At 42.7% G+C, this 71,972-nt stretch overlaps 2 protein-coding genes across 5 annotated transcripts; one reads left to right on the forward strand and one right to left on the reverse strand.

The window, feature by feature from the left end:
• The first annotated feature begins 9,540 nt into the window (after positions 1-9,540).
• On the forward strand, positions 9,541-14,241 carry TMEM200C (transmembrane protein 200C). Its single transcript, XM_074576692.1, has 2 exons — positions 9,541-9,670; positions 11,871-14,241. Exon 2 carries the CDS (start codon positions 11,914-11,916, stop codon positions 13,561-13,563), a length of 1,650 nt encoding a protein of 549 aa, XP_074432793.1. The 5' UTR covers positions 9,541-9,670; positions 11,871-11,913; the 3' UTR covers positions 13,564-14,241.
• An 11,605-nt stretch (positions 14,242-25,846) lies between these two features.
• LOC141738404 (uncharacterized) lies at positions 25,847-60,698 on the reverse strand. 4 transcript variants are annotated; one of them, XM_074573602.1, is made up of 9 exons: positions 60,596-60,673; positions 49,807-49,865; positions 48,895-49,029; positions 48,731-48,811; positions 45,939-47,071; positions 41,173-41,309; positions 38,268-38,425; positions 33,490-33,602; positions 25,847-28,734 (listed from the first exon to the last, which is right to left on the reverse strand). In XM_074573602.1, exons 4-9 carry the CDS (start codon positions 48,786-48,788, stop codon positions 28,162-28,164), a joined length of 2,172 nt encoding a protein of 723 aa, XP_074429703.1. In that variant the 5' UTR covers positions 48,789-48,811; positions 48,895-49,029; positions 49,807-49,865; positions 60,596-60,673; the 3' UTR covers positions 25,847-28,161. The 4 variants fall into 4 exon arrangements, with proteins under 4 accessions (XP_074429703.1, XP_074429702.1, XP_074429701.1 ...); XM_074573601.1 differs by lacking the exon at positions 48,895-49,029 and having other exon boundaries at positions 33,490-33,599; positions 60,596-60,698; XM_074573600.1 differs by lacking the exon at positions 48,895-49,029 and having other exon boundaries at positions 60,596-60,698.
• Between the last annotated feature and the right edge of the window lie 11,274 nt (positions 60,699-71,972).

Consider the following 71,972-nt stretch of genomic DNA (forward strand, 5'->3'; position numbering starts at 1 on the left):
TTAAGCTCACATTCAGCAGTCTTTGGGTTTAGATCCATTACCTGAAGTTTAGTCACCCAGAGTTCATGATCTGTGTGTTATGCTGCCTTTCAGATGAGGGGAGCGTGGCTTGTCTCCTTCTGGGCAAGTCCAATAATACTCTCTTCATCTGGTCACACCAGATTTTTCAGGGTATTTTTTTTTCCTTTTTACCTTGTCAGTTAGCCAGAATACTATAAACATTTCAGAATCTCGGTAGACATTTCAGTTCCCAATATGTTTATTGTGCCAATCAGGAAAGAATAACACTGCCTGCACCTTTATTGTTAAAATGGATGTTATTCGCCTTCTTTTTGCTGTCTTATAGTTAGCAAGCTAACTCTGGTGACTCAGTGACATGTGCCTAATGATGGAATGAGGACTCTGAGTGGATGAATAAATGGGTTAAAGTGAGAAATGCCAGAACTGGAGTAGGTGTCCATAGGTGACACCTAACATTTGGTATTGCCCCTACCGCAGTTCAGAAAAATCACTGCTTCAAATTCCTTTATGAAACACTCCCAGGATCACAACCTTGTGAATAAGGATATGCTTAGTGGTCTTACATACATGGTTATCTATGACCTCCTCCATGGCTTTCCCAACCTGAGGCATACTGACTAATGAGCAACAGCAGATTAGGGTAGCAGGCTTTCAGAGTGCAGTCAAAGCACTTTTCCTTATTACCAAAGCACCTCTCATTCTGGCATCTGTACTGAAGGGCTGGGGCAAGCTCATCATACAAATTCAAGAACATGTCTTTCCACACCCAAATGTTCTGCAACTGCTTCTTGTTATTTAAGTCAGCACTACAACGTGATCCTGCCACTCAGGAGTTATTTGCTGTTCTCAAAAATGTTGCTCAGTGAAATGCAACAACCTGCCATTCTTCTGAAGTGTTTGTCCTACCCATTCATCTCCCTCAAAAATTTTTGTCTACACTTCAGCACACCCATCAGTTGAATTTCTAATCAGGAATAATTTAAATTTCTGAATACAGAGAGAAAAGATAGCTAATCTACAAGACAGGTGCAGAATTCCCTTAAGGATCAGTGGAGACACTGAAGTGTGTGTATAGGAAGATACTGTGACGTAGAAAGCATTAGGAGATGCAGAATAGAAATCTGGGGAATGTGATCCTGAGATCCAGTACTTTGCTGAACTCTCACGATGCTATGCAAAAGTGCACCAGAGGGAGTGATGTAAATAGTACAGGTAAGCAGAGGGAGAAGTCTGCAATGGAAAAATATGTAACATCAAAATCTAGAGTTCAGAATTCTGCTATAATCAATAGGAGGAAACAGGTAATTGCAGAAATCCGCTTCTCTCAAACTGCCACTCCTACAGAAGACCAGATCTGTCATGCTCTAGAAGTGATGTGGGCATGTTATAGCCTTCCAAAGTTAGGTGAGATAAATTCCACCCACTTGTGATGCAATATGTTATATTTGAGACAGGAACTGACACAGACTTTTGTGGTGAGGACACTAAGGAGCAGCAAAAGTAACCAAGAGTGTAAGTGCTCTGCCTGTGGTTGGGTCCTCATCATAAGCTGTGATAGAGACAGTTACTTGTTTAGCCATGGCCTGATTTATACCTGTTGGTATTACTTGGAAGTATCTGTTTAATATTTTCTTAGGCTCTGATTGGTTATTTTAAAGTTAAATAAACAGCTCTTAATGCATCTGTGATCCTCATACTCCTGGCTATGCATGAGTAATAAGCATTCACTGAAAAAGGAATGCATAATAAATGGAGGAGTTGAGGTTTTTTAACCAGCATACATGACAAGCTTCATTTCACACCCAAAATATTCAAACATGCAAAGAGAAAAAAAGAGCATGAAAAGGCCCTTCCCATCCTTCTGTTCCATAGCCCAATCTACTCACAATTAAACTTCAGGAAAACCAAAAATTATCCCAGGTACTGTCTTTTTTGAGTGCTTTGGGGCACAATTACCTTCTCTGCACCGTTAATATCTATAAACAAAACTCGGCAAAATAACTCTCTAAAAATAACTAAAGATATAAACACAGACTGAAAATCAGCTATGTTCTGCATCACAAGATAAGGCATGCATTTTCCTCCTGCACGGAATATCTGTGTTTTTCAGGAACACCCAACCCTGTAGAGGCTCCCAAATCTCTTACCTTGCTACATGAACAGTAGAGTTAGTGCTTGTGCTTGACATTTGGGGACAAAGCCTGGTTGCTTTATTCATGTACATAATCCCACAGCACCTGCAGGTCAAATTTTCCTTTCAGTGTCTCTGGTGAAACTCTATAGCAAGTTAATTGACTTTTGTTCAGATATATAGATTAACTAGGTCATAACCTACCCCATTGGGAGTGTTGAAAAGATCAGAGCAAGCAACATCCTTATAGCCTGCACATTAAAAGGCTCCCTTATTTTTTCTCTTTAAATTTAAGGAAAGAGCATTTTTTGGTAATGAAAGCAAAAGGAACAGCAAGCACACGTGACGTTGCTAATTCTTTTTCATGTGTTCTGTTTCACTCTTTCATGATAATGTTTCCTATAGTAAAGAAAAGAATATACCTATTGGCTTTCTGCTGTGAATATTCCCTGGCTTTGGCAAAACCAGGATGTTTCCTGTAGATCTACTTCATTCTATAAGTTCCGTTCATTTGTATCAATGCAGAAAAGAAATTTAGCAAGTGGTGCTTTATTTGGAGTTGTGCTTTATTTGAATTATATAATTTGATACCTTTAAATTACAAAACTGATTGAGAATGATTAGTGTAATACCAGGCATTTGACCAACATAAGTGAATGTTGCAACAGTAACATTCAAAATCAAAGCAGAGGTACAATATGTGTCATGAATATCAAAAGAATAAGGATCAAGTCCTCCATGTAAAGTGCTATGAATTATATTTAATAAACAATGGCCTGTGATCTGACTCCCCAAGTGTCTTTTACCTACAGAGTTCAAGTTCTAGTTCTGAATAGGATTTTTTTTTTCCTGTGTGCTTTTAGGATTTAGCACCTACTGATCACCGTTAAATCACCATTCTACAACTTTAGGGCAAAGTTCGCTGCTGTTAACATTAAGTTATGAAAATATCCTTTGCTATCTTTGTCAATTTAAATAATTTAAAACACAACTTAAGTGTGACTGAAGAGAAAATATACCAGCACATGACCCTGGCACTTGTGTCCAGAGCATGGCAGAGGTCAAGTACCTCTACAAGTCACTTTTGTGCCACCCTAAGCCTGAAAAGGGTTTAGTTCCTATCACAGGCAAGAGATCCACAGGTTATTCACATCTATGCTGGTTAGGAACAGCACCTAGCACATTTAAGATGTGCTCTCGACTTTACCCCAACAACCCTTCTCTACAGAGAAGCTGTGGAAGATTTGGCAGAAAGAGGACTCTCTTCTTTTGGCAACCCAAGGATTCCTCCATCAGAGTCTTAATATGTTTTCTGGGTTCCTTTATGTTCCCAAGATGTACCATTAAATCTTGGGTGAATTTGACCTTCAGTTTTGAGCAGATCTTGTATCACTCTGAAAGTGTTAGCAATGAAGCATGGAGCTTTAAGGACCTTCAGAATTCATCAGAGTTGTGACAAATTGTGTTAACAGTCCATAAAAACTATTTCTATTGGTTGAGTACTCCACGTTAGCTTGTTGTCTTTCCACAGTGATGATCAGATGTCCAGTGTAGAGCAAAAAACTGTGATTGCAGGTCATGGGGGAAGGAAAATGACCAAAAAAAAAAAAAACCCACAACCCAAAACAGGTCAAAAATTTGGGTTAATCTCTCTTGACAGCATATAAAAAAGATATTGTAATAGTTTCCATTTATTAAATGCTAAGTTAATCCTTTAATAATGTAGGGCAAAGACACCTATCAAATTGCACGAGTATGTAAGTATGCAGTGAGTGCTGGTCTGAGAAAATCCTTCTCTTAAAAAAGAAGGATGCAATCATTGTTTTATTCTCCTGACTGGTAGACTGTGCTTTCATGCAGATTGCTGCAAATCATCTTATTATTAATTCTAAGTGTGATTATGCTTGATTGCATTGTTCCAGTGTCTCACTACAGCAGTCAGGAATCTCCCCATCTAACGCAGGCGTTGTGTATTTTTGTATAATGGAAAGACAGCCCTGAGGCTATGCGGGGAAGCAGCAGGTGCATCCCCAAGAAACTGGGAGAAAGATTGATATCATTAAAATTGCACAACATCTGCTAACCAGTCGGGCTCTGTGTGACAGTTGCTCCTTGTGGTTGACTAACCCAGCTCATGGACGGGGTGGTCCAGCTCACTTCATGGATGTCCTGTGCCCATGTGGAGGAGGCAAACTGCCCGCCATTCCTCCCTGAGCACTTCTCGATTGAGCTGCTTTCATTTCGCCAGAACTCTCTGATGTCAGGACTTGCAATGAGCAATGCAGATAGAAGGCATGAGCGTCTCTCTCCTTGTTGAAAAACCCTTGCACAGAGTTGCAAAAATGCTGGTATCAAGCTTATTTTTGAACATCCACAATTTTAAATTACCAAGGCTAAAAATCTCTCTAGCACCTACTGCCCTAGAAAAAAAAAAAAAAGACAGCGGGAGCCATATGTTATTGGTGCATTCTAATGTTCCCCTCCTACAACAAGTACTTTGGCATGCAAATACTGTACTTTTAATATCACTTACAATAAAAACATTTTCCAAGCCCCTGTCCAATATACTTTATCATTATTTCTCATAGACAAGTGCTTTCCCACTGACTCAAAATACTACTTCTGAAGCTTGAAGTTAAAATAAGCTATTTTATGAACTTGTCTTATAAAATATACATTCACGTCATTTGCTGTAGACCTTCAAATAGACAACAAAAATGTTTAAACAATAAGAAGGTGCTAATTATGAAACAGTTGTGCACGGATACCTCATTGCAGCTAGGGTCAAGTTGCTTTGGGACGGCCTCCGCCTCAAAGAGCTTACATTGTAGAGCAACAGGGTAAGTGGAGGGGGAACAACATTAAAAAAAAAAAAAATTACTTGCAATGATATGGGGGAAATGCTACACTGGTCTTACCTTCCAGGCAAAGAGTTTCGGAAGTGTTCTTGATTGGCCTTTATGGGGTTTTGTGTTCACAAATAACAGACAGTTTTTTGCAGTTATTTGCAGTTGTCTTGTATCAACAAATCAAAAGTGAAGGCAAATAACATGGCTGAATGGTTCCTACTTCTTTTTAAGCCAGCTGAGTAGTCATGCACAGAACATTTAAAAGCAACTGAGTGACATCTGCCTCTGAGCACGGTTCATAACCTGAGGGTGCGACCATCACAGACTTCCCACAATATGTCACAACTGACCCAGGAGCATTTTACGTTCAGTCTCCTCTAGTTTCAAGCCTTTTGCAACAAGCCAATTAAAAATACGTATATTTATAAAGTGTCATGAATGCCTCAAAAATAAAAATCTATTCACAGGGCATGTCAGTAAGAGCTGAAGTGAGATAAACTAGTAGTTCCTTCTTTTCTGTGTGTGAAAAAGCTTGTTCACCTTAAAGTATTAATTCCCTTTACCTTTCAATCACCATATTTCATGGCTGTGTATTTCCTTCACCCTGGCAAATATTCCCAGCGATGTGTATCTCTGCTATAACTAATCTTGAAAGAAGGGCAGACATGCAAATTGCCATTCGCTCTCAGTGGATTATCTAGACTCAGGCTTGCTACATAATGAAAAGTTGCCTCTGATTCTACCATGTATCAAATAAGCTGGACGAATCTAATACACAATGTGGATTCACTGTGTTTCATGTAGGCCTGTAAGGATTTCATACATCTGTTTTCCCAGTGAGGATGATTTCTCACAGTTTATTCACAGTGCTGCTCTTTTTCTCTGCATTGGTTATCAAATCATCATTAATCATACCAGAGTCTCCACCATTAATCACATCAGAATCTCCACTGCCATGGGAAACAAACAAACAAACAAGCAAGCAAAGTGTATGGGGCTAAGATAAGACAAATCAAACACTTACTCTGAGACCTGTGGCCAGACTGGGACTGATGCTCTTACAACTTTCCTAGCTACTGAATAAGATGAAGCTATGACTTCCAGCAATAAAGACTCAGGAAACCTTGGCATGGCACAATATACTGTGAAGGATATCTACAAAATGTACCGTGGCTTTGATTTTTATTAATGTAATAAATTAGCTAATTAAAATTAGCTAAATAAGCTACAATTAAAATGGGCTTTCAGGCTAGAGCCACTGTTATGACTGGAAGCCTCTCTGCTAGCAGGATATAGGTTGAGATGGCAATGACCCTTCTTCTACGTCTGAGAAATCGTAAAGATAAATCACGGGGAAAAACAAGAAGCCTGTGTAAAATGTCTCTCTCTTATGCTTTTAATACTACTCCTTTAACAATCCTTTTCATATTTATCCCTTTAATCTTGTGCTCAGGCTGCAAGTGTACCGAGTAAGAGCCTTCTCTCTGGTTTTGTTTTGTAGGGTCTCTACACCGGGAACTGCAGGTCCATGGCTGGAACTCATGGATGCTACGGTATTTCAGATAAGTACACTGAGTACTTCAGGTTGCCCTTTGAATTGTTTTTGGAACCTTGGGCCTGCTGAGGGCTGAGATATATTAACTTGGCTACGCATCTCCTGGATTAGAGCTGACATACCCAGCCAGCCTGGGGTGGAACCTATTCAAGTGGATATCCTAAAATTGATGGCATTGCTGTACTGAAGCACGTCCCGAGAAGGACCACATGAAGGTTACCATCTTATGCTCAAACAACCTAACGAAAGCAAGGATATGTTTAAAAATTAGGATTTTTTATATAGATAAATGGAGAGGAGAGGAGAGGAGAGGAGAGGAGAGGAGAGGAGAGGAGAGGAGAGGAGAGGAGAGGAGAGGAGAGGAGAGGAGAGGAGAGAGGAGAGGGGAAAGGGAAAGGGAAAGGGAAAGGGAAAGGGAAAGGGAAAGGGAAAGGGAAAGGGGAAAAAGAAAAGGGGATGGGAAAGCAGGAAGGAGAAAAGAAGGAGAAAGGAGAAAGGAGAAAGGAGAAAGGAGAAAGGAGAAAGGAGAAAGGAGAAAGGAGAAAGGAGAAAGAAAACCCAGGTCCAATAACCTCTTTGCAATTCCTAATAATTATTTAGGTTCACCACAGTTTGATGATAAACACACACATCACATAAAAACTTACACAAATACGGCAGGAGCTGAGGCTGCCAGCAGTGCTCGGTAGTCAACGCAAACACGGACAGTTACAAATTAACTTGGGCAACCAGTACACCAGACCAACGGGACAGCTGCCTTTTGCAAGTATTCCACTTCTGGGAACACAAAAATCCATATCAATCAAAAATAAATCAAAAGTTTCATTAAAGCCCTCAGTACATTTATTAACCAAGAAGAATCTGTAGGATAGGCAGGGATACGCAACTCGGCAAGGAAACTTGCTCTGAGGGGATTCAGCCTGCCGTTGTACAGCTGTTCCTTACCAGGTAGAGCAAATGAGGACTGCCTCGCTCAGCTTCTGCGGAACAACACCTTCCGCAGCTTCTCATCCAAGAACATCTTTCTTATTTTCCAGGATTTGGCCACACCTACAACACATTTTGTAATTCGAAATAACTGTGAATGCGATGATAGCCTAATCACTCAAAACTTTAGCAATGAAAATATGGAAAGGCCGTTGTATAGAAAGATAGCTAAATAGAATGGTTTAGTTTGACAGAAATAGAAAATATGACTCAGATAGGGAAGAGAGCTCTTTGCCCTTTAAAAAATCGCTCTCGTTCTCCCTCTCTCTCTAACACAGGAGCCTTTCAGGGAGAGCCTGGTGATGCTGCATTATTGATGTGATACAGGTCTCCAGTGGAAACAGATGTGATATGTTTGGTTTTCTCTGATAGCCTGGGCTGAACACAAAGCAAATTACTGAATGTCAGAACACTCGGGTTCGTCGAGACCGTTCAAAGCACACTTTTAAAAGAAGCTCTTAAATAATAAATCTTAAATTTGAAGCCTGTTGCATAACCAAAAGTTACATATGTACTAAAAGAGATGTGCCCCGAGTGATTTTGCTGAGACAAACTGCAAATGACATTCAAATGCATATGTGCTGCTTTAGGATTTGTTTGTTCTCAAACCAGGCGCTGATGGTTGAGGTGAAAGACACGTAATAGCACAGTCTGGGTGAAACATTCACAGAACCGCAGAATCGTTGAGGCTGGAATATATATACAATTTAACTGAATATGCATAATCTTGCTGACAATCCTCCAACCCATGTTGGATCCTTTATTTTTAAAAACAGTTTGAGACCATAAAGGCTCCCTTTATTGCCCCTCGGTTTCTGGCAGGCGGTTTTACACACAGCATAGTCTTCCCACACAAGAGGTCAAGCAGAGGTAGAAGAGTGCTGGTTTGGCCCAGGCTAGGTCACACCCCAGCTTCAAGAGGAATGCCACAAGTCAAAAAGGCAGGTTTGGTCTCTCCACCCCGGAAAACCACGCAGCATACATTAGGAGCAAACCCGAGCCACGGGTTGAGTTTTTTGTATTTACCTGCCTGAGATTTGCTTTTCTAGCTCACAGTGGACCTGTAACAAGGCTCTACTGAAGCAATCAGCAGTAACCTCCTCTCACGAATAAGAGAAGCAGTGTGATGGGACGCACCAGATTATGTCTCACTTAGGTGATAGCTTCAATTTAATCAGAGTTTTCACCAAGCAGCTCAGGAGGGAACACCTTTTCCTGGTCCCTGCTGAAAATGAGAGATCCTGGGTGACACCACCAATGTATCTCAGCTGACACTTCCTTCTTTCATCCTCTTTCTTTGTCTTTTCACCTGCTTCTTGGCTTCCTCCCTAGGTTTTTCTCAAAATTGGGTGGTAAAAACCCTGAAGTGGGGTGGCTGAGCCTGAGGTTGCTGAGACACTGCTGGTGGAGAGGAGACAGAGGGTCTTTGCGCATCCTGTTACGGGAAACCCAGTGAAACCCAGGAAGGACCAAGGAGGTGAGAGACGGGACTTCGATAGGATGCCCCCAGGTGGGCCCATGTCGTCGGGAGGCGGATGGGAGGAGATAAGGGGCTGCACCTCACCCACGACCACCCCCACTCGTCGGATTTGGGGGGGGGGGGGGAAGAGCAGGCGAGGCCGGGGCGTGGCGGTTGTGGGCGGGGCCTCCGAGGGCGGGGCCGGCGGGGCGGGGCGACCGCAGGTGCGCAGGTGGCGGGGGCGGGGGGAGGCGGCGGCGGCCATCCCTGCCGCAATTTCCCTGTGTCACCGCTCCCGTCTCCTAGCAACGGCGCCCGGGTCCGGCCGGCAGCCGCGCCAGCCGCGCACCGCCCGCAGCGGCGGCGGCACAAGGCAGCGGCTCCGCCGGGCCGGCGGCGGCCCCGCGGCGGGAAGGATGCGGCATGGCAAGGGGACGGCGCTCCCGAGGAGCTCCCTGAGGCGGCCGGCGGCGGCGGGGCCGAGGGGGCGCTCGGCGCTCGGCCCAGCCCCGCCGCCCGCCCGCCCGGGGCCGTAAGGGGCGGCGGGGCGGAGAGGCGGCGGCGGCGGCGGCGGCGGGGCGGGCGGCGATGCCCGCTCGGGCCGGAAAGTTTCTTCCCCGCGGCGGCTCGGCCGCTTCCCGCGCGGACTTCTCCCCCGGTCCTCCTCGGTAAGTGACCGCGTCCCCCCGCCGCTGCCATCTTGAGCGACCCCCGACCGACGCCCCGACAGGGGGGCGGGGAGGCCGAGGCTGCCGCCCGGCGGGGCTCAGCGTCCTGCCCCGACGGCGCGGAGCTGCGGGGCCGGCCCTGCCCACGGGGCACCCCCGAGACACCCCGGCGTCGGCTGCCGGGACTCTGGTACAACGGCGCGTGGCGGCCCCTGCCCTGCCCCAGCAGCCGGAGCCCGGCGAGCCCCGTCCCGCGGGGTGGGAAGGGGTTAACCCGGCTCCCGTCAACGCTGGTAAAAACTGTATTTGGGCTTTACCGAGCCGGGTCGGGGGTAGCGCTGGAGGGGTCGCCGAAGGAGCCGGCGGAGGGCTGGGGTCGGTTGGTGCGGCGTGTGGCTCCGTCCCCTGCGGGTCCCGGGCTGTCGTGTGGGTCCGGTGGGTCCGGCCGTGCCCTCCTTCCCCGTGCCGAGCACGGCGCTCTCCGGCGCCGAAAGCGGAGTGCCAGGCGATGCCGAACCGGGGAGGCTGCTCGGGGATGAATTTACCATCTCTTTTCGCCGTGGTAGAGGAGACGGGCTGCTGGGGCAGCAGAAAGACTGAGATCAACAAACCGGTAATGAAAGCAAAGCATGCCCCCATAATTACACTTGTGCATCAACAAAGAATGCTTTTTTTTTTTTTGCCTTGTTTTTTTTTTTTTTTTTTAAAAATAAGTAGTTCAGCGGGAGGAAAGAGGAGACAAGTCTCTGCTCTTTGTTTTGAGCGTGCCGTACCTCGGAGAGTAATTTAACAGTGTCCTCGCTGAGAACACCCTTCTTTTTCTGGGAAAAATACTAAAGGAGTAAATGGGACACAAAATTACCACATAGGTGGTAATCCGGGAATAGGAGAGAAAATAAATGAGATTTAAAAGCTGAACGGGGGAAGGGGAGCAAGATTTTATTTTTTTTTTGGGTGCTTACTTAATCACCTTTCAGTGCAATGCATTGAACTTTGCGAATTGTGTTCTACTTGCTGCTGTCATATTTTGCTCCCTCAAAGGAAAAATAATCGGACACTCAAAAAGAGAAAGGGGGGAGGGGATCCTGCCCCTCGGTAGCATGAAGGAATATCTTCCAAAAAGAATTGCAACAGTGCAGGAATTGTTCCTACACGCTGCATTTTGTAGCTCAGATCACTGGAACAGTGAGATGCCTTCTGATGATCCAGTAAAACAAAAGCCATAAACGCTCAGTGTTCAGTCCCCTGCCAGTTTCCCTACAAGCAGTCATTACCATTTCCCCAGGTGACTCGCAAAGGTTTGCTCCTCCTTTAATAAGATTTGGCATGCCATCTCTTACCTGCCAGCCACCATCTCCCCTTTCTGGGGGAGGGGAAGGCGGGGGCGGGGGGGAGCTGGAATTTGCTGCTGTTACATAACGGTTACCTGGAGCATCACACGTGTTCCCAAACCAGGGATGACTCTGGACCGCAGGCGGGAGGTGAATTTCTGTAATATTGCAGATCAAGTGCAAATGGCTGGGAAGAAACTTTCACAGGGCACTGCTTTCCAGTGTTCAAATGTTTCCCTTGTGCGTTTCACAGTAATTCCTTTCCCACTCATTTAAGAAAGGCAAGTAATAAGTTTAACCCTCCCCCCAGTAATGTGTAAGTAGTCTAATGAAACAAATGGTATCTATAGATCAAATATACTGCCTTCCTGCATTTATTTCCCCCATCCTCTCAAATCCCACGTGACATCATTAACCACAGTGTGCAGCATAACCCCAGACCCCATTAGGGAGTGGGGCTCAGGGTAGGGAGGCCGTCAGCATCCTCTGAGCTACAGCGCTTTGCAAGCTCCTTTTGAGACCAGCAAGATCATTTTTTTTATTGTTGTTTACACCAGCAGATACCACTCCCTCTATCAGTTACCTAGAGTGTAAAGAAATTAATTAGCTGTTTAACAAGAGCGTAGTGGGGCACACAGCTGCTTTGCTACCTAGCGTTGCTTAATTGTCTGTCTTGTCAGTCTGCCTGTCTCTTTCTCACGCACAGGAGCTGTACAAGCATAGGAGATTGTCCTGTTGGTGTCAACCCCTGTCCCATTTGTCGATGGTTTTAATTAGCAGGATTTGAATGAGGAACAGCAAACACACACCTTTTTTGCTGCAGGTCTGCCCCTGGTCCTCATCCTCTTCTCTTCTCCTTTTCACTGCAGGAGCTGGAGCGGCCATAGGGGGCAGTGCTCTGGGTAGCTAGCCATGATCGCCACTGGAGGCCTCCTGAGGATCTCGGCTAGGAAACAGGACCCCTTGCGACCCCAAAGCCAAGTCCCCAAACGCAAACGCAAGACCAAAAAGAAGCGCAAGAATGACGTGGTGGTGGTGAAAGGCAAGCTCAAGCTGTGCTCTCTCTCGGGGCTCATTGCCCTCTGTGGCATCCTGGTACTGCTGGTGGGCATTGCCTTGGCCGTGGTGGGCTACTGGCCAAAGCCCAACCAGGTGTACAGAGAAGGCAGCTTCAGTGGGGGCCGACAGCTGGCACCACAGGGTGGCACCCCCAAGAACCGCTCCCGGACCCAAGAAGGGGCACATGCAGGGATCCATCCAGAGTCATCCCCCAGAGCCAACACCTCCACCACTGCTACCACCCAGGGATCCCCACAGTCTCCCCCCACTTCCTCGTCCCCCCAGGCCTCAGTGGGTTTCCTTTTCCGTCTTTTCTCGAGCTACTTGCATTCAGACAAGCTGAAGGTGCTGGGCCCCCTCATCATGGGTATCGGCATCTTCCTCTTCATCTGCGCCAATGCGGTATTGCACGAGAACCGTGACAAGAAGACCAAGATCATCAACCTGCGTGACCTCTACTCCACCGTCATCGATGCCCACAGCCTGCGGGCCAAAGATGGCAGCACTCCGGCCTCAGCCCCTCTCAACGGCTTTGTCAACTATGTGCAGTCCCGGGGCCTGGACCTAAAGCCTGGTGGTGAAGGCTTGGGTGCTGCGGCCATGCTGGCCAGGAGCTCCTGGCCACCAGGACTGGGAGTGTCCCTTTCTCCACCAGACCTGGCGTCCTCGCCACGGCGTTCCTCTTTCTGCACCCCACCGCAGCCGCCCAGCCTGGCCGAGGCTGTGTACAGCATCTACCGGGAACATGCCGCCCTTGCTGGCCGCACCGTCACCAGCCCACCCTGCAGCCCACCAGAGAGCTGGGGCCGGCGCAGCACAGCCAGCTCCATTGTCGGCTCTTCGCTCAGCACTTTCACCCTCCTGCCCTTGGCGCCAAGCAGTGGAGGGGGAGCCTGGCGGAGACCCCCTGGTGAGCGGGGAGCCCGGGAGATCCCACGGGGGGAGTTTGAACTCAGCCTGACCGACCTCAGCAGCAACCGCATCGAGGGAGGCTATGGGACGAGGAGGCACAAGCTGGTTCTCAGGCGGCAGAGCACCAGCTGTTTGCCCGATGCCAGGTGTCCCCTTTTCCCTGAGCCACCCCGGTCACCAACTGTCAGCGGGGGCCTGGACTCCAGCCTCTTGGTAAAGGCATCTTCTAGTTACTCCAAATCTCTGGACCTTGGGGGGTCACCACCCTCTACCCCCCCTGCCATCACCAAGATGGACTCCCAGAGTTCCCAGTCTGAGCCTTCCAGCAGCAATAAGGGCTACAGCCACCTGGAGGAGGCAGGCACCTCCTTGGAGTCAGTTGCCAACACCCCAGCCAGTAAAATCCAGGACTGTGAGGAGGAACCACCCGAGAAGACGGACCCTCTCAAGGCTACCAGCAGAGAACAAACAGGGGAGCAATCCCAGCAAACTCAAAGACAGTACACAAATAAAGAGAAACTCTTTATGATTTCTAGGTCGCATGCTGCATTAGGGCTGGAGGATGGGGAACTGGAGAGTACTGGCATCTAAACAAGACCGAGAAGGCACGAGGACACCTTGCAACCCTCCACACCTTCCCCCCCTTCTCCATCTCCTTGTGGACTTAGGAAACCGATCAATATCCAAAGAGCTGCAGTATGTTACCCTTGAAAATTGAATTCCGTAAATCCTGTAGATGAATTCAGGAAGAAAAAGAAAATCCTTTCTGTCCGATTGTGATTGTATGTTCCATGCAAGCCAAATTGTATTAAATATCCACAGTCCAGTAAGTTCTTTGGATCAGATTAATACAATTTCGGACAGTATAACTGTGCACTTTACTGTTTTGATTTCCAAGTGCCCCTTCTTCTCCTCTGATTTCTTTCTTGCTGATTTGCCACTAACTGCTTGAGAACTGCAGGCACCTTTTTAAGCTCAAGAGCAACGTGGTCTTCAGATCAAGAAAGCCGAGCTCTCTCTTTGTTTTGGTTCAATCACTAAAAAGTTTGCAAGGCCTTAAGGATGACGTACCTTGACAAAGAATGAGTTTGTTTAAATTCTGGAAAAAAAAAAAAAAAGACAATTTAGAAGAGACTGGAGTGGAACAGAGCTCTGATGATTTAGTTAAAACCATTACATTCCTGAATCCAAAATACCTACTACTACGTGATACTTTATTGAGTATTATTACACATGTATTGACTAATAGCATTAAAAGATTTTTTTTTTTTAAATAAAACATTTGCAAACAAAACTGCCACACAAAAAAAGTCCTTTATTTTGGTAAGTAATTACAGATATCAGAAACCTTTCATTTTATACTGTGAAAGATTATAGAGAAGCCGTGAGGCCAAAGGTTTGCTTATGCTTTTAAGTGGGTAATTAATCGTTTAGGAGTAATTTTAAAATAAATACTGGTTCAGTCTCTGAGAAACCACACTTTAATTCAATCAGCAGATTCTGTCTTCTTTTCTAACAGCGCTCTGTGACAGCTGAAGAAATGTGAGATTTTGACATGCTAAGGAAAAAAATTTTTTAAAGGTTTGACCTTCTATTAAAATTAGATTTTTTGTGAGTAACACATTAATCTCAAACTGCAGCATATTCTTTCTGGATTTTTCACTTTCTTTATAACCGTTTGCATTAAGCCTTTCTGCTGGTACGCTTCCTATGCGTGAATGCATGTACGTAAGCTTAATTTTAAAGCATAATGATAGCCCTGTCAATCTCATAGCAATTGGCCCTATTGAAGTCAGTGAAGGTTTCTTACTGACTTTGGCGTGGTAAGGATTTCTTGCTGTCTGAGGAAAGCATCAGGTTTCCTGAAGGCTGGAGAATGCCTTGTCTGTAAGCACATTTTTGGTAAATTGATGAGCTGTTTCATTTTCGTAGCTGCAGCACGGCAGGCACTCTTTCATTTTGCCAAAACAGTTTTATATGCTCAGAAGATTGTGTCAATACTGTGGATTTTAAATACGGAGGTAGCATTTCACTACTACAGGAAGAGAAATCGACACTAAACAAATACAATATGTAGGCAAGAGTGTTTCCATTGCGATTAATTTTTTCTTGTGATTTCATGTTTTAAAATGCTTAGTTACATATTTAACTACTTACATTACAATACCTTGCAAAATGGAATATAACAATCACTAAATGCAAGTGCATTTAGTAATCCAGCAAAATCCTGTATTAAATAAAGCCAATTTAAAAGAAAAGAAGAAAAAAGACGAACATTTGCCACGTCAGAGTCCTGAAGCTGGAGAAGCAGAAAGTGCTTGTTCTCTAGAGCAACGGAGGCATCCAGGTGGCAATATCTTTCCTCCTGTCACTGGCAAACAGTAAATTGACAACATGAACAACAGCATGGCATTTTTTGCTATCAAACTGCTAGCACACAGCTGGCCAGAGTATGTTGTAAATCTGCCTGGACTGGCATGGGGTCAATTAGGTGCCACATCAAGTGGCAAGTGGGCCAGTGTTTGCACAGGACTTTCAGTTCCCCGTGGGTGATGGCTCTGGGCTTCTGCTCCTTCTCCTGTGACTTCCAGCAAGATTTATGAGATGCATCTGAGCAGCATTACCTGGTGTTGATGGAGATGCTAGTTATTGACCCAGCCGAAGACACCCTGTTTGTTATCTTCCACACGAAAGCCCTTCATGGAGTTGCAAGGGAAGAGGCGAGTGACGGGTGCTACTTACTGGGGCATGGGGTCCTCGTGAAGATGTGGCAGGGGTTTGTTTTATTCTGAGAGGGGGAAACAAATGCTTTTTAAAATATTCTTAGTAAATATTTCTTTAGTCATCCAAATCTACAGTGTGCTCTGAAAAAACCCCTCAACTTTAAAAAAGCCTCTGGGTACCCCTTAGATTGATTTAAAATAAAGCAGACCAGTAATTCCTCTGATGATTAATTTACTGCAAAGCCTTCTGAATAGCAAAATTACAACAGAGTTTGGGTTTATTAAGTAAAATTATAGCTTGTTCCTGTGTTGCCAAAAAAGGTGTGAAACATGCACTTTCATCAGGCAAGCTGGATTTTATATAACAGCAGCCAGAAGTGATTTGTAACATATAGATTAATAAGCAGAGAAAGCTGCTTCTCTCCGTTTGCAAGTTAGCCAAAAATCTCTCATTATTTTTGCAAATTTATTAATTAAAACTATTTGTTCAGCCACTTAGGCGGTGGTGGAGTTGGAGTCAGAAACTTTTGTTTAAAATTCAAGATGGGCAAGTTAGTTTAAGAGGCCGGTGTTGGAAAAACGGCTGAGAAATTCACCCCCTGTGCCCCAGCCGTGACTGTTGTCAGTACCATTAGCCTTGGAGAGAAATGCCGTGGCTGGGAAGGAGCTGAACCTTTCCTGGTGGTACCAGCAGGTGATGGGAGTGCTGAAGTTTGTGCGTTGACCTCTTCTTGAGTTTCTTCCAGCTGGCCCTGACCGCTTCTCAGGACAGCCAGGCTGCCTCTTGGCCATTGTTTGCTCATCCTGTCACTTGCTTATGCGTTTTTCTCCCATCTAGTTTCTTGCTTTTAACCTTCATCTCCAGCGTCCTGCCACCAAGTGCTTCCTCCACAGTCTTTGTTAAGAGCCAAGAAGCTGCCTCTGCTCACCAGTATCTGCCTGCCTGCGTGTTGTGGAAAGAGATGTGCTCCCACACAAAATGTTTATTACGAAGGAATTGTTAGTCTCCTTATTTAAAAAGTGGTATTCCTGAAGATATGTTAAGCTACAATACCTAGGCATAAATCTTTGCTATGGAAAAATCAGATTTTGGTCCAGAAATGCATGCTTTGTTTTGGTTTTTTTTTTTTTAGCATAGAGAAGTGCTATGATATTTATATAAAATTTCCAGAGGAAAAGTTAATTTCTGCCTGAACCCTCAGAATATTCCCATCACTGGATAGAAGGCTGCGTCCGTTTGTTATGAGCATAGATGCTGCTTGGACCGGTCTGAGGACATGGGCAAATGCCCTAATTGTACTTCAGTCATGCTGCTCTTTATTACAAAATCCTCAGGACCCTGGAGAAGCTGCTGACACGATCATACTGTAACCCAGTTCTGGCTCAGTTTTCACTGGCTAGCAAAGTATTTAAAATCCTTGCGTTAACCTGGCTCATTTGGCTGAACTGATTTACTGAACTCCCCAGCTGTTGACATATCAGCTGATCTACTACGAAAGACTAGAGCTCTACTAAATCTACTCTAGAGGGTAGATTTATTAGCCTGTATTGTTTAGATACATTTTTAACAGCCTTTTCAAGGGCTGATGCTGTCCAACAGTGAGTAATAGTGAACGCACAAACATCAAATTAGGTAACTGTTAATACAGTTGTAAGTCTGCAGTCTGAGATAGACTGTGGATTTCCATAACAGCCAAAACAGTTTACACAGAAGTAGCAATGTGACTTCAATTAAACAATATTTTTTATTAAAAGTAATGGAGATGGCATGATAAAGCTTATTGGATTTCAGCAGGAGGAATAGCCTTTGACAACACTTAGCCGTTTTTCTTTCTGAGCAAGAACATGTTCATGTGGATGCAATAAAACAGGACTGCATTTATGGTAAGAAATGAGAATTACTAATAATTTAAGTAGATCACCAATTAATGCTTTGCCTCGTTAACGTATTTCAGTCCCTCAGATTTCTCTCTGCATGTGAAAAGAGGGAAAGAGAGGGGGAGAAAGAAAAGAAAGCAACAACCAGCCTCTGGCTGTAACCTAGCCAGAAACCAGACCTTGCTACACCAAACCCATGCAAAATACGAGCGCCCAGTGCTGGCTGACAATTACTATGTTAATAACTAATATAAGTATAGATGCTTTTGGTCTTTTTTTTCTTCTAGAGCAAATACACCAAACTTTCCTCATGAAGAAATGCTTTCCCTATCAACTCTCCAAGACTGTCAATAGCAATAATGCAATGCTTTATCCAGGCTGCTTAAATCCTATTTTTCAGTTTGGGCCCACAAACAGTGGACGAGATGCCCGGCAGCTGCGGGCATGATCTGAGAGGATAAATACGGTCTCACAGCCACAGGAAAAAAATCTCCCATGGAAGAGTATACTGTTATCGATTTTATTTCGGAATTCTCCTTTTTCCTTCCCCCTTTCTCCCCGTGACAAATTTGGTTCTGGTGAGGACATGTAACTGATACTCTCATACTGGAAGGCAGAAACAGGGAGAGATTGTTTGGCTGTAGAGAAGCAGCCGGTACCACGCTAAACTTCATGGCTAAAGTCAAAAATGGCAAGTAAAAAGTGAATGTTCAGCATCCAAGTGATTAATATATCATTTTCATATAGGTTTAAATGAACTCCAACTTTGAAGAAAACATAACCTGCAAGGCCAAAGTACAGTTATTGTGAAACAGTGGGAAGAACCATCACAATATTTACTGAAATATTTAAATACGTTGAAATGAATCACAGTTTGGTTGTTGGCTTTTTTTATATATATATTCTGTGCATTCTAAAAGATAAGACATTGCAATACCCAGTGTCACATAAGGTAAGACGGTGCAATACCACCACGTAACCCAGGATTGCTCTTTGTTCATCACCACTCGTAAGATTTGGTACCCAACCTGACTGGGAGCAGGCTGAGGCCACACCACACAGGCCCTATTTTGTTGCCATAAACTAAATTAGCCATTTGTAAAGGAACAGGACTTCATAACAGGACCACCAGTTCTGGCAAGAGTTGGAGCTGGCAATGACTTTGCAGAGGCGCTCGATACAGGGCGCAATGCAGCTCCCTTCACGCCTCGGAGCAGCATGGAAGCTTGTGGTAGGATCTCGCAAAATACTTCCTGCAAAAGCCTGGCAAACCAGCGTCTCTGAGGTCTGCCGCACAAGAGTCACCAGAGGCAGCTCCCTCAGGATAAATCTCCAATAAGCTAATATGATACTTTTGCAACACCGTGAAATAGCCTGCCTCCCTCATTCCTGAAGCGTACTTTAGGTCTCTCTGAGGGATGTAGCGTGTTTTTACCTCACTGACTTTACAATCAAAATTCATTTCAAAGAAACGCAGTTTGGCCTCAGAACCTAATAGAACTTATTGTTTAAAATGCTTATAGACACCCTATTAAAATAGCATCAGATCACCTCACAGTCCTTAATGTATTTGTCTGTAACATGCCTTGGGTACAGAGCGTGACTCTTTTCCTTGTAAAAACAAGGCACAGAGACACAGCCACAGATGAAGTGCGCAAAGACCAGATTTATTTTTTTAAAAGGGAGAAGAACAGAAACACCAGTATGCAGTGATGACAGCACGCAAATACCTGCCTCTAAGTGATGTTTCCAAACCACGCAGGCAGTCTACTGTGGAACAGAGCCTTGAACGCTTGTCTTCCAACAGGAGATCCATCCCTCATCTTTAACAGAGCCCCTTTCTGCATGCGAGACACTGAAGTGCTAATCTTTTTCACTATCTTTCAGACGCATCGCACACAATATCACAGGGAATACCTTCACAAAAGCATAAGACTTTCTGAAGACATGCCTGCAGAATATCTAAGGACTCAAGTGATACTAGGCAGCTGATGGCATTCCGTTTCAAATGAGGGACTTAAAATGAGAACAGCTAAAATCTGACGCTGCTTATTAGTTTACTGTGAGAACACAGCATAAGGTGATGATAGTAGCAGCTCTTTGGGTTTTGGAAACTTAAATCTGGCAGCTGGCACTGCTAACTTAACACTACAGGCTGCCTTGGTGCTTGAAAATGCAAACAGGACAGATCTTGCCCTTGTGTCTGCCTTTGCAAGGGGTACAGCGTCCAGGGCAGCAGCACTGAAACAAGGACGGGTGCTAAGGCGCACCTCTCGCCATCTGAGCAGACACTAATACAAGCAAGCTGTGGAAGGAAGTTGTTTCTTTTACAGCCTTAAACTAAAGTTTTGGTGTATCATCACCATAGTGAAGCAGTTGTGCTTTTTTAAGGAACTGCTTGGGACTAACATGGAGGAAAGGCGAGGGTGCCTTCCTAGGAATGTTCTTTGCAAGGATCTACTGCCTCTCCTCTGGCACACGGTGGGGAAAACCTGAATAAGAGCTGTAGGGAAAACCCGAATAAAAGCTGTAGCACAGCTGTGGGATCAGTGAGCTCCCAGTACTGCAGCAGCACGATGTCTTGATAGCCCTCTGGCTGGCCCATGCTTGTCACTGACAATCTGGGAGGAGAGGGAAAAGGGCACATGTTGAGCCATGGAAGGTCAGCAGCTTCTAGCCATCACCAGTTTGTAAGTCAGCTGCCAGCACTGCACCTAATGAGCCCCAGGAGTCACTCAAAGAGCAAAACAAGTCAACAAAATTGCAGGTTACATCACCACTGTGTCACCAAGAAGGCACTATGGAAGATGGCAGGCAAAGGAAAGCAATAAGTCACCGAAGTTTCTGTTGCACTTGTCCTTGCAGTTTTGGGTTGTAAATGTTGCAGATGCACAGCAGCAGCACTTGGCCATTCCCATCTATAGCTGGCAGTGACTTCACTGTACCTCATCACAGCCTCCATAAGAGCTCTGTGCGGCTCTGCTAGCATCATCCTAGCCTAATGGAGGCAGGGAACCTTCCCTTGAACGGGAGAATCTAGTGCAATGGCTAAAACAAGCTGATACCTCACTCCCTTGCTTCCTTCCCACGCATCTGTCCTCTCCCTGAGAAGCTGGACCACCCCAGGACAACCAGGGCTACAGTGGGCATCTCCTCCCGCCTTGGCACACACATCCATCCTGTGTAGCTGCCTGATGAATGCAGGGGAGCCAAGGGGCCCGAAGTCAAAGGAAGCTGACACATTCAAAGTAATTACATTTGTAAAGCAATATTAAGATAATGTTTGCTATATCTTTCATTTCACTGGCAAATTGGTCCAGTCCTCTGCTCAAATAAACATTTTATGCTGCCTAACGATTAACCATCAGGTTGAATTAATTCTCATATAGGCATCAGATTTCTCAACAGCAAAGTTTTCCAGCAAGCTGTATTAGGTATTTATCCAAAACATTCTGTAGAATATTGTGTTTTACTCTACTGTTGTAGGTAAATCTCACTGGGAATTTAGGCAAATATACTGTAGGTAACTCTGCCACCATAAAAAGGATAGAACTATGTTTTTCAGCAAAACTGATAAAGAAAGTGAACACAAGTATTTTATTTAATGCCAGCCTAGGACTAATTAGGAAATTAAAGTGTAAATTATTAAAATTATTTAAAAATGAGTCGTGGATTCCTCTGAGCAGTTGGAATGCTTATAAGTTGCAGGGAAAATAAAGATTATCCCTAAATATCTTCAGATGTTCCTAAAACATTTCTTCTTTAACACAAAAATTGAATGCACGTAGCAATGTAGGAGATGGAGAAGGCTTTTGTCAGCAGGAGCTTCAAGTGGCCTGGGTGGCATCAGTCGGTAATATATCCGTTTCAAACCCATGATGATAAACATGTTCCATACTACAGTGCTGGATTGCCTAATCTTTTTTGCTTTCTTTCCTACCACATAATGTGATAGATTATTTGTATTACACATAGTAAATGGGAGCAATATCCAGCATGCAGCCTTCTCTTAAAAAGTCTGTCGTTGATGAACAGAGGGAGTATTTAGTCTTCATGACTCTGAAACAGTGATTAATGCACTGGTTTTACCATCTTAAAATACAGAAGTGTTAGCAGGTCTTGGTCTCTCAAGAAGAGTCCTGAGAATTGCTCTGTTTCTCATCTGTCAAGGGCTACAACTTAATCAGATTTTGTGTCAATGAATAATTTTGTTACAGTACAGAGTGTAAGCAATTATGTTACACGTGCTCAAATCTGCATACTGCAGCAACACAGCATATACAAGTCATCATGTTTATGCACAACTAAAATACATTACTTCTACATAGCCCAAAGAACTGAGCCAAATGCTGAAAACCAGAATTCTGGTGCAACACATGGAGAAACATATGCACTCAGGGTAAAACAGGTGTCCTAGATGGAGAAGGTAATGAGGAAATAGCTGATCTCATCACAGCAGTGATTTAAAGGCATAAGCGTGGTAATCAGAGCTGCTTGAAATGGGAGGTTAGACTGAACCTCGCACAAGCCATCAAAAAAAAAAAAAAAAAAAGAAACCCAAATAACCCAAATAGTAACAGAAGGCAATGCGAAGGAGCTCAGCCCCAGCCCATGCATACACTGGTACCTCAAAAGGGAAAAGGGGCTTTCCCCACCAGCGCCACATCACACGTCAGGCACATGGGAAAGGGCCCAAGTTAAGACAGGAGCGATTCCCATGGCGGAGAGATCCTTAGTGCTAAGTTACTGCTTTTGGGCCCTGTGCCACTGTGGCTGGGGCAGCCTTGTGTCCTGCGTGGACGTTGTGCCTCCAGAGACTGCTGGAGCGTTTCCTGCAATTGCAGGCTGCAGCGCAGAGACGGTCCTTTGGTGAGGAGCAGGGATACTGGCGGCAGGAGCAGCCTCAGCATCGCTCAGCTCGCCCTGCAGAGGAGCTCGGCACCCTCAGGAAGGGGAACATGGCAGAACCATTTCTTCCCCCTCCACCCCTGTTACACACACCACATTAGTACTGGCTGTTATGTTTACATGTCCAAGTTTGGAGACAGCCTGAGACAGGACACTCTGTGACACCAAATCCTGCGTTTTGCTGCCGCTTCTCTTTGTCATCTGCATAAACTGAAGACTACATGCGCAACTTGTGACCGTTCTGTCTGATCTTGCACCGTCCTGCGTAGATGCTGGTTGTTTAAGCGCTGCTCTGCGAGGCCCTGATGCAGGCTTACTGCTACATTTGCTGCAATCCCATTTTGTGCCGGCTCCACTTTCCATTTGCGGTAAGTCAGCACCACATTTGCTCAGTTATTCCGAGTAGGATTACGGCAGCTCAGAGACTTTGTGATGGCTCAGTACCCCCATTACAACAGGGGCTCTGCAAACCAGAGCAAAATGGGCTTATAAGCAGCAGACTGACAGCTACCAAAGTGAACTAGCCCAGAGCTTTTACCAGCTTGAAGGGGTGACATTGGGCATCCTGCTCTGCAGCAACCGGCTGAGCCATGAAAGCATCCCAGGGGTAAAAAGAACACGGTGCAGCAAGCACCACCCTTGCTGCAGGGTGTTCGCCACCCAGAAAAAGGGAGCAAAGGGTTCCTGCTGGGAAACACAGTCAGGTACAGAAGCATCGTGGAAGAGGTAGAAGAGTGGGACCCCATGCCAAACTAGATAAATGGAGTGGAGGGAGAATAAAACAGGAGAAAAGAATAAAACAGGAGAAAATAAACAGCAAAGGGAAAAGGCAGTGTTAAAGGAAGGTCCAGTGATGGGGTAATGAAGTAACTTTGCAGATTCTATGAATCTGCTCCTGACAATGGGAAAAAGAAGTGCATTTTCAGTTTTTGAGAGGCAGATTTAACTAAGTATATCTCCTGGGTATAAAGGAGCTAGGGAGACCCAATTTTAAGTATCACCTTCAGATGCACTACCACCTGGTTTCTATGCACAAAAATACTAGTCAGTTAAGCAATGGCTTAAAGTAAAAAAGTAAAAACCTTAAATTCCCACCTCTTGAAACTTGGTGAAAAAAGTTTTAAATAACATTTCAGAAAGCAGTTGTCAATGTTTTCAGCTGATCTTAAAAGCAGTTTTCTAACTTTAAGATTGAAAGTCAATTTCTAGAATGGAAAAGAAAAAGCCCTGGGTGGACATTCAATACCTAAAATATCTTATTTTTTAGAAAGTACTTAATTTCTCTCCTGTGAGTGTGAAAAGTGTGCTTTGAGCTAAATATGTAGGCTTTTTAGCCTCTCTTTATGAGACTTGCTCCATGTTTCTGCTGCACAGGTCAGTGACTAAAACCCATGGTAGGAAGCCAGCTTCAGAGGTGTTAAGCCTACACAGTGCCTGGATTTAAGCCCATCTGGGAGTGGTTTTGAGAAGGAAACCGTACAATACAATTACACTAAGTTGCTTAGGATTTATGGGCCCCCAGATGCATCCTTCTGGCTCTGACTCTGGATAGTCACTTCCACAAAGAGAATATTTGCCAGAGTTTAAATATTCCCAAAATGAGGGCTTTTTGAATGGGGGTACTTATCCAATACAGCGTCTTTCAGTCCTGCAGCTGCTTTTAGTTTCGTGACTATATGATGAGAAAGAAATGGAAGATTTCCTAATGGAGAAAAATCCACAGTTCTGATCTGATGCACCCCATGAAAACTCCAGGGTGCCATAAGCAAGACCCTCTCTTGGCTTAGCAGCTGCAGTCCTTCAGCTTGGGGTCAGGGTGACGATGCAAGAGCGTGGGACTGTACAAGAAACCGCTTCAAGGCCAGGTAGGGGATTTTTCTCATGGGACGTTTTTTAAAAATTGTTTTGTTGATTTTGTTGTGGGGTTTTTTTTTTTGTTTTGTTTGTTTGTTTTTTAAATATCGGGGTGCTGAAAAACAAGAGCAAGTTTTAGCAAAGGTGTTGGATTGAGGGATTATTCCCTTCGACCTGCACACAGAGAAACAATATAGGGCTTTTATTGTATGATATACTACCAAGGCAGAATACACACAAGGACATGAAATGCCCCAAGAAGGTCAAATGGCTACTCACCCCTAAAACTGCCTGTTGCTAGTTGAAGAACCAGGCATTTAAGATGCCTGCAGCCAGATGATCTTAGGGCTCCAGCCTGAAGCTACCACCTTTCTGATGGCTCTGCTGTGCCAACAGAAGAGCCTGGTATCTTCCTGACGTGAAGTGTAGGTGTATCTGCTCTCTTCTGCGTATGTAGAAAGCACAGGACCATGAGAAGGGAAAGCCAGCTGGACTAACCAATATGATTTTTAGTTATCGTAACTTAACCCACAGAAACAGGGCTTTTGCTCAGTTGCACTTAACCCCTAAAAAATGTAGTGTCCAGAAGCAAGAGTTGTCCCAGCTGTTCAGATGGCAAAGGCCCAGGTGACATTTAGCGCCTAACAGTGACCAAAAACAGAATATTCCGGATAAGGTAGTGACAAAACACTCCTTCCTTTAGCTTTTGCATCCTGTTTATTAGAGTAGCTAGCTTAACAAGCATCCAATTAAAACCAGCCAAGAAGCAGGGAGGTGCTGTTGTCAAAGCCTCCTCTCAACTTACTTGGAAAACAATCATCATTGCAGTGCAATTCAGCATTTACTTCTTTCCAAAAGAGAGAAAAAAAAAAAAAAATCACAGCCAGTGGGTAATATTTAATTCAAGTTCTCTCCCACCCCAGTTTTGTACCATTGTTTCAATAACTCAAGTTACATTAAACTAAACTCAATTAGAAGAAATTAACAGATTGCATTTGTCTTCCACATAAACTCCTAGTGCTTATAAAGAAAATTACTCAAAGGGAAAAAAATAGGCAAGTTAGAGACCATAAAGGGAAAAAAAATCATAGAAAAGGAACAGTAAATGCAGGGATCAAAGTACGAATCAAATTCACTTCTGGACCTAGATTTCACAGTGTAATTTCCCTACAGTAGTCGTAAAGAGGGACAATTAATCTGCTTTGGCAGTACAAAGTTATTTTCTTTTCAGAAACTGTCTCCCACCTGCTCTGCTCACATCAGAAGTGTCTAACAATCAAATACATTTCAATTAATTTGAATAAAAAACACCAGGGAACAAAAGCATGCATCCCCATAGCTAAAGCAGAGCACCAACAAAATTTAAGACTTACTTTATATTCTCAATCATAAGGCTGAAAAATATGCTGCTATGATTTGAACAGCATTACAGAAGTTTATTTTGACTTGGTTGTCATTAGAGACTGAAGAGTTAAATACTGTATTCAGTAGATATTTGGTTTTAAGCACTATTCTAAGGTGTCAATAATACAATTAATACATCACAGTGACACAACTTAAGTATTTATTTTAACTTAATGTACCAACACAAGTGTATTATAGTCCCAAGATAAGAGAAATTAATTACCCTACAATCATCACAATAAACCTAAACCAGAATTAAACTTAAATTGGAACCTGTACACATTAAAAATCCGAACATTTATGAGTGCAGGTTCACCACACATTTGCTACACTCCAGTGCCATCTGTCTATAAAAAGATAATTAACATTTTCAATAAGAAGTAGTACAGCTTGTTGTAAAGTGTACTTGGTGTGAGGCCATTGAATCCACTTAAATTCATAAGACAAATGACATTGCTGATCTTTTACTGAATTAAGAAATCATTAAGAAACACTGTTTCCTCAGTGTATATTGAAAGCAAACTTTTCTGGAAAATAAATTCATCCAGAATGTGCTGATACAGAGATGCTCTACGGAAGTCTCACTCTTAACTACTCCCCCAAATTAACCTTGGAGTCTTCCTCTAGCATTGAGCAATTTAGCTGCATTTTGAAGACCCCAGAGAAGCTGGGACTAACTACGCTCGAATTTGCATTTCGAAGACCATTTGGGGACAGCCTTTTGAAAGTCCACAACCTTCAGTGGAGTGACACAAAAAATAAACGCTCTGCCAAGCACAGCAGCACAAGGGATCTGACACAGGCCCCGGTGGTGAGTACAAAGCCGGTTCATTAAATGCAGAGCCTTCCCTTTCCTCCCACACAGCCACCGGCTGGTGGGTTTTGTTTCCCCCCACTCTCTGCGAAAAGGGCACAAATACAGGTTTTGGTGGTTTTTTTTTTTTTTTTTTTTTTTTTTTAAAGAGTGTGGTAACAAGCTGAGCAGGTTTAAAAGAGCCTGATGTTAATTTAACAGAGTGCATCCAAGCCCCTCTGCCCACAGGTGTATTCCCACCCACCACACAGGGAAGCAAAACACCATATGCTTAATGCTACTGCTTTTTTTTTTTGCGGGGGGAAAGCTACTTGATCACACCTTTTTTTTTTTTTTGAAACTCGCACATTTTTTTCAAGCAAAGAGGGAGCTTTTAGAAGACTAAATATCGCTTTTCAAGGAGCAATTAGAGCAGAAAAGGAAAGTAAGACATTTTCCAAGGTCCCGATCGCCTTCCTTCGCATTTATTGCCCCCTTTATAGATGCCTAAGGCTGCTGCGAGCGTTGAAGCCCTGCAGGCAGCCGCTTCCCTTTCCAGTCGCAGCTGTTTTTCCAGTAGTGCCATCTACTGGTTTCCCTCTTCCCTGAGGCTCCGCAGGGAAAATCCTTCCCCCATCCCGCAGATAGGGCAGACCCGGCTGAGAGGCTCCTTGGCTTCCTCCAGCGGCAGCCTGCAGAGCAAGGAAACTCCAGCCCCAACGATGGTTCAAAACCCTTCATCCCTTCTGGCCAGAAATGAATGCGGTCCTTTACTAACCCACGCACTCTTGTGTAAACATGCATATAAACATAACTTTGGTTTAGAAAAAGGCTGTGTGCCTTGTTTCCTTCTCAAGGCATTTCACAAAAACAACTCATTAAGGATTCTTTTTCTTCTCCTTTTCTTTATCTAAAGAAAATTATTTAGTGTTACACCTCATTTTATTCCAAAAATACTATTTCCGTAAGTCCAGCAAGATAATTTTCTCATTAAGTAGCCACTAGCCAAAGAAAAGCACGTATTTCAAAGTGTGTTAACAACTAAAATAATCTGCCATTTACAGACATGCAATGAATGATTGTGTTGCAATCACGGTTTGGAGCCTTAACTCGGAGCAGCTGTAGGGATTAGGCAAGAAGAGGCATCTTTAGGCAGCACCCAGGGAGAAGGCAGGCAGGCAGGCAAAGGAAGGAGCAAAGTCAGGGCTGTAGGCCCAGAGCAGGGGGGGAAGCAGGGCAGGAAGAAACACAACGAAGGTAGAAGCGTGCATTTGGACACAAGAGATATCTGGCAATAACTTTGGGATTAACGCATGGCTTCTGAAGGGCCTGATCCCGTAAAACCAAAGCTCACATTTGTCCTTATAGTACATACGCTCACACACACCTCTAGTGTAGGTTCTTGTTTAGACCTAGGCATCTCACTGCTACAATATACAGTGAAGTTTCCCTCCCAGACTTTGTTCTACTTTGTTTTGTCAGTCTCTTAAAAGGACTGGTTTTTACCAAAAACTAATTCACCATCCCCACACCCTCCACCTCAGCCTAGTGCAGCTCAGTACACCACTGTGGTTGCCTGCCTTCACCACCACCAAGCATGGGTTCAGTTCACCAAGGACTGCAACAGCTTTATCCTGAACTTTTTGGCTGATCAGGTGCATATTCTGTTGCTGCAGTTTTCTGCAAGCTGCCATCTGTTACCCTTGCTTTTTCTTGTTCCCTTTCCACGCTCTTCAACGCATCTGATCCTGCTGGCAACAGACCAAGTACTGACTTTGAGCAGATCTCTCCAGCTGCAGGAAAAGTCCCATCTGTAGCTTCAGGCTGTCCCTTCACCTCATCAATTTCTTTTTCTTTACTTGCAATTGAAGCCTCAGCAATATTTTCAGACAGTTTATCATCAGCTACTACTAAACACGAGGCAAGCTTACAGCTTGTAGCAGTTCTTTCTATTTCAGCCTTCGCAGTACTATTTGGAGGGTCTTCACTGCTTGTTTCTCCCACATCTTCCGTCTGCATTTCTTGCTTTTTACTCTCTTCCATGCCATGGGAGCCCACATTAATTGAACACTCGCAATAATAGTAACCAGATTCCTGCTTCTTCTTGCGCATGGCACAGAGATCGATTTGACTGAAGACCTCTGTGCCAAAATAACTGTCTTCATATTCTTTATACAGATCCGAACAAATTTTTCTGAAGCCCTAAATATTGAAAGAGCAATGTGACACTATATATGTACTTTATACATATACACACACACACAAAAAAAATTGTGTTCTTTATAAAGGTACAAGATGTATCAAGTATTATCTTAACAAAATTTAACATAGAAAATACACCCCCACCCCTCCCATTAGGATAGTAATATCGACTTTATTTGGTAGCATTTGAGTTGATCCTGAGAAAAAAAACCCAGCCGTTAGTAATGAGAGTTATAGGAAGTTTGCCTTTTTCTGAATCCCCCACCTACCCCACCCTCCACAAGCACAAACATACCAAAGATACATAAATGGATCAATTTAATCCACTATTATTCAAGTACATACATCTAATTTTAGATATTTCAAACAAGTTCACGGTCACCACATCCAGTGAGAAGCTACTCCCTAGTCTCCTGAATTGCCTTTAGGAGGATTTTCTTTATTTCACTTAAAGTTTAACTTTAGTCAGTTTCATCCCATTGATACCTTTACAGACTGAAAAATTAATCCTTCTCCTTGGTGTACGCATTCCACAACAGTAATTAAATAATGTGCTAGAGACAGGTTAGAAATAGAGCTCATGCGCCTTCTTCCCCGTGAGCAAAGAAGTATTCGAAAGAAATTTAACTCAGTGACTTATCGTGAAGGCAAGCTCATTTCAGCAAGCCAGAAGAAAAGAAAAAGAAACCCCCAGCAGCTCTTAGGATAGCTACCAAGCACTGCTAATATCCCAACGGCCAAATGCTACAAACAGTCACGGCATATAAAGGGAAGTGTTTGCTCCCATAGATGTGCTTTCAGAGGTTGACATGTTCTTTTTCAGACTAAAAAAAAAAGTAATTTCCACTGCCATAATCAAAGCACTTGTTCAGAAACCATTGCAATTTCGGACTGTCAAGATTTAAAGTCAACAGCCCCTTGTCTTTGCAGTTCTCCCCATGACAAGTTCAATCGCAGCAGCACTGGCTGCCCTGTACGGGTGTCACCAGGGATGGGCGAGCAATCCAACAGTTCCACAGTCCCCACCGCTTTAATTTGGCCAGCAACAGGCTGCCAATTTAAATAAAGGGCTCCCACGAAGCATTTAGCCTGTAACAAACCACATATGCCAGGGGCACACATGGAGATGAAGTGAAGGACAGATGAATCATTAAGCAACAGGGAATAGTCTCTGCCTTCCCTTAACCTAACAAGCAAGCCAGCTAACAAGGCTCCAAGGAGCCCCTTGCAGCACATTCCCTCAAAGAAGTCTGTCAGTTTGTTCAGCCCTGCCTCCAAATGCACAGGAGCACACAGTTTAAGAAAAACAACAAAAAAACAACAAAAACAACAAAAAAGGACTCTTTACAAGCTTCCTTCCTTGTAAGGACAGCCTTTTTAGCAGGCTTCTGTGTGAATGGACATGCATGGTTCGCGGCGTGGGGAATGTGGGAGGATGGCCAGAACAGCCAGTGTCACCTGGAGAAAGCCAGATATAAATAGCTTCAGGCTCAAACACATCAAATCCTGATGACCAAAGCACTTCAAAGTTTAATCAAACAAACTGCACACCTTTTCCTGTGCCCCAGAGATACCCATGTGTCAGTCGGAGCCAGGCTGTTTGGTAGCCAAGTGCTATGTGTCACCTTTATGCCACCAGCTGCAAGTTCAGCTTAAATGCAGAGGTACAGTGTGCACGGGCTGTTTTCTGCCTAATTTGGAAGGATGATGGAAACTTGAGTAAGGTCATGTCACTGAAGATAACTTATCAAGTAGCCAGAAGAGGGCAGGATTACTGCTGCCCTTTCATTAAAAAACTCAAAATATTTTAATAGAAGTACATGACTCTGCATCACTGCTGCTCTCTCAACACCCAGGGTGAACCGCAGCTATCTGCCAACTTGCACCAAGCAAGCCTACTTAAAGCAGCATGAAAAGCAAGAATGGACGTTTTCCACTTTAGTATGGAGGCACTCGATCCACAGTTTCCCTCCGGCACAGGCAGCGCCTGGCCCTGGAGGCTCACAACCTGCACTGACAAAAGCGCTTCTTTGTCTGCGTGCTGGGGAAGGCTCTTACCACAGATACTGAAGGGGACTCTCTTAAGAAGTGAACTGTTCCCTTTTGGCTCATTGGAAAGGGAGAGGTCAGAAAACCTGAAGAGCCAATGTTTTATATTTATGCCAGGGCCACGCCACACATTTTGAACCCGATCAACAAACAGCACATACTGCTCCTTCAGTAGCTATTCAAGATAAATGGCACACAAACCAAGCTCTCCTCAGCCTCTTGGGACCTTTAGACACACAACTGAAGTCAACAATGCACAGTTTCCCGAGAGCAGAGTTTGTGGTTGTAGTAGCTGTTTTGAGGAGAACCACCTCCTCCTTCCCCCACAAATAAGAAAAAGGTCTGCAGCTACTCCACCAGTGTCATCACATACCTGTCTTGTTAACAAAGTATTCTTGAGATGTCAAATATAAACAGTGTGTTAGTAATTATTTCTAAGCTTCATATAAGCAGCACTTAAGTTGCATGAAGTACTTAAAGTGCATCCTTACTACAAGGAAACAGTTATTTATGGTATAAAGAAAGTAATTACCGCCAGTAGATGGCATCATAATAACTGAAGTAATATTTTGTCTTATTCAGACTTTGGCATCTTCTAGCGTTTAGGAAGGTTAATTTCTCTCCTGCAGTCTTTGGGAATGGGATATTATAGCAGTAGTCAGAGTTTTCCTCCTTTCTTTTCCCATTACATTTTGATTTTGAAAGATGAAATAAGTTGTCAGTATTTTCAGCTGGCGTGTCAGATCTCAAAATACATACACACTAACCTTCCAGTTTGATTTTTGAGGTTAAACCCTATGTCTAAGGCTGAGCCTTAGTAACCTCAGGGAGATTTGTGTGTGACATACAGAGTCCACATACCCCCTAATAGCTAACTTAACATACAGTCCTGCTCCACTGTGGCTTCATGGACCAGATGCGTAGAATAGTATTTTAGGAGCAACAGTTTTAAGGTGCAAATAAATTTGGACAAGAATGAGGAACACTTGGTAGACAAGGGGGGGTCAGTGAATATTTTCTACCTAGACTTCAGAAAGGCATTTGACACCGTCTCCCATAAGATCCTCAGAGAAGCTGATGAAGTATGGTCTGGATGAACAGACAATGAGGTGGATTGGAAACTGGCTGAACAGCCAGGTCCAGAGAGTGGTTTCTCAGCAGCACAAAGTCTAGTTGGTAGCCGACAACCAGAGGTGTACCCCAGTGGTCAATACTGGCTTCAATACTGTTCAACATCTTCATTAACAGTCTGGATGATGGGGCAGAGTACACCCTCAGCAGCTTCACTGATGACAAAACTGAGAGGAGCAGCTCATTTACCAGAGGGTCATGCTGCCATCCAGAGGGATCTTGACAGGCCAGAGGAATGGACCGACAGGAACCTCATGATGTTCAACAAGGGGAAGTGAGAAGTCCTGCCACTGAGGATGAACCACCCCATGCAGGCTGAGGGCAAACTGCAAAACAGCTTTGAAGAAAGGGACCTGGTGGACACCAAGTTGAACATGAGCCAACAACGTGCCCTTGGAACAGAGAAGGTCAGTGGTTTCCTAGTCTGCATTAGGAGTGTTGCCAGCGGGTCAAGGGAGGTGATCCTTCCCCTCTGCTCAACACCAATGAGGCCACACCTGGAGTACTGGGTCCAGTTCTGGGCTCCCCACTTGATAGTCAAACATTCAAAGTTCTATACACATACATTTTATATACTTGCAAGCAAGTAGATTGCATACGTGAATCATACTATGCAGGAACATAAGCTATATTTAGTGCTAGAGATCAAAGGAGGAGAACATGCAAGAAACTATTTTTTTTTTTTTTTACTTTAAACCTGATAGTAAAAGGAATTATGAAAATACTCTGGACGAAAGTCAACAATAATTCCTACATGCCTGTTGCACAATTTTTTTTTTTTTATATTAGACATTGCTGATGCCTGTACTCATGAAATTCCCCATAGGCAGAATAATAAAAAAAAGCCTCCAAGCACAGAACTATTAGTACTATCCAACTTTGATTGTACCATGTATACAGAAGGCAAATATCAAGTCAATATGAAGTACTTGAAGTGCACAAATACAAGGTCATTTTCTTCAGCTATTATAGCATTTTCTGTTTTCTTTGTGCATGCTCCTTTAGTGTTTCAGGTTTGCAATATATTGACCTCATAAATACAAGTACTATTCCTGGAAACAAGCAGGACAATATTCCACTGGGAAATGAGCAATCTAATCAGAGTTGTTTTTTACTTTAATTGTATGTGATAAAACCCCATACAATGCTGCAGTAAAGGTTAGAAAAGCACATCACATATTTCTAGCATAAATCAAGGCACCAGTCTGTCTTCCAACATGACATTAATCTTGTTCTCAGATAAATATTGCTCATAAGCCATCCTGCCCTATGGAAACAGCTTGACATTGTGTTTTTGTGCAGATTTGACTGGCTACAGCAGAAGGAAAGCACTCTGTACTCTACAATAGAGCCATACACAATATGAGCAAGAGGCCTCATCTCTTCCCATCGCATATGAGCAAACACAACTGTGTTGGCCAGCCTACATACAAGCTTTGTTAAATAATGGAAATTATATTTTTCTCTAGTTGCAATGATTATTGCTTAAGTACATAGTCCCCAAGAATTCCACTGGAAGGAAAATAATCACTAGAACAGATCCCAATACAAAATAATTTAGACCCGGTTACTTACCCTTCTTTTCAACCTTGGTGCTTTGGAGAGCTTTAAGAAAGTAAGATGTGGCTTGAAATCCTTGCTCCCTGAAATGTCGAGATTCATTTCAATAAAGCATTCTTCCACAGCTTCTGGTAAAAAAGATAAAATAAGTAAAAAAATCCCCCCAGTTGGGAGTTAGGGAAAAAATATTTACAGGAAGGTTAGGCAAAAAAGCCAGTATGTGTTTCTTGAGCAAGACACACAGTTAAAACACGCAGCAGATAGCTAGTTGTCATACCATCCCAGGCAACACAGACAAATGAAAAATAAGCAGAAACAAAGTTGTGCATGACATACAGCCACATGTTGCAAACCTGAAACTAGATCCAAACTTCTATGTTTGCAATGCAATTCCTTGTGAATTCACAGACCACCTGTCACAACGGTGAGTTCAGGAAAGCACATGCCTATGGCAGCCCTGCTAGGAACAAGACACAGCCCCCAGTGGCCACAGCCGGGGAGTGTGATGGGACAGATTGTCCCCAATTACTGCAAAAAGCAATGCGAGAAGCGCTTCCAGCAAAAAGTGGCAAGATTCCCAAAGCTAGTACAGCTCTGAAGCACTTGGGGCAATACGGAAGGAAAAGTCACACAAACATAGAACTCCTTCCCCAGATTGTGTGATACGAGGTGTTTATGGTGGTGCTGGTTTAAAAACTTTGGCCGTATAATTATGAAGTAATAAGGTTTTATTCTGCATCCAAAGAAGTGTCTGTGAGCAACTCCAGAATTTATATTCAAGGTCTTTCAGCTAAAGATTGTAATGACAACTCAAGCCAAGTTGCTCTATCCATGGTTTTCATGAACTTTGAATTGGGGGATGCAGAGTCTCACAAGAGTAACGAGGTGAAGCTTGCATTAGGCAGACCCCTGCAGCTCTGGCAAGTACAGAAGATGAAGTGTTGCTCTCCAGCAGTTGTGCTCAAACAGTAAAAAATAATTCCAAAATAACACTGAAAGCCTTGGCTAATACTGGAGTACTTAGGACCTCTCCCCAGCATTTTTTATTGTTGCCAGAGGTCTTTATACCTTGGTTGTACAAAGCGGACAAAAGAGCGAAAAATCAACACCTGCCCTGGAAACCTGCAACATTTGTGTGGCTTTTCCTGCCAGACGCCCCTCCTTACCGCCTATCTTTGTTACTACTTAATTGCTTAGGCACTGGGAGAAGCAGGATCAGCGTTGAAATTTGTGTTAAAGGCAGCAGAGCACGTATTTAATGAGTGCATTGCTTGAAATCACCCTACTTCCATTTTGTGTTTCCATCTATCAGAAAGTTTAACTACATGTGTGTTTATTAATTTGTCATATGCATTTGTACCAAGGCCAAGTCTCTGGCTTGGAGTTTAGCTAATTAATACATTAAAATGTTTCATCTCAGAATATTTGTGAGGGAACAGCAGCTGGGGCTGTCTGGTCACTTTGCCAGGGCAACTGCTTTATGTTTTCCAGCTGGAAAATGTATAAAGAAAAGGATCCAGTTGCCTGAACAAGCATCTAGTGCCCTTTTAGATGCCCTACAGGATGCCCACCTGGCCTCCAGCTGCCACTGCAGAAGGGTACAGTCTGGCTGGAGGTCCAGTATGGACATCAGATACTTTAGAGCATCTAAAAACAGTAGTACATGATTATAGTTAAGTACCAAATAACCCCTAAAGTGCCTCTAGTACTTTGTGAAACAAAGCATATGAACATGAAGGGTTTCTACATATTATTGAATCTTCTTGCTCCCACACCAGTAGGTCAAAACACAGCAAGCCCTGAAGAATACATGCAGCAAAGTGTCTAAGCCTCTTCTAGGAAAAAGCCCTTCCTCACATATCATATAGGCAAAATAACAACCTCTAGATGCCCAAAAAGAAGCAAGCTAGAGTTCAACATATCAAAACCCCCAAATTAGCATCTCCTCATATTCACCACCCAGCACCAGCCCTACCAAACAGCAGGAAGGCGTTATTACTGCAAGGTGAAGGTCTTACTGCCATGAGCAGACTTTCATGAGGAAGGCTGCTGATGAAAGAAAGGTCAAGGCTAGGAGTCACCTTCAAGAACTCAGTTTAGGAATGAGGTTTGTAGCTGATGTCCCACCCGTGTCAGGATGGCACTCAGTTTTTCAGACACTATCTTCCCTAGCTCACTTGATAAATATCCTAAGAAAATTCCAAGACATCTTAAGCAGTCCCTCTTTTTCAAAGCAGATGAGGCCACTAGCAGCAAGCCCAGTAATTCCTAGTATCTACCAATTGACTGCAGTTAATTGATCAAGAGACAGGATAACTCTCCACTTGGAAACCAAAGTCCATGATGTAGGAATGAAAGCCAGCCACCTATTTTTTATATTTTCTAGTGCCAGGAACACTTCAGAGGTTCAAAAAAACTTTATAAAAGCAGGCTGAGCAGTTAAACTGTTGTTGACAAATCATCAATAAGGGCGTGACGAAGCAGAGGCAGCTGGCAGAAGTAGCTTGACCTTTGCCAGTCAAATCATTCACCCATCATGCTGCTTGAAGAGGCAGCATTTGGAACTCCACACCTACCCCATGAGCAGCCAAAAATATTGACTAAAAGGTAAGAAAAAAATCCCTATTCATTCATTGTGTAACAATTAATTCAATTGCTGTGCTGAGGGAGAGGGGGGCAAGAAAACACAGAAAAATATTTCTTCAGAAATGTCGTTAAAAGCATAGATTTTTATACATATTTGCATAATCCCCAGACTCATTAAGTCCTAGAAATGGTCAGAGATTATGCAGAAAGGAGAACAACACTGAAAGTTACATCTCTGAATAGCAGAGCCATTGGTGACAGAGTTAACAGCTTGAAAACTAGCAGCTTGTCTCACAGTCAAGGAAGCATTTCAGGCAATCAGTGAACAATCATATTGCATTAAAAAACACGCAAGTACTGACAGAATATTCCTGGGGTTTGCAATCAAAATTTTTCTCCTCCATCTCATTAAGAAAGGGATTCAGATCAGAAGCTAGACACCAGGTTTCCAGAACCCTGAAGACGCAGGCTGTCCAGGCAGAGAACATGAAGGATCTGCCACCCACTACTGTAACAGCTTTTAGAGTTAATGCAGCTCCAATATCGTTAAAAAAGAAAAATAAGAGAGCATCATAGCACGCATTCTGCAGAACCAAAATTAAACATTTCTGCTGGTGCTAAAATAGCACGATAAAGGTTGATCTTTATGCCATGACTCATTGTGAATAGAATTCTCAGTTAAGCAAAACAGTGAGTAGAGGGAAAAACAGCAGTAGTCACACAAGAGAAAGAAGGTATTTGCTTCTGCATCTTCCAGAAGTGAATGAGGAGAGAGATAAGGGTGGGGAGGGCATCAAAACAGTCAAGCAGCCCCTTCTTTCAGTGGCATTGAAGCATATACGTGTTGCGGGCAGGCATATACCAAATCTGATCTTAAAGGAAATTGCATCATATACCTTCTACTTAGTCATCTTCCAGTCAAGATTATTTTGTGTTAAACAAAAAACTTTAGAAGAAACAAATTTGAGCATGGGGAAGTTCATTGAGGCTCTAATCCCAGTAAGTAGGGACAACAATCCTTTCTACAAAAGTAGAGCTCTTTTAAGTCAACATTATCTTTGCCATGGATGGAACAATAAGAGAAATGATGGCCAGAGTCAAGCAAAAAGTAATGGATAGTGAAGTGGCTAATTTTATTTAGCTGAGGCAAAGAAGTTGTTCATATTAAGAGGCATCTTTGTCTATAGTTGCAACACTGACTACTTAAGAGGGAAAAAAAACAGGAGGAGAAGAGAGCAGGATTATTATATCAAAGCTAAGAACTGGACAAGGTAGGAAGCAGCTTTAACCAAAAAAAACCAGACCACTCTGAAAAGTTATATCCTTTGAAGATTACATAGTGTCTTTGTACTGCATGCCTTTTTGAGAAGCATTAGTTGAACTATGCTTCCTTTTTGCTTACTATGAAAATAGCAAGGAAAAAAATGTACATTGATTATTTCTGCTCTGTCGGAAGTGGAAGCCCAAGACACAGATGAGGTTCTGCATTGCAGGCTAAAGCAGCTCCTAAAAACAGAACAGGGTTGGGGGAAGGGGAGAATACCGAGCCTTTCTGAAATTGTACTCAGATGCAGGTAAGGCAGGTCAAAGATTTGTAACAGCCTCATGAACCCATCAGTGCTTTGGGAAGGTAGAGCAGAAGACACAAGCTACTCTTATATTTTTGTTCCATCTTCTGTTATGGAAGCAAGAGACGGATTTTCTGGTGCTACACACATACATGCAGAAAAACACAGCTATTGTCGCCTCCTGTCCCCGAGGTACTCATGATCTCATGCGTGCTCCAGTTTAAGGGAAGTGCTTGTAAACTAAACTGGGGCTGACACTTACAAGGTTTCCAGTTTATCAGAATGAACGGTCTCCCAATTTCGAGGTGTCACTTTGAAGGATCTCACAGGCCTATGTACACCGCAGGCCTGTGAGATCCTGACCACAGGGCAGGCTAGGATAGCCTGGCTGTGTGATCTTGACATGTCAACTGTTGTGAATCCCACCTGTCCCAAATTAGTACACAGAACTCATTTTAGCTCTCATGCTCTGCAGGATCCCAGTTGTCAGCTTCATATCTAACACTTAAGAAAAAGACGACACAAAAGGAAAGGCACCACACCGTGGCCATGCACAGCTGCTCAGGCCAGTACTTACAAGAGCTGACAGACTCTACAAACTGGTTTACCACAAGTTGTAGAGTCAGATTTGGTTCTTACCTGCAATTCTGCTCAGCATTTTCTGGTCTTCCTCCAACATTTTCACGTATATCACTTGATTGTTAAACTGTCCAATCCCATGAAATGTCATATTAAGGTCTTTACCCTGCAAGATGGCTTCCACTTTAGTCTTGCTTTGCTTCAGTGCCCAAACAGCCCTTGAAAAATAATAACATATATATATTCTGAAAGAAGGTTCATTATTACATGTGGAAATACTTTTATATTTTTAATACCAGACAACATACTTGGTTTTGACCACTCTACAGCACTATGAAAGGTGTAAGAAGCATGCTATATTTCAGTGCTAGTGCTTTTGTAACGGTTAGAAGACGTATAGATATTTTAAATGCATTTATCCTTCAATAACTTCAACCTTGGCTTATATAGTAGAAGTGAGTTTTGCTAGCAAAGTGAATATTCAAGTCGTTAACACGCCAAAAACAGTATGTGAATATATTGCTGCTAAAGAGTCAAAAAGGATAAAGCTGAACTTATATTTGTGTCATGTAGTTTAAAACATTAAACTTGCTGGTTTTGACTGGTTCACTAGTTTTATTCTTAAACCAAAATAAATTCATTCTCCCACCTGAAGCACATTTAACATTTGTCTCCATTATATTCTCCTATTCCAGGACGGCTAACAAAATACCAAATCAGAGCTCCCAACATGGGCATCATCTCACATTTCAACAAAGTTTAGACATGCGCCTTGCTGTGCACTGAAATAACTCCAAAAAAGTGAATTACCCAATGACATAATAATTCAAATTCAACCATTTTGCTTAAAGACACAGGAAAGATATAACTAATATGTCTTAAGTGTAGACTCCAAGTCTTTCAGCAACTTAATACCCACTGAAGATTTACAGGTACCCCTCTTTACCCTGGGGTCTCAGGAAGAGGGATCCTGTCAGTCTTCACATGGAGTTTGAGCAGAAACCTTCTACTAATGCTCCATACTTCTAAGAAAATGCTGCATAACTAAAGAATACAGGACAGCAGTCCACGGGTTGCTGTGGCTCCTGTACTCACATTTGCTTTATCATTACACCTAGGAAGAGTTTTGACTACATTCATTTCATTGTTTAAAAGTCACGGAATCATGTAACATTATCCAACCAGAAATCAGCCACTACAGCCCACATAACACAAGCTAATCCCCTTTGGAAAGCATGTTTCCTGCATACAAAGGCTACTTCAGCCAACAGTCAACATTATGAGCAATCCTCACTACTCTATTGGAGTTATTTCAGCTATAATGACATAGGAGCTGCTTCTTTCTGAGACTCCTGGGGACACTGCAGACAAAGATTTGGTGAGGGCAGGACCAAGAGTGGAAAGGGAATGAGTTACTTGCAGAGCTTCTGACACCTTAAAAAACAAGCAGGGCTAACCTAGACCTTCGTTTAAGTCCGTAATATCTAAGCTACCATTAAATGTTGCTAGAACGACTTCTGCCATGAGATCTGAAAGTGTCTCCCTCCCTCGGCAAGGGGCTGGGCCACCTGTTTCAGCAGTGCTGTTAGCTTAGGAAGTAAGAAATACTTGGTCTAACACCTTAAGGCAGTCTTCCCTGTGACAGCACAGAGCAGTAGCCACTGAAATACAGCCTCTTTTAGTAGAGCTCTGGAGGTAGGTAGAAAGTAAAAGATGAAAAGCATTTGGCAAGAAAGATCCACACATCCACTCTTAAGTTCATTAACATCACTTAGCTCCACTCACCTCCCTAACCAATTGATTCCCATTTTGAATGCTGCTCACCACTAGCTTCCTATCCTCTTGGATGCCAGTCTGCCCAGTCAGCAGCCCTAGCACAGGTTTTTATTACTGAATTATTGTACATCCAGGCTCCTTAGCCCATATAATATTCCTCTTATTTTTTTTCCCCACCCTCAGGCTCTCTGAAAAAGCCTCTGGAATGTACAGTAAAGCAGATAATTTTAAAATAAGGCACACACAAACCTGCCATGTGCATCTTGATCCTGTTTAACTGTTGCTGCCTGTATGGGCAGAAAGGTGTTTGGTTTTTTTTTTTAACTTATATGGGTTCTTTTGACACCTTTCCAGCTAGGCATTCTGCTTTATGCACAAGCAGATCCTGTGTCACACTCGTATGGTGTTGAGGTTTTACTGTTTTTCATTCCCTTCCTGATGTGCACCAAGACCTCCAGACAAAGGGCTGGTCTCACCAGGTTCCCACCTCTACCACGCGATGCCTTCCCAGACACCTAAAGGCCTTCCCTCCCTGACCCCTCATGCCAAGAGGTCTCAAGTTTCCCTGTGTGGTACACTAGGACAAGGCTTAGAGACAAACCCTGCAGCATACTGGCTCTATTTGCTGGACCTTTCCAGCACTCCAGCCTTCCTGACCACAGGGTTGCTTTCCTTAGCCATCTTTCAATATCCCCATCTTAATTCACAGGGCCCCAGTGACAGCCCACAGCTTGACTTAGACAAGAGAGCAGCTTGGAAAGGAGCTAGGCAGATGTTTTGTTTTCTTCTTAATATAAGATGTCCTACCAGCTAACATTTTCCAGCTGATACAAACACAGCTGATCTGAAAAGCTGTGGTTTCTCAAAAGGCAGCAGCTCAGGGAACTTTACATCCGTTGAGTTAGTTTGTGGTAGTAATACAGTAACACAGTAATAATACTATTTGCAGCCATGCTGCTTTTTCTCTTCACCCCATGGCAGACACACAAAATTTCAGCCTCTGCAGCATCACATCTAGCTTTTGCAAAGATCTTTCCTCACAGGTATTGAGAACAAGCCAGAAAACGATCAAAAAATTCTAAGAGATTATGTGTAGGCTCTACTAAAACATAATTATTCACAGCAGCAGCAGTAAGGCTAGCACATTTACAGAAAAATTAACTGTACTTGAATTTAGGAGGATTCTTACTTTTTTACTTCTTCTTCTGTTCCCAGGTGAGCTACTATTATAGTAAGGTGCATAGTTTGAACGGGAAGAAGAGCTCTCAACAGGTCAGGTTCTTTAGCAAATATGAGCTCTTGGACATCTTCAATTCTGTCCAAAATCTGCAGTGCAGTAAACAGGAGACAGGAAAATAAGTTTTCATTTTAGAGTGCTCAGGTATTACTGGAAGAATTCAGAATGCTGAAGCCTTACACACACAAAAATGCAACTCAAGTTTAAGTTAGGAATCTGCAAAACAAAATCGCCCAGATCTATCGTATAACAACTTTCAGTTTTGATTTCAAAGTTAATTTTTCAGGAATTGATTGATCTGTTTTCCTTTTTAAAGCCTACAAGTTAAACTCATAGCTCTCATGTGAACGAGCACCCCTAGATCTTTAAGTAGGTCTGAATCCGACCCTAAGCATGTTAGAATAAAGCTCAGAGCACTGTGTAAATATTAATGGGATCTTCATGCAGTTGTCAGTTGTTAATAGACTGTGGAAATTGAAAAGCATTTCCATAATTAATCTTATGCCATTTTCTGATTACAAGTTTGATCACAGACTAAACTGATGTCTTTTCCCAAAAGGAAACTGTAACAGCAAACAAAGTAGATCAACTGGGTAAACGTGCTGTTTCCCGAATTGGTATTTTCTAGAACTGCATGGCCAGTTTCTGGCTCTTCTGGGTCTATTTGTGCCTTTACACAACTGACTCCAAAGAAAGATTTTATTTTTTTTTCAAAATGATCTGTTAAGGTTTATAAGCTAGTCATGGGAACAAGGCAGGAGGGAGAAGAATTCAATCACACAGAGACTAAGCACCTGGTGGAAGCCTTTGTTACAGCCAAGTCATTTATAGATTTTCAGATTATTTCACTGAGCAAATTCTGGCTAACATGCCTAGGTGCTCACACATGTTAGAGCTCCACTTTATTTTTACATAGGTTGAAACAGCTGGGTCAATATGTTTTTGTTTTGCAATCTTTCTACATAAAGCCTTGGCAGTCTTTGTGCAGTCCAGTAAATAGTCCTACAACCTGCACAGCAGAAGAGATTAGTATAACAAGTTTTGATAAATGTCAGGATAAAGCCACACACAATTAAGAGAATCCATTTGAAGACACAAACAGTAAGCTCCCTGAATTCAGATTCTTATGGTACATTTGTCACAGTGGAAAAAGAAATGACTATTACATTAAGGTAATTCCTACTGCAACTGAGGTACAATTTATTATGGCCTGGTATTTACAGCGCACTTGCTTAGATCATGAAAACATGGAGCAGGAGTCAAGCCATCAAGTTGTCTGACCACATGAACTAAAATCTTTGCTTCGATAGACTAAGTATTGACAGCAATTCCACAGAACAGCCTCATGTTCTCCCGTGCCCAATCTTTCTAAGAATACTCTTGGAATAAGAAAGATCCTTTTGCCTTCTCAATTGGAGGATCAGACAGCTGGGAAGTCAGGTTTGAGTGAAATTCCTTCATGTAGATATCTAACTATTGCAGAGCAATTTTAATGTCTTTTCTTACACTATTTTTTGGTCAGATTCACAAATGCACCTTCAGAACTTTCTGCTGCTTCTCCCATGGGAACAGTCTACCTTATCTCTACACCTTTTTTTGTGCATGAGTCTGTAGCACTTTTCTATAAGTGCTACGTTTTTGGTAGAACGGCTAGTTTTTTTGGGTGGGGGACAGGAAAGAAGCACTTGTCATGGAGTATTGAAAGCTTGAGACCACAACATTCCCAGATCCACCCCAGGCCAAGCTCATCGCTGGAGGCTGGACATCAGCCTCCTGGAGCCCTCTTAGACACAGAGGGAGAAGGGCTGCTGCACCCATCAAGACTGCAAGAGGGTTTTTCCTTTGCCCTGTTGAAAGGGAGGAAAATGGAGACAGCCTTAGGTCCCATCATCTGGAGAGCTCTCAAATTTTAAGGGAAATTAATTCTACCCAAAAGACTAACAGCATCTTTAAAACCCTTCTGTAAGGGACTACAAGGCCTACAGTATAACAGGCAACCATGTTGTATATTCAGGGGGGGTCATGAACCTCTGCTTTAGACATAAAAGCACCTGAAATTGTTGACAAATTATAAGTATATGTGCACATATTTATTTACTCACCCTTCACATATACCAGTACTTCACATACTACAGTACTGTACCCTTCAGTGTTTCCTTCAGAGGCTCACCCAGGGACCCAGGGCTGTCTCGGGTCACTCTCACCCCTAAAGGTAGCACTTAAGAGAAGCGTAAACTGGGAACATCTTGGGCAGAGCATCCAGACTGAGACAGAGCTGCCAGATTACCCGAGCTGGTGTGAGAGCAGGGAAATCTGGAAGAGCGGAATTGAGAGAGAAGGAAAGGAGAAAGAAGAGAAGAACGTTCATAGGGCTGCACAAGATGTGATCACAAGCCATATATTAGGACACTCCAGTCTTATTAAAATAGCAGAATAAGCTAGGCATTCATGTCCCCTCAAGCTGTTCCATGATCTCATTCCTTAGATGGCTGGAAACTTTCTACTTTCCAGCCTAGATTTATTCTTTGCCCACTTTATACCCATTTGTTCCTCTGCCAACATTGTCTTGCAGCTTACACAGTTATTTTCCCTTCCTGGCATTTATCTTCCTGATGTGCTCTGCACTTCTGTTCACCCCTCAAAAGCCAGTCATATGTAGGAATCACTGAAAGTTATATCGGGCCATCCTCCAGATAACCTTCAGAGATTATTCCACTCAAGACAAAGCCAGAGCAAATAATTGCCTACCAAGAGGAAGGCACCTTTGACATCTCCCTTTAACGCATACGTAGGAGTTTCTACACTTAACTAAGGTAAAAACAAAAACTCAAAAGCCTGCCAAAGTAAACTACTGTACTGCAGTTCCTTATCATGCTGGAAAAAAAAAAAAGGAGAGATGTACAACAGATAGAGTCATCCTACTTAATTATTGCTTTTCAGCAGTGTAAATACAGTCATGCCAGATAGTGCATGGAAACCTAAGCTAGAAAAAAAGGAATCAAGTTATATATTGCAATGAACAATATCTATTTGGTTCATTGGTAAAAGCACCATAAACTAATCACAGAAGCTTGTAGCCAAGGGTTACATTTTCACTACGTTCATGCAAGCTAACATTCAGGTTTTGCCTTGTGCATTTGCTTTGTAATAAGAGATCCCAGGAGGAATATATATCATTAATAATTCACACAATTTATGCTGTTTCTCAGTTCTGCCCATGCTAGCTGGGACACAGCAGTTACCAATTCAAGTTAAGACTTTCCTCCTGCCTGCCTCTGCTGGATGGAACAGTCACTTTCTTGTCTTTGCACCCTAAAGCTTTTCTCTCTCTTTTCTCCATAGTCCACTTGAGCACAGAATCACCTGTTGCCCCTACGTCGAGGTCCACTGCGTGGGGCATGTCCCACCTCACAATGCTGCTATTCAGCAACAAGAAGAGAGCCCCAGACAAGAGGGGTGCAGCATGTGCTGGAACAAAGCATCAGGGCTCTGTCTGCTTTTGCATACCCTGAGAAGCCGCTAATGAAACATTGCCATTAACGAGTCAGTTATCTGTAGGGGAAGCTGAAGGGCAAAAAACCTGTTCCTGGTAAATGTATGACAGCACAGCTTTGGGAACCGGACACTGTCACTGTGTCCCCTTCTTTTAGGAAATTTAGTGTGGGCTTCAAAACTCATGCCAGCAGAATGGGAAAAAGCAGCTCAAGGTGAGCCAATATTTTCCCTCCTTCCCCCTGCCCTATACAAAGAGACATAGGGTTATGCGGAAGTTAGGGGGTTTCAAACTAGTCATGCATAACTAAAGAAAATAGTGTGAAATCTGTCTTTTGTATCATCTTTGGAATTTATTTCCATGGATTATAAAACAGTGCCTGCAATATCCAAGCCCTGCAAGCCTATCTTGACATATTTCAGAAGAAACATTTACTGTGGTAATTGGAATGCTTTAGGACCTCTAGAAGAAAATATTTCTGTTTGAACTTCTGCTGTTTGCTGTGTTTTGATTTAACAGTATGGAGGTGAAAGATTCTGATGCTTTTTCAACACTGCTGCAAGTGTGGAAATCACAGAGAATATAACACCTGGATGAAGTATGAGCATGCAGACTCCACTCAGGGCTTCTAGGGATTAATTGCCTACCTAAGACACAAGGAATGAGTTTGTTGGGTAAGAGATGGAGTAGAGAGAATAAATCTATTCCCATTTTCTCTTCTGTGGAAGAGAAGGAAATTCTAATCCTCAATTGTGAACTTCAGTGGGGAAGAAGACAAACAAATCAATACTAGTTTCTGTTACACTAAATTTGACTGTAAAACAATGTAGGATAGGACAATGCAAGATGGTGAAAGCCACGGCTTTCTCCTGGGAGAAGATTACAGAACATAAGATATTACTGAGGAGAGACACATCCACTCAGACCTTATAGAAAGGACAAAGTCAATCCTCACAGTGACCTTTTTTCCTGGCAGTAGTCAAAACACTGGTGTGTTATCTACAGTGTTCGAGCTACAAATCCAAAGCACAGCACTGTGACGACTGCTATGGGGAAGTTAACTCCATCCCAGCCAGACCCAATACACACACTTCAGGTAAGGGACCAGAATTTGATCACTCCGGGCTTCTTAACAAGCTTTGAAACCAAGGTAACTTTAAACTTATCCCTAGCTTCTTATTTAAGGGTTTTTTTCAGTTTTGATTGAACAGCTACTTCAAAATACCTGATCATCTGTTATCGGAATAGAGACAAAATAATTCGGAGTCTCTCGTGGGCGTTTCTTAGGCACTTCTTGCCCCAGGTCTTCCTTCTGGTCTTCCACCATCTCCTTGGGTGCTTCTTGGACATCACCTTGCTCCTGCCTCATCTCTGTAGCTCTCTGAGCTTCTTTTTGTGGGGGCAGGTCTGATTTTAGCTGTGCCTGCTCTTGGCTTTGGTCCTGCAGCTGCTCCTTTGTCACCATCCCATCCAGGTCTGCTTTGTCTTTAACCTGCATTTCCTGTAGCTCCATCACTTCCACTCTTTCCTCTTCTTGGCTCTGGTCCTTCTGGGGTTTTGTCACTTCTTGATCCTGCTTTTGGCTCGGAGCCTCCTGTGGCACCAGCTCCACCACAGCCAGTTCGCTCTCACCTTCAGATCTTGCCATTGGCTCTCCCCAATTTTGTTTTGGGCTCAGCTGCTCTCCATTCCCTAACACTTCCTCACTTTGGTCCTGGAAGCAGGTTACCTCCTCTGGGTCATGACCCAGCTGTAACTGAACAGTGACCTTGACACCAGCCATTGCTTGTCCCCGCTCCTGCGGCTGGACTTGCACAGTTACTTGTGGGAGAGCTGGCCCTCGGCCATGCTGCTGTATCTGCACCTGCACGGTCACTGCTGGGGCCTCCCATCTGGGGTTTGGCTTCAGAGGCCGTACCTGCACAGTCACCTCCGGGGACTCCCACCCCTGGCTCAGCCTCTGAGGCCGCACCTGCACAGTCACCTCTGGGGCCTCCCACCCCTGCTCCATTTGTTGTGGTCCCATACTTGGGGCCATGTGTCCTCGTGCTGTCTGCCTCTGCAGCTGCACATGGGCATTGTCCCCTCCCTGGGGCTGCTGAGCAGAGGGCATTGGCTGCGCAGCTGAGAGATGGTCTCCTCCTTGTTCCAGCTGTACCGGTGACAACAGTTGCTGAGCTGCCTCTGGAGTTTCATCGGTCTGAATCTGCTCCTGGACCATGTCTTCATGCCTACTCCTACCCAACTCTCGTTTTACCACCTTCATCCTATGACACCAAAGCTTTCTTCTCCCACGATGGGGATTCTCCAAGATCCTTCTCCTCTTTCTTCGGGGCTTGAAGTCATTTTTTAAAGGAACTGGAAAACAAGGAAAAAAGTCCAACAGCTATCAAAAAGAAAGAACTGCTTACAATAGTTCACTCTGGGCTCATCTCTGAGGTTTGACTCACTACAGGGACTTCCAACCAGGTCAAACAACTCCATCTAAAATTTGCTGGAGACGCCACCTCAGGATTAAACCACTGCCTCTAGAGCACTGTGTGCTTGACTTCTGCCCTTGCCCTGTCTCACATACTTTAAAGTATGAGTATGCCATTTCATAGCACACAGCGGTATGGAAACATAGGCCTTATCAAGGGACTGCAGGTACATTACCTAAAGGTAGTTAGAGAACGAGATTGAGACAATAACCCGAGCCAAAGACTCAGGAGTTGAATACATTCAGAATCATGTTTGCCAGGGAAGCTTTGATCTCCCATAACAGCAACACGTTCCCATCTGATCAGACCAGCACACACTAACTTTTTTCCTCCCAAGTACACATTACTGTTTTTCCTACCCCAAACCCCTGCCATGTCCACCTCTACCTTAACATCTCACATTGATCCCATCTCATTTCTGACTCCTCTGCAGTAAAGTTACAGAAGAGATGCTTTTCTCATCCATACTGTCTACATACAAGCAGAAAAGGCACTGGAAGACCAAAGAGATTTTTGTACTTCTTTCAGAGGCAAAATACACAGAATCCCAAAGAACCATGAACATTTCTTCATCAGTCAGTGCAGGTCTTCTGATGCAATAGATCCAGCTGTACTGAAGTGCCACTTTTTAAGGAAGACATACAAGCAAATAGATTCTAGAGACCAATTGAAATTCATCTGTATGGGGAAAAATCCTTCAATCCTCAGATTACAACCTGTCTTAACTTCAAGTTCTTCTAAGACATGGCAACAATGAGTTTTTCCCCTATAGCTATAAAATTGTAGGCAGCTATATTTTTCATAAATCTGCTCTCCAAGACAACCAAAATGTTTGTTCAAAATTCGCAGGAAAACCAGACCCCTTTCCACCCCCACAAAACCTACATCCATGATAAAGTAAAAATTAAATAGGCAAAGCCTAAAAAATTCATACACACTCTAAATATTTTAATATTTGGCAATTCAAGACATAGGTAGTACAGCTGTCTCCCTATATGAAAAAAAACCCACATTTTTGCAGCAGAATAAAGATTAGAAGCTTAAGAAACTCACCCTGAATTCATATGAAGACTATTATATTTTCTTTCAAGAATCCAGATGTGGAGGAGTTGTTCCACAGAAAGGGCTAGTTTTAAAAAGGAGATTTAAATGCTTGCATATATTTCATATGCAATTTCACTAATCAGATATCTCCATTTTTTGTATTCAGTTACACTCTAAGAATTTTGTTGACTGTATGTCAAATCCAATGCCTTAAAAAAGAGACTAATGAAGGTTTTTTTTAAAATGCAAGAGACCAAATGCTTATGGAAATAGACGGATCCTACCTCTGGAGATGAAGCACTGTGGGCATAAACTAATTATAAAATCAGCTATTACCCATGATATTTGTGCCTGGGCTCCAATGGAAGATTTTTGTCCTTCTGGAAGAGCATTTAATCAGGGATATGCCGAGTCCCTGATCAGCCACTGGATGATCCTTAATGAAAGGCAGAATCTAGCCTAGTACTTCATCCCAAAACAGCATGAAACTTACTTTCAAATATCTCTCTGACATCAGCTTTGAGAAAAGGAAGCTCTGCCATTGCTGTCATGTCTTCTCTGTCCAAACGGGTAACTGGAAGAAAAGAACAGTATTGAGGTCTCCCAGAGAGTCCCTTCCAACCACGTAACTGCTGTAGAACACGTGCATTAAAGTACCTGTAATGGGATAGGAGCTGCTGAAACACTATTATACTCCTCTGCCTTCCTCACAGTCAAGCTACTTGAGAGAGCAAAACCCTTTTCCTCTTTCAGAAGTCATCATATAAGCAAAGCCTCAAGGCTATACAAAACCTTAGTAAGTACATATGAAAATAGTTCAATCAGATTCAGAGAATGCAGCATCTAACTCCTCCATAAACAAGTATTTAGATGCACATAGATCAATCAGAAATAACATTTAATGCACTTAGAGTGACAGCAGGATTCATGCCAGTAAAACTTCATAAACCCCGCCGAGGTATTTGTCTCACTAGCGACACACAGCTGAGGCGTAGTGCAGGGATTTAGACAAACCCTTTTTTGCACTCAGCCTAAGTTGCTGTGTGAAGATTTGTCAAAACCTGTAACAACTTGTTAAAACAGGTAACAAGCTGCCATAGCGGTGGACATTTGTTGCTGTTGTTGTTTTTTCCCCTACGCTAACACAAGCATGTCAGCTCTCTTGCATTTGCGCCTGCACAGTAGCCTTCTGTAGGCATTTTGCAGACTGTCTCCAATGTAGCAAAGAGAAACGTGACAGCTCAGGCAGAGTATAGGAGCGTATAGAAAGAAGCTTCATCATCCTTTACAAGGTGATGGGCATTACTATGTTTTTCAATACATAACATCAGCCTTGCCAGTATTACCGAGTTCTTTCCCTACGCTGTTTTCCTCTTAAACCTTGCTTCACATGTGCACATCTAGTGCAAAACTTTCTGTTGCCATCCCCTAAAAAGAATTAGAGCTGCAACTGTTGCCCAGCCATCCCTACGCTATTTGCAAGTCCACAGAATCTTTACAACCGTTCCATGGCTGTCATCACATCAAGAATTAAGGGCTCAGGATTTTCCTGCTTTTACTTGGTACAACCTGAACCCCTTGGAGACTGATGAAGTGGTAGCATCCTGGTCCTTCAAGCACTTCAGCACCTGTGTAAAAAGAAAAAAGAGCACAGGTGGAAATCCTGAGTGCTAGCAGCATCCCAGAGGGCTCTGAGCTTCCCCCAGACTCCCTCTCCCACTGTTGCTAAGCCCTGCCAACCCATTTAGCCCAGGTGATAACAACAAATACTTGTCCACCTGCAACAAGCCACAGCACAAGGCAGGCAGCTAAGAGCTGAAGACTGCAATTTATGCAAAGAAGAAAGGTCCCTGCCACTGTAGCATTTAAAGAACCCCAAAATGTGCTTTTAAAAGCCCCACAAAAATTCTGGAAGACCACCCAAGCACATCCAAAACATTTAAGAAGAGGACAGTGCTTTCTTCAAATAAGTCGTTAATTCCATTTTCAGCCTTTTGACAGAACTTGTGCAGACACCTGCATCCCAACCAGCGGCTCTGAAACAGCAAATGCACAAGCTCCTCCCACCCTCAGTCCCATGCCAAAGTCTGGCAACAACTACTAACTGTGCCTAACTAGCATCACCCTTGATCAAAATAGGGAGGGACTCTTTATCAGGGAGTGGAGCAATAGGATGAGGGATAACGGTTTCAAACTGAAAGAGGGTAGATTTAGATTGGATATTAGGAAGAAATTCTTGACTGTGAGGGTGGTGAGGCACTGGAACTGGTTGCCCAGGGAGGCTGTGGATGCCCCATCCCTGGAAGGGTTCAAGGCCAGACTGGATGAGGCTTTGAGCAACCTGATCTAGCAGGAGGTGTCCCTGCCCATGGCAGGGGGGTTGGAACTAGATGATCCTTAAGGTCCCTTCCAACCCAAACCATTCTATGATTCTGTGAAACAAGGAAACTTGACCTGTCCCATGCAGATGTAGACAGCATTTAGCCAAAGAGCTCAGTCTACCCCTCTGCTGTTTCTCATCTCCTCAATCTTACAGGAATCAAATGCTCAGTGTGGATGACAACACATAATTAAACTCTGATGCTCTAAGCTTTAATTTTTTCTAGTGTGAAACAACTCCCCTTTGCCCAACTGATTGCTTTGCCAGTGTTAAACTACAATACCATACAGAAACCCTGGAAGGCAGGCAATGTTTGCCTCTACCCAGAAACAGTTTTTGCCCTCCAGGGAAGTGCCACAGGAAACTGCTGACTGGGTAACACTGCCTCAGTACCTCTGAAGGATGGCGTTGAAGTCTGCTATGGCCACCCTGCCTCATGCAAAACAGCCTCCCCGAGCCATGACAACCACTTTTACACAGTTCTGCTTCACCAGGTAGGTCAGAAACTCCTGAGCTGTGTGACAGATCATGGCATGCATTTTTGCTGGCACAGGTCCGGGAAGCCTAAAATAGAAGTCTCTTTATGGGCCTTGCCTTCTACCCAAAGTCCTTCCCCTCACTACACAGTCACAGGAGAGTAGGATGCAGATGCAGCTCAACAGGCTGATGGGCAGAGTTTGCATCCCAGTCCAGAGACGCTGCTCGGACTGCTGGGAGACAAAGGGAAGATTTGCCAAGGTCCTGGTCAAGCGTAGACGCTTCAACTAAATGGCTGCCTGGGGCCTCAGTGCTGCCCCCATCACTCTTCCCCATAGAGCTATCAGTTTACTGAAATAATCTGATGTACATGAAGAAAAACACATTTGGAGCAATCAGACCTGGGAGCGGCAGGAAAACAAGTCTTTCTCTAAACAACATTGCCCTCTGGCAATCTGTGCCTAAAACATACAACTTATATAACTATAATCTTCTAGCACAGCGGACAAGTTACTTTCCTCAATTTTATGATATATTTGAGTGGTCATCAGGCCTTATTTCCCCCAGAAATAACCACATGCTTTGCAGAGTGGACATTTCAGGCAGATACTTGTATAATTTTCTTGTTAAGATGCCTTTTCAGCATTCAGCTCCCCCACTATTAAGTAGGAGAAGAGGAAACGGCAGGTCAAGGAACCTGCCATAAATACTCTTAGAAACAATATTTCCATATGAAGTTGCATCATCCTCTAAGTCATCACAGTATGCCACAAAATCTGTTCATTTTATTGCCTATCAATTAAATCTAAATTAAGTTAGATCAGGAGAAAACACATAGAGATTACTGTGCCTAAGTTTCTCCTTCTTACTGGTTTATTGCACCTTCAGAAGTGTGAAATTTTGTTGCAGTTGACACCAAACCATAGCAGGAAGAACTGAGGAACCAAGTTCAACTACAATAAACAAGTCATCTGTACAATATGACTTTAGCTAGAGAGCTCATTTCACTGAGGCATATTCTATCCCATCTCACCTTACCTTTTGCTAGAGGTTTAGTACAGGGGGAGGAGGAAGGGTGAAGGTGGGAGGGAGTACAGAGCCACAGTTAAATAACAGAGTAGAGACTGAGTGATCAAAACCATCAATGTTCCCAGATCTGTACGTACAGGTTTTTTTAAGAATCTAAACACAGCCAATTGAGAGCGAAGAAAATTTATCAGTTGCCTTCTGTGTGTGTAGCGTTGTCTATTAATCAAGAGGCACTGAGGTTCAAGAGGTTCTTGACATTTTCATTCATTAGCTCTATTTTCCCAGTATGAAAGTGGCAAAAAGAGGCAACTTACACCTCTCAAATATGGTGCTGTATTTGATGATATCTATTTTTGTCTGACTAGTAGCCCAAGTAACAAGTGACTAGGGCATTCCAAGCTATTATTTAAGAGAAGGCCACTAATTCCTTACGAAGCCTGTAAATTTGCAGGGTTTGTTTACCTACAGAGGTGAAGCCAAAGGAAAGGCGTAGAGGGTGAAAATAAGAGAAAGGGGAGCTATGGACTGAATAATACTTATGTTTAGTGGAGAGACATTAGAGGCAGATGCACCCATCCTTCATAGAGGCAACACATATTTTACAAAGATACTTTTTCCTTAGTGGCTAATTACGATTCAACATATTGTCAGACCACACTGAATGAATTGTTCCCAGAGTACAGATGAAAGATAAGAAAGGCTTGACTTGTATTTAATGATCCACCATTAACATATCTGTACGTGGGCAGAGTTTCAGCATTTTAGCATGCAGTATGCTTGTAATAGTGAGGACAGTGTCTTACAAAGACCACCACTACCTGGTGGAGAAGGAAAGCCAACACCACTCCTCAAGTGGAATGCAGTTATTAGCTTTTAAACGATAGTGTGTAGCTTGCTTTATTAGCCATTGTTTAAAACACTATAATTAGAAAAAAAAGCGTTAGATATGCAAGATAAACCATCCTCCCTTGAATAATAGTGCTCCCCTGTGAGTTATAGTGATTACACACTGTGTTAAAGAGGTTTTTGTAGAAGTTTCTTTATACTGACTAAAATCATACAGCAATGATTGTGCCACATTCCCACTGCAGCAAAGCCTGATACACCCATAAAACATGTCCCAGTCATTGCTTTTCTTTATCAATATCTCTCAGCAGCTATTAAAGAGCTATTATCTTTAATGCTGTACTGATCTTTTAACAGAGGCAGATATTCTGTACCTTCTCAGCTGGTTTAGATTGTAATCCCTGCTGCCCCCACTCCCTGAGTAAAGCAAAACTCAGTTAAGGTGAATTCATTTAGCCACATTAGTCTGCATTTCGAAGTGCATCTATACTCCCTAGAATGAAGCAAGAGTGTTATCAATGATAAACTTAAGATAATTTGCATAAGATAATCAGTTAGCATACACTTGAGATTACTTTGATTTTTGGTAGGCATATCATTTATGCAGACAAACATCATTCTTTAAAAAGCTAAGATTCAATCAATTCTGATACATGAGAAACTACAATACCAGGATTGAAGTAATAATTAAAGAGTTACATACAATCAGCTTGCCAGCATGCTCTGCAGGGACGTCCCAACTTTGTCACTCCTTCACAAAGGTGGCACTTAAAAACCCTCACTAAACAGAGAAGTGGGAAGGCTAAACCCAAAACTGATTTGGGAAACCCCTGTTCTTGTGAGCAAGGTTTCCTCCTCACTCAGGCAGAAGTTTCAGCCTGGCCATCCACACCTGGACACCCCCAGCCATCAGCTCATCCAGACCTGGCACTCCCATGTCCCTTTGGCACCAGCACTTGTGAAGTACCCATGAACTGAGCCAGCACTAGGCAGGATGGAAACCTCCTCCCCAAGTGCTTCTGTCTTTATTTCAAAGCATTTTTTGTGTGCCAAGACAGGGCTTAACACCATCAGCTTTACACCGTGGATTTGACACAGCACAGTCCAGATATTGTCCCCTTACTCTATCACAGACAATTTCTTGTTGCACTTCTACAGATCCCATTATCTCAGCAATATTTCACAAGTCAGAATACTTTAAGTGTCTGCTTTCCAGCTATCAATTAAGGAGATAATCTTTAATCAGAAATACAGTGCATTACATCACCTCAGCCTCTGCTTATGATGGCCTCCAGTAATATCCAGCCAGAGTGATTGTCTGCTATCTAAAGGATTTACTCAGTAAACTAATGGTTCTTAAGTACCTCATATCCACTTGGAAAAGCAAATATAGATTATTTGCTCCTTCAAAATAAATTATCTGCAAGCACACAGGAATATCTGGAAGTCTCCATCTCAAGTGACTGAGTACCCAACCTTGGAGAGAGAGAATACCATGTCTGAAGAGCTAAGCCTTTATTACAAGTTTTAATCTATGCATATTTCCAGACCCTGCACACGCATCCAAACCACTTACTGTCAGGTCCTTAGCTCATGCCTGCCTAGAGCCTCACTAATCAGCCAATTAAACACAATTTGAGCAAGAAGTGCAAAGGGACTCAGGCTAGCACATTCTTTCAGCTAGCAGTGTCCATGGCAGAACACAGCGCAGCCAGGGCACCTGTCAGCCATGCAGCAAGTGCTGCAGGAGAACATCCGACCACCACGCAGCATCCAGGCTCTCTTCAGCCACAGCAAGGGATGCAAGCCAGGCTGGAAGCAGGCACAGAGCTGCTGAGGGTCAGGACGCTCCTCTCCAGAGGAACATACCTGATGGACCAGAGAAAGCATCTCAAACGCATAAAAAAAAAATCACCTCATCTTATTTCTTTTTACTTGTATGGGGACTGAAGATTATTTTAGGAAAACAAAACTGTGCCTATTTTACAAGTACCATTAAAAAAATGCTCTTTATTTAAAGAATAAGAAAATAAGTTTATTTTAACCTTAAACTTAGTTCCTAGACTTCTAACTGTCCAAAAGACATGGCAGGAGTCACTGGTTTTGACACTACACATTATATATAATAAGGTCTGCTTTGTACATATTGTATAGCCAGGAAAAAGTATTAGCTGGAAAAGTATTTTAGTGACAGAGAATTCAAGTTATATGAGAAAATTACATTTTTGGTATTTAAACAAGAGTTTTAAATCAGTAGCTTAAATATTTCTTTGCAAAGCGACTCCTATTAACTATCTTTTGCTTCTTTAATGAAGCAGTTGAAACCACATTTTCCATTCTTCACTTGGAGCAATGTAACAATACATATCTGGCTGCAAACTTGCATACTTTTCAATAATGTTTAAGAATCAGTATTGCACACACCTCCTTGGGAATTTTTTAGCCTTGTCTAATAAACATGATCCTGTGTATTGGTGTATGTAAGCAGAATGAACTGCTTAGTCAACTTGGATGACTTTTCTGCCACGTAAACAAAGGTTTCTGCAGAGTCCCATTCCTGTTGCAGTTCACCCTGCACTGAGGGACGGCAGATCTATTCAGAGGTGAAAGGTAATGCTTTTTTTTTCCTCCCAGCCTCTCTACCTGTATGCTCAAAGGAGAGCTCAGCAAAATCAAAGTATATGTATGGTCCAAGAAAATGCTTCTATTTCAATAAGTAGCTCACATTATGCATGCCTTCTGTTAGAGGAACACAGCTCCTCTTCCAAAGATGATATAAAAGCATCTGAGCAGGGGGATGGAAACTGTGACGTAAGAGGCAGCCAGTGGAAAGACATATGGAGGCAGAGAAATAAGAAAGATATCAGCAGTTGGCAAATCTCCTCTTACATTTCACATTCATATGCTCACCACATTTAGACACAAAGACTGTATCTAACACTGCAGCACCAGCAGAGGGTCTAGGGTTTTTTTGCATTCTCCAAAGAAGCACATGCTATTATAGACATAGCCCTGTAAAGCACAATAATCCTGCATTGCCAATCTGCATTTTGTGTTAAAGCCAGAAATAGTGACAACTCACTGGACTACAGTGAAATTACACAATACATTACTATTATACCATCATGCAAGTATGAACTGTCAACTACCATCCAATTTATACATTGTCTTTGTGTCCTGTGAACATATAGCAGAGGGAATTGAACTCAGCAAAAAGCCTTTGTGATTCTTGACTGTTATCAAGAAAGTAATTTTCTTCTCAATTTGAAGAATAGTTATGTGGTCTAAAGAAAACAGAGTTATCCCTGAAGCGCCCTTTTCTATTCACTCTAGCAAGATGATACCCATTAAGTTTTCCAAGTTTCCTTTGTGCTTTTTTCTGGTTTGGTTTTGGGTTTTTTTTGTTTGATTGGTTGTTTTTCTTCTTTGGAACATATTTCCACCTGTATTACTGCAATACGACCAATGGAGAGAGTCAAGAACTACTGCTTTTAGGCCAGGGAGTGCATACTGTAACATGCTTCTGTAAAACTCCCCTTGTGGTGCTGATGCCCTTTTGTCTGGGGGACAAAAGAAAAAGAAGACATTTCCTTCAACAACAAAAGAACTAAGAGCAAGCTACTCCCAGTTATCACCATGAAAGCTGTACTTGGACTGTAAATCTCAAAAACTGAAGCCTCAGTATTGATTTTTTTTTTTTTCCTGGTTTCTCTGTTAGCAGGATGTGTTGGGAGGGAAGGATCCCTTGGTGTATACAGCAAAGTAACTACCCGCAGCATCTGCTCCAGCTTTCTTGGGATGCATTAGGAAAGGAGCTCACGGCAGGACAGGGGGGAAGGTTACCTCTGCCTGCCTCCTGGCAAGCTGCCACGAGGCAATTCAAGTTTGCTGCACAAATTTAGTCTGGAACTATGCAATGTTTTACTACAGCACACAACACACCCAGAGTTACGAGTTATAGGATGACACAGCGAAATTACAGGCATGATTTTGGACAAAGCTCAGTTCTGTATTTAGAAATGCAACTTATTGACCTTCAGAAGCAGCAGAAAGCAGTAAATGCAGAGCTTTCCTCCTCTCCATCCCCCAATATTTTTTTTTTTTAAATAAGCATGGGTACTTCCCAGGTGACAGGTATCTTTGACAATGAATTCCCAAATGTGACAGCTAAAAACTGACCTCTCACTGCAGCCTATTAGCTAAACTTGCATGTAATTATCCACCATAAGGTGTTGAGAGCCTTCTGCTTGCTACAGTTTGGGACACAGACATCACTTCTTAAGCATCCTCTAAGAAGCCGTTAAGGCACAGGCTTGCCAACACTTGAGTAAAACATGAGAAAATTAACTGCTTTGATATATTTTGTGATCATTGTTGAGTCTTCAAAGAAAAGACAATCCAGAAAGATAAGATAACTTTTTTCATGAATGAAATCTTAATTTGCTGGGATCCTCTTGGGGGATGAATAACAGTTCTGAGTATACATTATGCAAACAGTTCTTACATGCTGTGGTTTGTGCAGCATGTCAGAATTATTGTAGGTACTTACTACCCTCATATTCAAACAAATTAATGTGGCACAAACCTCTTGGAGATATTTTCATTTGCTATGGCCAAAGTTCTCTTGTGCACTTGAAGGCTGGTCAGATACCCAGAGAAGAGGAGGTTTTTTTGTGGGTCAGCCATTTCCACCTCGAATGTGATGCTACATATATGCCCTCCGACACACAAGAGGATGTCAGGAGCAGAGAAGGAAATTTACAGCACTTGCTAGATGAGATACTCTAGGGAACAAAGAAATGGAAACTTTTGAAATGGCAAGACTGTTTCTGTAGAAGTTCCAGCAAGGCTATTATTCAGAAGCGTCCACAGGAAAAGAAAATATTACCTAATGGTACAAGATAAGCAATTGTTATATATTACACATTCAGCATGTGTATAGACTTATGCTTTCTTTAGAAACTGCTTTTAGTTTTGCTCAGTCACTGAAAAGAGAAACAATACTACACTCTTAATTAACTGCTCAAATGAACTATAAAAAAGTTATTTACAGGAGTTATTTTGTCTTTATTATGGATTCTTAGGAAGCAGTAATTCACCTTTCTATAGGAGGAAGGAGGCACAAGAGAGACTACGTAAAGCTATAAACACTATTAATTACAGAGTAAGGCACAATATCATTGAGAGTTATGGAAACTGTCCCATCTCCTTTCTTCCTTTTGCTCCTGACAATCAAGTTTAAGAGAAAAAGTAATCAAACCTTTCCATCAAAATTCTGGTGTGGGTTATATCCTTGCCAAGAATGAACTAGCATTGATTACTTGTAAGAAGTAGCAGTTTTAGAGACACTTTAGAGGCATGGAATAATCCCAGAACCTCAGAAATTGGGCCTTGAATGAACAAGCAGCTGCACCACCAGCATGAAGGAGACAAAAGCATATGATCAGTAGCTTCAGAAGCAATTCACATAGATCAAGAAGAGACATCAACTGTAGTTGATCTATTTAAATTCATGAGATCGTATTTGGAAACATGGAAGAGAGCTGCAAGAATACAAATCTCTTTGAATTAAGTCTTACAGAAAATTTATCTTTCTATAGTCTGTTTAACATCTTAAAGCAGTCTGACACCATTACGTGCAACATCAGTATGAGGAATAATGAACACCACAAAACTAACAATTAATAAAGGAGCCCTGAAAAGAGGGTTCTGGATTGAGAGACGGCTGTTTTTCAGAATTAAAAATATGGCAGCAAGAGTCTTAAGTTACAGTTTGTGTACATATATACAAATACACATGCTCTGTGTATGTATACACATATATTTATATAACCTAAACATACATTTTACTTATACAGACTGTTGATATGTATCAACATTAGAATATAAATCAGCTCACTCATTCCTTAACTGCAGAAACCTTTTACACTGCACGTCCATATGTTCCTTTCAGCAATAAAAGGATCCCAAAAGAAAGGAAAGACTATCTAAGAGAGCAGCAAGCACTTATCCCTGTTAGCAGTCTGCAGAGGACCCACCAATCCAACTCTGCAGATCAGAGCAAGCAACTTAAGGAACTATTTTTCCCCTCCCAATATCCCCCTTTTGGCTTCTGAGATTAAGACATCTCCCAAGGCCATGCTCTTATTAAAGCAGTTAGAGAGCCTAAGGAAAGTCACAGCAGACTTACTCCATAGCCAAGTGGAAAACAGGCAAATTGGATTTAAGACAGTTGTTACACAGGTGAAAAGGAACAGCAGCCCCAGACAGGCTGTCGGGCAGCAAGACAGAACAGGCAGCCAGAGGCCAGTAAGGGACAAGGACAAAGGGATCTCCTCTTCTCATTACATCTTACCCCAGCAGCTGTCCCCAGTCCCTCAGCCACACTGTAAAACCACAAGACATCTCTCCAGAGGTGATAAAATGCCCTCAGCTCCAGGCTGCCCTCCCTCAGGCATGTTACCCAGTACTCTCAGGGCAAGGTAAACCTGCATTACCAGTGCTCATCTACACCTCTTGGGCCATCAAAACAGGAGATTTACACTTCAAAGCTACTGACTTGGCATTGTTCCAGTAAAAACAGTTCATCTTGAAGTGGTTATCAAAATCAAAAACCTAAAGGACAACCTTAAGGCTGAGAAAAACTTTACTGTCCTGCTTTTTTGAAAAGCATCACAACAGCAAATGCTAAAGCATAAACAAAAACAATACACAAAAGTTACAAGTAAGTGGGACACTTTTGTCATTAACTATTCCCAGTGGCTGTAGTTATTAGGCCTATAATCAGTTTGTAACAATCTTGGATTTAGGTTATTATTCAAACTGCATGTCTTTGAAGGCCTATTAAAGACAACAACAGGATAGCCCAGCATACTAAATAGCTATATCTTAGAGGGTCAGGTTTCTACAAACATACATTAACCAGTAACTTGGTGTTCAGGACCAACTTTGTCCAAGGACAGACATTAGTTAAATAAAAAAAATAAAATAAAAGGGAAAAGAAAATTATTTTTACGATCCTCTCCCCCTGCTCCCTTTAAGGGAGGGGATACAGATTCAGTTCAAACAGACCTGGGTTCTGCTCCTCTTGAGTTCCCTAATCACTTTAGTGTCACAAGTAGACACAGACAAAAATATTGAGAACAGAGATTTAAAATAGGAAAGATATAAACAATTCATAACCTAGATTCATAGCTGACTGCTACCTCCTGCCATATAAGCCAGTACTAATGGACAGCACTACATTACATTTTATACCTCAGGGAACATATTTCAAAGGGAGATTCCTTTAGAAGTAAAAACAGGGTCATAAGGTACAATACAGAACCATAATAAAAAGCCACAAGACAAACATGCTGAGCAATTAGGTTTTCCGCATACAAAAGCGGCATTTTACCCTCACTAATGTCAAATTAGCTCAGACCACACCATTCTCTGTCTCCTCTCTCCCAACCCACAAAGTCCTATTACCCTTAACCATTTTTCAAACACATTTGCAGGGGATGTAGGTTGCCATTTCTCCATGCACAGCACATTTACATAGCCAACTACAGCTCTTTAGAGAGCAAGGCTACAGCCAGGAAAACAGTTATGAAGTAAAATTTAACTAGCTACTTATTTACTTACCTGCTAATAACAGTACTAACAGCTTACATAGAATTCCATCAAGACAAGCACTTCAGGCAGCAACACCTACCAGGCTACACACACTTAGAACTTTCAACCAAAACCTATAGGCTAAGTTGAGTTCCTGGGATGGGTTTTTATAGCAAATCCAATTCACCTGACCAAGCCTTTCTCATGAATGTGATGCACCTGTGGTGAATAAAGTGGTCATTCGGGAGAAATACTGAGGTTGAGCTGATACAAGTTGCTGCTTATCTGATAGATTGGAAAGGCAGCGGGACAAACATTGATACAGTTGAAACACCAAATATTTTCTCAAGAGATTTATTGCTTCAGCCTGTTTTCTTACATAGAGCACCTGAGGCTTTTGGACACTCTCAGGTAAGTGTTAATGAATAAACGCCTAGGGCTGGTTGTGACCTGCTTGTATAAAAGCTCCTCCTTCACTATGCTCCCTTTTTTTCTTTTGTCCTGCATGTGCTTTGAAATTTGCTGAGAAGACACTCTTGGTGGCATTTAGAGGTGAATTCAAGCTGAGAAGGTGTGTGATAAAGCTTTGCAGAGAAAGCAGATTCTTTAGTGTGTTGCTTCTAAAGGGAGGGATCCAATTGATTTGAGTTATGGCTTTTTCAGCATTTTGAAATTAGTAAATTGACTAGTATTAAATATGTACCCCTAAGCGAGCAATGTGATTAGGCAGAACAGCGAGTGTTTAGCTAGCAGTTCTTGTAAGATTAGGCTGTGCTTCGAGAAGATAGGGAAGCTAAGGCAGTAAATAATGGTGTTGCACAACTTTCTGGTATTACTACCAAGTATTGTGTTCTCTAATCATGCTTCAAAGGAGGAATGCCAATCACATTGCAGGAGATATCAAGTCTTGTACCATTATCCCTTTTGATAACTCTCTCTCTAGCATATTAGGGCATCCATATTTTTGTAGTCATAAAAAATAGATTACATTGTATTAGGTCACAATAACTAACGCCATCTTTATACGGTGCTGACAAGTATCTTATGAAAAACATTTCATTCAAGCTTTGTTATGCGTCAAATGAAAGACAGATTGACCAATAACACAGGAAGATCCTGAAATCTTCTTACACAGTGAAACCTGAAATCAAAGCTATTTCCTTTTCCAAAGTAAATACAGTTATTGAAGGAATTTATCTGTAGTAGAGGGCCCAGATGGCTTATAGAGGCCAGGGCTGGGTTGTTTTCTCTTTACCCTGACTTCTTAGCCAGCTTTCCCTCTGCTTGCAATATTGGTGCAAAGGACACCTCACGTGCACTGTGCCACCATCCCTTGGCACCCTACTCCTTGCCAGAGACAAGGGGCAATGACCGGATGAAACCCTCAAAAGCAACTGGATGACTCCGGGAGTTTGTGGATGCCCCATCCCTGGAAGTGTTCAAGGCCAGGCTGGGTGAGGCTTTGAGCAGCCTGGTCTAGTGGGAGGTGTCCCTGCCCATGGCAGGGGGGTTGGAACTAGGTGATCTTTAATGTCCCTTCCAACCTGAACCATTCTGTGATTCTATGACCCATGTAATGTTCAGCACAGGGACTGGTGATATATACCCAACATGGTGAAGTAAATCTCGTGGTAGATGATCCTCATGGGTGGAAACCCTCATTGCTGAACCTGAGATGAAGTTAGCTGTGCTACTGCCATTTGGACTGTGATTGGCGTGACCTTATCCATACCACTGATCTGAGCCAAACGGGGCATCCTTCCCTGGTTCCCTGTTGGGGCTGTGTGTGGGACCCTGACCTCCCTGGAGCCATACGTGGGCTGTAGCTGTAATGGCTCATTGCGCAAGTGAGGTGCAGCTGTGTGGTGGGCTGTGAGTGCTATCAGCAGTCATTCAAGTAGATGTTTTGTTTAGTATTATTGCTTTGTGAAGTTTCGTTATTATTGTTTTATTAGTTTTGTGGATAAAATGAGTATTTGAACTAAGCAAGGGTTCATCTGTGTCCCTAGAGCAGTCACAGCCCTGCTAATTGGTCTCCTGTCGGAGCACGCTAATGAAATTTGGTGCCTGCTGTGTGGGCAGAAGGCACGCACGGTTTCAAGAAGTGTGAAGGCACAGCCTGGTGGGCAGTCATAGGCCGTCCTGTGACAAGTTTCTGTCTCAGAAACAGTCTACGATTTTCAAATGCTCCCAAGAAAGGAAAAATGTATTTTAAAGGCTTGTATTATTTTTTCTTTACTCTTCTTTTCTCCCATCACACAAACATATTCCTGGATTTGGACTAGATCTGCAATAAAATATTTTTATGGTTATCTAAATGGGTTGCTCCAGAATTTAATCACTCACTGAAGACTCATCCTTTCCCCGTTGCGAATGCTGTCACTTGAACAGCTGACTCAATTACATTTTCAGGAAGGTAGTTTTGGAAAAAAAAAAAAAAAGGCAACAGTGCTGGAATACAGTGCTTCTACTCCTCTGTGTTTTAGGTTTGAATTAACTATGTAGGGTGTCCTCCAGAAGCCTATAATGATTAGCTGTTCTGTTGTGCTGCCTTTTGAAAATATTATCAGAACAATCCTTGCCTGGAGAGAGTGTTTTCAGAGAAATTCCTTCCTTTTGTGTAGAAATTGCATGCCCTTTGCAGATTTGATACCTTTCTCTACCATTTACAGATATTGTGGTGAACATTTAATCTCAGGGATGTTAACCTTTCTAAACTTTGAAGTATAAAAATCTTCTATTTACAGGCTGGTCTCTCCTTAAAGGAAATCTTTAGGTTTTTCCATGTTGAACGCCTGAGCTGCCACTTTTCTGTTCAAATCAGCCTCTGATGGGCCCTGGCTATGAGGAGGTCAGAACTTTTGCTTAAGTGAACCCCAACTACACATCTTGGTCCTCGTGTTGGGCACGCAGAAACACCTAATGGCAGATGGGCAGTTAGCTTGACTCACCAGTCTCTCTTTTTGCTGTGTATCGGTGATAGGTTTGATTGCCTCTCTAATAGCAGACACAGAGCAGGTCTGCACTTACGGATTTCTGTGTGTAGAGCGTGTGTGTTTGGGCATGAGGCTGGACTTAAACCCGCACCAGGTGCAGAACACAAACTAGCCTCTGTAAAGTGCCTTATGGAGACACGGAGGAGGGATGGTGATGTTGATGCTGAATCTCCTGCGTAATTTCCCACTAAGCGCTTGTGCAGCATGTGTAAAAGCGAAATCAAATTAGATGTCTCCTACCAGTAGCTGGTCTTGATTTAAGCAGCTGTGCGAGGAATGAAAAAATCTTTTATAATTTCTAGCTTCTGGAAGTGGCAAGGGCCTACATAATAGAAAACGCAGGGGATATATACAATGCTAATGTAATCGCCAAGAAAGAGTTAGGAAAATTTTTTTTCTAGCCGTCATTCCTTCACTCAAAAGCATGCTCACTTCTTAATTACAGTCTTGTGAGATTATCCTTTAACAAACAGCTGTTCTGAAACTGCCAGTAGTACCTGGTATCTTTTCCTTTCTACTGTGAGTCCATGCTCACAGCACTCTTAACAGCATATTTCTCTTGGAGCGTATTTCTCTGCTTTGGCTAGCTAGAGTGTCACTTTCATGGCCCTATGTGTAGACTGGCCAGCCACCTCTTGCCCCAGTGGAGAATAACGAATGTGTGAGGTTAAACAGAAAAACAGGCAAAATATTTAGGAACCCTTTTTTATTTAAAAAAAAAAAAGAAAACAACAACCCCACCATCCAGGTATGAATAGCCAAAAATCACATAGGAGACGTAACAGTTAATTTTTCTTTGATGGTCTGTCTCTAGGGACATCATTCTCTGATTTTCTCCAGTTCCTGAAGAATAATTTGGCTGCCTGTGCAAGCTCGATTTGAGTGTGATTCCACAGCTGCAGAAGCCCATTGATATGTGGTGGTGAGCAAATCACCGCATTTTTTTCAGGGCTCAGCTGTTTAAAATATACTGAATGCAAAATCACTGGTAAGTTACAATGTGTTTAAATTACTCTAATTAAAGCTTCTGTAGTATGGCACAGTTCATGATATTTCATTGCAAATTATAGCTCATGTACCTACCGTGGCAAGCGGGCGTTATCCCTTATCTCTTTATTCAAAAACTAGAAAGAATGGGAAGAAACAAACTTTTCAAGCTAAATTGCAGACTAACTAGCTGAAGTCTTTTGACGAATTTTTTAGCACCTCTACAATGAGGCAAACAGTTAAATTATGGGTCTGAAGAGCTTCATCTGATGGTGGGAGAAAGAGAAATCCCTCCTTAGGAAGGCTTTGGTCTGTTTCTATTTTTAACAATTTGGCTACACCATAGAAAAGGGTGTATTTAATATTACTCATCAAGCTGCGTACCATACTTTGCAGATTGCAACTCTTCCTTCTGCAGACAGGAGCAAGTCAAACTCATTAGTGGCAAGTAGATGTTAAACTAGTGGGGATGGATATTTGGGAAGGGTTGGTTTGGGGATTTTGCATTACAATGAAGACCAGCAGGGAGAATCTTAGAAAATGTTTTCCTGGCTTCACTGAAGGTAGATATTATGGAGTTTCTAGAATGCCTTTTTCACGTTTCTTGCTAAAGCTTGAATTGCTTTCCTGTCTCAGCATGGCCAAAGACAGGCCTGTGTAACATAATGATTCATTGCAAAGAAACTTCCGAGCAAGTGTCAACAGTGGTTTCCAGCCAGCCAGGTTGCAGTCACCCAGACTGGGTAAGGACTTGCCCATTCCTGCTGGAACGGTTGCCTGGGCTGTAGTAGACATCCACCACAATGTCCGCTCTGTTGCATACAAAGTGGCACAGTTTAGTTGTACATTTAGACTAACTATTTAGATTTAGTGATCTCAGAAGGTTTGGGAACCCTGTACATGACAAACTGCTAGCTGTGTAGGGTGTAGAGGTGACATAGACATATTGGTACAGCACTTCACCCATGTGGACATGGACTTACAAGCTTAGGGTTTGATGAACACATACTGCATCTAGGCCTGATCTGGCTTGGCATGAGCGTGTAGAAGCTTGTACTTCTACATTTGCCTACTCTGAGACAGCCCCATGTGAAGAGTTTTAGTTCCAAGTCTACACTCGGGGTTTATGAGTATCTTTCCTTTCACATATTGAAATTGAATTATGATGACAGAAGGAGGAAAAATGGGAACGCAAACGTACACAGCATGGGGAAGGAGGTGCTGGGCGCTCACAAGCAGCCCTAGAGCTATGGTGTCATTGGAGGGATGGATTGTTTTTTATGATTGGAGCACTGTAACCGACGACTGCAAGCCCTTTAGGAAGGACAGCCTTGGTGGACAAGGAGGAGACATTGCACACTGTGCAGAAGAATTCATCAAATGCACAGAGGACTGCTATGAAATAGATAACAGGTTTGTCCAGAGCTTATGAGTAGGCAACAGAGGGGACATTGTGGTGGATGTCTACTACAGACCGTGATCGAGAACAGCAATTAAGCAAAGCTGAGTATCTGGAAGAAGTCTCGTGACCGCAGGGAATACTGCCCTGAAAGGCAAAGGAACTCAGAAGAGCTGGTTGATCTTCATAGGCAGCCTTCTCAAAGGGTAAGAAAGGACTGTGTTAGTGATCAAGAAAATGAACACATGGAGGCAGGGACAGTCTACCCAGAGGCAATGCACAACTACCATTCGGAGTTATTCCAGGAAGAAAGTTTGGAAAGCCAAGCACAGCTGGATTTGACACTGGATAGATGTGAAGGGCAAGAAGATGACCTTCTATAGGTACTTTGGCAACAAAAAGAATACCAAGGAATATGTTGGCTTACTCCTGCCTAGGAGCAGGCAACCTTGTGGCAAAGCACTTTAAAGAGACTTTGATTCTCAAGGCCTTCTTCGTTTCAGTTAGCAAGGTTTCATCTCAGACATCTTAGTCTCAGTTCTTAGTAGCAGCATTCAGAAAAGTGAAGTAGCGGAGGACAATGTACATATTCCTTCCATGATAGAGGAGAACTGAATTCAGGGATGGAGTTGAAGGAGAAGGCTAATGTCACACAGAACTTCTCTTGGTGTTCAGGAGAGGTTTCCTGTGACTGGTGAAAGAGGAATCTTATGCCCACTTTCAAAAGAGTAATGAAAGAACAGCTATAGCCTGGTCAGTCTCACATAAGTGAGTGGGAACATTATGGTGGAAGTCCTCACAGAAACCCTTTCCAGGTACATGAAGGACATAAAGTCTTTGGGAACAGCTAGTAGAGATTTACCATGAGCAAATGGAGAATGACCAATGTGATTGCTTTCTGCAACAAAAATTATAGGCTCTGTGGATGAGGGGAGAGCAGTGGATGTTGTATACCTTTACTTTAGCTTTTACCTTGACAGGATCTTCCATAGTAAACTTGTAGGCAAAGTGGTGAAATACAGACTGTGAGGATTTACTGCAAGTTGGATAAAAAACTGGCTGGGCTTTTGGACTAACATAGTAGTGGTCAGTAGCTGGAATTTCTGTCAGCCATATACAAGTAGTAATCCCCAGGGGTCATACTGTTTAATGTCTTTATTGGTCATCTGGAGGAGGGGATGGAGTGTGCTCTTTGCAAACTGGTAGGTGATACAAAATTTGGGGAGAAGCAGCTGAAAGACTGAAAGATGGGACTATTAAACTGAGGACCCTCAGCAAGCTGCAGCTGTGGGCTGGCAGCAACCTTGTGATGCTCAGGAAAGACAACCATGGAGTCCTGCACCTGAGATGGGATAAGTCCACACACGCATTGGGGCTGACTGGCTGTGGAGCAGCTCTGCAGGATGGGACCTGGGATTCCTGACAGACAAGTTTAACCTGAGTCAGCAACACGCTTTTATGGCAATGGGAACTATTCGCATACCTACAGGACAGAGAAGAGGCTGAGCACAGTGCTTCTTCCTCTTTTTGGCACTTGTGAGACCACATCTTCAGAGCTATGTCCAGTTTGGGACTCCCCAGTAAAAGAAATACATGGTGATGCTGGAGCACGTCACAAAGATATCTGGGGGCTGGAGCACAAGACATAGGAGAGGAGAAGGAACTGGCTTGTTCAGCCTTAAAAAGCAAAGGAGATTAAATTCCTGTCTACAACTACCTATGGGGGTGATTACAGAGGGGATGGGGATCGACTTAGCAACACATAGTGACAGAGCAAGAGGCCGTGCTGCAGCCTGGGTCAATCCCAGTGGTTAAGCTCTGGAACAAGCAGCCCAGAGGGGCTGAGCTGCCTCCATTCTTGGAAAATCTCAAACCCGCACTGACCAAACCCAGACTGTTTCTTAATATCTGCTTCAAATCTCTGCTGAACACCAGGGATGAATATTTCTTGTCGTAGTCCTAAAGAGCACGCAGAACACTTGATGATTTTCACCCTTATAGCAAAACTTTTACATGCTTGGATAGTCTTTTCTCTCTTCTTTCTCAAAAAGGTCCAGTTCCTTCATCTTTTCCACTTCAGATGTTTGAAACTGATTCTCCCTGGGTTGTTTTTTTTTTACTCCTTGTAATTCTGTCTGCACCCTGTGGTATCCAGAACTGGACACTGGGCCCTGGCTGCTGATTGTAGGCACCACATGAGCCGGAAAACAAACCCAAAACCCTGCTTCCTATGTCTTAGGTATGATGCTCAGGTGACAACATACAAAAATTCAGGGTTTTTTTGTTGAAATAGCATCACAACATCGGCACGCATGCAGTTCATGATCAACTATACAAGCTAGTTCAGCTTCCGCAGTAGAGCTATTCTGCTGAATGGTTCCTACTCTGTGGGTTTTTTTCATTTCCCATCTTGCTCCTCTGCAGTTTCATGCGTTGAGATTCATTTCACAGATTTCAGGCAGTACCCCCAGTTTTCAAAGGTGCAGAGTTTGTGATGCTCTTTTTAGAGTGCTCCAAATTGACATTTGTTCCTACTCTGAGGTGGAAGTTATTTACAGAAGTGTTGGATTGTGGTGCTGTATTACCCACTACCCCAAATTTTTATCTAGCATTGAGTTTAGCTGCAATGACAGAATTCTTTGGCACTGAGGGCAGATAACCAAGACCAAAAAACCCCCACCATTTCATGACACTTTTGACTTGTTCTTCCTGGGTATTGAGTTTAAGCTTTCTGTTTTGTTCTCCAAATTTATTTTTTGGAGATACTTTCTGAACTTTTCCTGTTCTCAGACCTTCTCTGTTATCAGTGAATATTCAGAGAGAATTGTTCCAAGATTATTTTGGCTTATTTCCCTAGACTCTTTCCTGGAATTTCAGCCATCCTGACAATTAAAATATCTTTAACTCTTTATGAATATTAAGTATTTTCTTCCAGATTCTGGTCTGTATCTTACTGCTCTGCTGAAAATTGCATTAAATGTCTCGTCACAAATAACCCTAATTGCAGATGAGATACAGATCTAAAATATACACTCACTTAAATCAATGCTTAAAAACCCCAACATCAATAGACGCTGGTTTTGCTGATAATTGGCCTTTATGTAAACTCTTAAAACTGTCTTGGTTCTCTTGGATCCTTCTCCTTGCCTTTTCTCCCTACAGCTTATATTAAGTATGTAGCTGTGTTTCTTTTTACCGACTTTTGCTTTTTCCATTTTGTCTCAGAAATATCCTTTACTTCACATTGGTCAATGCTTAATCTTCACATTGATATTCAATTCAAACTGGACACTTCCTCACTCTTTCAGTACAACCATTCACTAAACCTTTCTCCAGAAAGTAATCTGACATAACGGACGTTTCACAAGCTCCGTGTGGGCTGACATTACTGAAGCTATGCTTTATGTTGTTAAGGTGGAAACTGTGCACTTGTTTTTCAGAACAAAAGCTTGCTCTTGGTATTGATAGGAATTTTTCAAGACAGGGATTTGGTCTACATATTCATAACTGAGCCAGTTCTGTAAGAACAGTAAGAAAAAATCCACAGACATCCGGAAGACTAAAGTTACATAATTTTTTAATTAAGCATTCTGATTTGGTAGCGAATATGCAAAGGCTATAAAGAGGCATTGTTTAGGAATGTATTACTTAAATACAAATATTCAGAGCCTAGTATTCACATACACTTCTCTCTGTCCACTGAATGGGTGCAGCATAATAGCTAAGGACAAAAAACTGATAGAAGGGAAACAGTCTGTCCTTCATGGCTAGCTTAATATGAAGCAGAAGGAAACGGAGAAATAATCTTCATAGTTCTTATTGATCTGCCTTTATATTGTTGCAAGCTAGAAAGCCAAGCTATTTATTGACTGAACTTTGGATAGCCACCTCTGATTAGCTCAGCTTTCACAAGCATATCTTACAGTTCAGTGAAAATGCAGCATGCTGTCAGAAAGTGTAGGAAGACGTGAGGTTACAAAACAGATGTCATTTTTCTTCTTTACCAAATAAATTCAAAAATATTCAAGGTTAACCTTATCACAGTTGATGACAAAACAGAAGGTGTTGACATGCTTCTGAACTTACACTTTTTTTTTTTTTGACAAACGAGCTAAGATATTTGTCAAAGATTGACAAAATACAAATTCACAAGAATGGAAATATTCAAACTACAATAATTTGTCTGTATGAAGTCCTGTTTGCCTGCTGAAGTTCTCAGACCAAATATAATGATGGTCCTACCTTCATCTTTCATTTGCCAAGCATACTTGCAGAGTAACGTCACTTAAATTCCGGCCTGGCATCCTCTGGTCACAGAGGTTTCTCCCTGGAAAAATCTGAATTTACAAAACATGTTAGTTTGGACTCTGCATTGGTAAATTAAATGGGGTTGAGAGACCTGCTCCCAAGCCATCTTAGGCACAGTCTCCAGGTTCACACAGGGGGAACAATGCAGGCCTTGATGTCTCACACTCCAGAACTTCTCATTTGTCTATAGCAAACTCAGGAAGAAAAAACTGCAACTACGGCTGTGCTACCAAGGAAAGCCTGGGGTCATGTACATCTCCTAGACCCATTCCATGTAAGGAAACTTACTATTTTCCTAAGAGCTTTGGTTAGAAATTAGACTGTGCTCCACACTCAGCGAAAATAGATCTACAACACCCCTTTGTTGATGCATACAGAGGAGATGGAAATTTTCTTCAGACTCCAGATCGAGACATAGGTGTAACCGTGAACATTTGAGCAAGACCCATTAACTAGGTACCTGGTGACTTGAATATTACTAGAAGTAAAGACATACTCTCATTTTCAACCTTCTTTCTAGTAGAGAAAGGATTAAAAATAGTAAAGCTCAGTTCTACAGGAAGAAGAATAGAAGAAAATGGAACTTACAAGTAAGTGGAGTAAAGCAGAAAAAAATTAAATTAGGAATAAATATATAAATTAAAAACATTAACAGCAGACAGGGGTCAAGTCTTCTTTTAAAATCCCATAATCCAGCACTCAAAATCTCACATACCCAACTTTAATTTTTAACTCCAGGATCTTTTCTGCCCAGCTAATGAGCAGCTAATGGCAGCTAATCTATCTTAATGCTATTCAGGCTGCTTTTCCCCACAGCTGATCTGAAACACCTAGCTGGCACTGCTGTCTTTGGGTGACAAAGAAACACCGTGGAGTTTCAAATCTAACCTCAATGACCATTTATATTTATCTAATCAGATAAAAATCCAGGGCCCAGAGATTTTCATCCTCCAGTCGATGCAGAGCACCCATTTCCCTCCCCTGGGATGATCAGCCATGGAGGGATCCAAAAAGGCAGAATCACAACCTTTTTCCCTCTTCCTTTGGAGCCCCAATGAGAGTTACAATTTCTCATGCAAGCCCTCTCTTCTGAAAGAAATTTGTTTCCAATTTATATCGCATCAGTTGCAGTGCTAGAAACTTGGTGGACTTTTGCTGGCATTTTCCTAAGCTCCTTAAATTCATCAAGTCTTAAATCCAGTAGATAAATATTCACAGGATTTTCGGTTTAAAACTGGTCCTTTTGGGGTGCTTTTTATGAGCAAACTTATAAAAGTGCTGCCTGGAATGAAATGCAAAGTAACAGCATCTTGGATTAACAAACATCAGTTTTAAAAATAGCTGCTTTTAATTACTAAGCTCTAAATCAGAAAGTCAGTGCAACATCAAGGGGCTGCTCTTCTCTATTGAATGTGAATAATATTTAAAAGTGCGATGTCTTCTAACCCTTTAATTTACACCTTCTAGGGATGTTTCTGACTCACAGTTTTAATTTCTCCCTATTTTTTCCTCCATGGGTTGCAAAACACATTTCAAAGACTAGAATAAGTGTAGAGACCTGATCCAAAATTCCTTGGCAAACCTCCCTCCTATTGTGAGGAATATTGGCTGCCAAGAGTCCAAGACTGCACTCTGTAAGGACAGAGTTTTTCCAACACTCCTTGATCACTTCAAATATCTCTGGAAAATCTGGTCTCTGTATATCAGGTGGCTGAAG

The sequence above is a fragment of the Larus michahellis genome, chromosome 2 (assembly GCF_964199755.1).
Source record: "Larus michahellis chromosome 2, bLarMic1.1, whole genome shotgun sequence".
In the NCBI taxonomy this organism is placed as follows: domain Eukaryota; kingdom Metazoa; phylum Chordata; class Aves; order Charadriiformes; family Laridae; genus Larus; species Larus michahellis.

Excerpts from the sequence above, each read along its gene's own strand:
- LOC141738404 (XM_074573600.1), bottom strand. The coding sequence starts at position 49,840 with ATGCTACCACTTCATCAGTCTCCAAGGGGTTCAG. Across the intron at positions 48,812-49,806 it reads TCAGTCTCCAAGGGGTTCAG|TTACCCGTTTGGACAGAGAA; the intron begins GTTGTACCAAGT and ends CTTTTCTTCCAG. Across the intron at positions 33,603-38,267 it reads AATGCTGAGCAGAATTGCAG|AAGCTGTGGAAGAATGCTTT; the intron begins GTAAGAACCAAA and ends CTTTTTTACCAG.
- TMEM200C (XM_074576692.1), top strand. The coding sequence starts at position 11,914 with ATGATCGCCACTGGAGGCCTCCTGAGGATCTCGGCTAGGAAACAGGAC.